The 72,089-nt window shown below is 40.1% G+C and overlaps 1 protein-coding gene across 1 annotated transcript; it reads left to right on the top strand.

Annotated features, from left to right (window-relative positions):
* Nucleotides 1–44,800: 44,800 nt before the first annotated feature.
* LOC133825442 (uncharacterized mitochondrial protein AtMg00860-like) lies at nucleotides 44,801–45,383 on the top strand. Its single transcript, XM_062258380.1, has 2 exons — nucleotides 44,801–45,134; nucleotides 45,277–45,383. The coding sequence occupies exons 1-2, from the start codon at nucleotides 44,801–44,803 to the stop codon at nucleotides 45,381–45,383; spliced, it is 441 nt and encodes a 146-aa protein (XP_062114364.1).
* The last annotated feature ends 26,706 nt before the right edge of the window (nucleotides 45,384–72,089 follow it).

A 72,089-nucleotide genomic window follows, 5' to 3' on the forward strand; every position in this document is an offset into this window, starting at 1 on the left:
TCATCAGCCAATGTACCGGTCTGCTCGATCAAGGAATTCTTTGGTACTCTTCACCCCATTCTTCCTCAAACTGTTCCAGAGGGGTGAGTGGCCGCACTCCAGCAGTAAGTGCCATCATCTTTCCCTCATCGTCAACTGTTTTAGCTCCTTCTGCCGCTCGTATAAAACACTGGACATACTCCATTAAAGACTCCCCTTCCTTCTGGCGAATCTCAACCAGTTGGTTGGCTTCAGTCGGATGTACTCGACCAGCGTAGAATTTCCTGTAGAATTCCTTCACGAACATTTCCCATGACACTATTCTAGCAACAAGGAATTTAAAAAACCATTCCTGAGAAGTATTGGATAGGGTGGCCGAAAAGATTCTGCAGCGAGCATCATCCGACACCTTCTGGATGACCATCTGTGTCTCAAATTTATTCACATGAGATACCGAGTCCCCATATCCATCGAAGTTGGGAAATACTGGCATCTTGAATTTGCTAGGGGTTTCTGCCATTACTATTCTTTGTATGAATGGAGTGTCTCTTCTCCGATCATACTCGATATGGGATGTTCGGCTCCCCACCAGCTGCTGGACAACCTGATTCAGTGCATCGATCTGAGTCTGCACTGCGTCTGATATCGCTGGGATGACTGGTGCTGGAGGAGCATACTCATTGTGCCTTTCACGCCTATCGTTGAGCACATCCTTCAAGTCGTCATCTCTATGCCTATGCTCGCTAGCGTCCAACCGGTCAAAGATGTTAGGTTGCGTAGGCTGCCCCCAGCGTTCTGGTTCGCAGGCCTATTTTCTCTTGGTGGAGGGTTCCTTTCTCCACCTCTCTCTCCTTGTCTTCGACCAGCATTTCCCCTGCCAGAATCAGCCTCATTGTAATAATGATCGTCCCAAAAATGTGATTGGCTATGGCGCGACTTGCTAATCACACTATTTCCTCCTCTTGCTGGTACCTCTCAAGCGTCAGTGGGTCCCCGGGAATTATTATGTCATGGGGGGCCCCTGACCGCAGAGCCTGACTAAGCATGCCTTCTGTTAGCAGAAGGATGCTGTCCCTTACTCAGTGGATTCAGTTCCTCAGCAGTTTGGCGTCTAGGGCTTCGGGGAGACTGCTCGGCCCTATGCTTCCTTTGACGGTGGGGATTATCTCGACCAACACAAGAAGGTGGTTGCTGCTCATGATCTTGAAATGGAATATCTAATTGAGCAGCAGGATGTTGCTCTGGCCTTAGAGAGCTTTCCGGTTGAGGTGGAGGACTTGGGTCTAGACCTTGTTGTGGTGGTGCACTTGGTGGCTGATCTGGTTGAGAAGTTGGTGCAGGTTGTCCCCGTGCCAACTGGATGGCTGCCTCCAGGGCGGCGGTGGCATCTCTTTGTCGGCAGTCCATGTCAACCTGCCACTCATTCAACTCTTGACGTTGACGGTCAATCTCCCTTTGTTGCAACACCATCAACTCAACCACATTCTCTTGATTGGCCCTCATATTGGCCAACTCTTCCTGCGACACAGTCAGTGTTGTCCTCAGGGTCTTAGAATCCATTTTCTCCTCTTCAAAATCCAACTGTGGTTCATCTTCAGCCACTTTTTGTGGAGGAGACTGGGTGGATGCAGCACCAAAAGTCTGTCCCGTCTTTCTTGATGTTTTCGCCATTTGATTTCCTTGGAAGTTGTGAGTTGAGCTCTCAACGAAAGCACCAAACTATTGACCCTCGAATTGGTCAATGCAATGGAGTCAGATAAACGATATAAAATAAGATGAAAACAAGAAGAATTCAAGATGAAAAGGTAAATGACACAAACAATTTATAGTGGTTCGGCCCCAATCAGATGGTAATGACCTACGTCCACTTAGTGTTCTTATTGTTGTAGAATCCCAACACTGTGATCAATGAACTAGGGTTCACGAGTTTCACTAGCTTCCGGATGATTACAATTTCTGTGAATAATAACACTATAATTTTCTCTTAGGATTCAAAAGGTCCAAAAGTCCCCTCCCTTGAGCCCTTTGATTCTTATTTATAGGCTCAAGAAGGTTACATGTGTCAATGGGTCTTAATTATAATTACAACTTGCATATCTAGATACTAAGAGAAATTACAATTAATGCATAATCACATGATTGCACCTCTGAAGGAAATAAATGAATATATGCAACCAGGCTGGTCGCACTTAAGTATGATGCTTGATAAACTAATAATCTTCAAATCGATGACCGAGCAGGATACACTTACTTAAAACAACCACGTGCCTCCCACGTGTAGACCAATCATGCCACATCATTAGGTAGTCCGAATTTGGGTAAACACGAACGTTGGCCAATTTCACAAGTCAACATTTTGGTGCTTTCATTGAGAGTGCGAAATCAAGAATTACACTTGCATCATTTTACGAGGCCTCCAAAATCCAGTCAAACAAAGAAGATGGCACCAGGGATTCCACCACTCATGATCCCATCGATCCCATTACTGAACCTTAAGTGGAGGTTGGAGACCAACCTAATGTAAAAGAACCACATGATGCTCACCAGGAGGAGATGGCACAATTTCTGGCGATGCAGGAGGCCTTTGCTGCAGAAATTGCCCTCTAGAGAGCGACTATGGAACGAAAACGATGGGTGATAGATGAGTAGGTCCAGAGGATGATCTAGAGGGAGCAGGAAGTTGACTAGAGGAACTAGGATACTGCTGTGGCTCTAGAGGTGGCTACCCAGTTAGGTTGAGCTAATGCTGAAGCTGCTATTCAGGCGGCAAGGGAGGCTCAGGCCAAAGCACCAGGGATGCAAGCAGCAGTAACAGGGAATCCTAGGGGAGGAGTCAAGCCCCAAGGATGTTCTCAGAGCCACTTTCCCAGAGACATGATGAAGAGGCACAGTGCAAGAAGGCCTCCACCATGACTAAGAATAATAACACTTCATTTCAGACTAAAAGTGTTACCAACCTGAAGGCCCCCTCGTAGGGGGACAGACGAAACAATGCAAGAGATGAGGGTCAAACCTCTGAGAGGCGTGATAGAAATGGAAATGTTCGCTCAAAGTCTCAAAGTAATGCAGGAGGAGAGGCTTGGGGGCAGTGTCGTACTAACAAGGGCAAGGCAAACCTACCACCCCTACACCCTTAGTCTCGCAAGCAAAAGAAACTGATGAACAACACCAATAAAATGTTCGATAAGCTCGGGAAAGATTTATAACCTCAGGATCTGAGGGAGGTCATCAACAGGAGGACTAGCGCTCAGAAGGGGGTGCCAGGGACGTCTACCCCACCTAGAGCAGCGATCCCACCAGCAGTGCAGGCTCAAATAGATGCACTTCTCATGGATGTTCAGGGTCTGACAAAGAAACCTTCTGATGTCGAGCTGGCTTATAGGAGTGGGAGTCCCTTCAGTGCCAAGATCCAAGCTGCTCAACCACCATATAATACAAGATCTCGAAACTTCCAACATACACTGGGAAGGAGGAACCAGTGCGACACATTGGAAAGTTCGAGGATCAGATGGATTTACTCTGTATGGAGCATGATTATAGGTGCAGGGTATTCCCTACCACTCTCTTTTACTCGGCTTAGGAATGGTATTGGAAATTCAAACTTGGATCCATCACTTCCTAGGAGCAGTTCAGGAAGGAATTTTGCAAAGTTGTCAGTACAGGATGGATTCAACCAGTTTATGCCACTTAGCTAGCTGACATCAAGCAGGGGAAGGATGAATCCCTGAATGACTACATCCAAAGATTCATGAGAGAGGTAAACCAAGCATCCATAGTAGGAGATGAGGGGAAGTTTGTTGCCATCTCGGCAGGAATAATTTATCGTAGTCCCTTGTGGGATAGCATACATAGAATGAGCAAACAAATAGATGAAGCTAGATGACGCTATCATGAAGGAAGAAAAAGGCATAAACCATCCAACCACTACCAAGACAGACAAGAATGGTGCAAACCGTCAAGGCGGCAATGGGAGCAACGGTAAAAAGGGGAGTACCTCAGGGGCCGAGTAGGGTGGAGAAAAGAATGCTAAGTCAGCACCAGCTGACAAACAGCCTAAGCATCATCCCTACCAGCAAAGGTTCACTAATTATACTGTCCTGTCTACATCAAGTGCTGAGATTTACTTGGCAACATACTAGGAGGTACTATACCGAAAGCCACCACCCTTGCGTCCAAAAGGAAAGAGGGACAAAAATATGTTTTGTCATTTCCACAATGATTATGGACATGACACAAATGAATGTAAACAGTTGAAGGATGAGATAGAGTTTCTCATTCGATCAGGAAAACTCTCGAGGTACAGAGTTAAGACCAAAACCTCGACCAAGAATCCAGAGTTCCGAAGGTAGAGGAGTCCACGACTGGAGCCAGCGGTCATGGACTTCACATTGGATACCATGTGTGGGGGAGCCCACATAGCATCCCTCGAGAAGATGAAGTTCATGGTCAAGGTCCTAACACCGTGTTCCTAAGTGATATATGGGTTCAAAGGAGAATGCCTAGCACCAGTAGGAACTATCAGACTACCAATCACAGTGGAGGATGCCCCCAGGCACGAGACTGTGATGATAGAGTTCCTGGTGGTAGATTTCTCATCGGCTTACAATGTAGTGCTCGGGAGACCCCTCCTGATGGCCTTACACACAATAGTGTCTATCTGACATCTATCTTTGAAGTTCCCCACAAGCGCAGGGCAAGGATGCATACAGGGTAACCAAAGGGAGGCATGAGAATGCTATAATGCGTCAGTGGCCAAGGCAAAGAAAGGACCAGGCGCAAACAACATGGTAGTAACCTACTACGAAGGGAATGAAGGAATTGATGAGGTTGTCAACATGGAAGTTGACATTGAAAGAAACACTTTACTGGAGCCGAGCTTCGTTTAATGAAGATTTGTCATTATAGCAAGATTCCCAAAGCAAGGAAAACTACATCGATCCTCGCTTTGGGGATGACGTCATGGGGGTAGGACCAGTCGAAGACCTTGATGAAGTCCTACAAGATGAGGAGGACACGACTAGAGTAATTAAAGTTGGGAAGGAGCTAAAGGTGGAAATTAAAGCACGGTTGGTAGAGCTTTTGAAGAAGAGCCAGTGCATCTTTTCCTGATTACATAAGGACATGGTTGGAATTTCTCCATCCATGACAAGCCATGTCCTCAATATGGACAAGAACTACCCACCGGTGCAACAAAAGAGGAGACTACTTGACAAAGACCGATCTCAAGCCCTGAAGGAGGAGGTCGAGAAGCTCAAGGAAAATGGTTTTATAAGGGAGGCCTACTTCCCAGATTGCGTATCAAACCCCGTGGTGGTCCCAATGGCAAATGGTAAGTGGAGGACATGTGTGGACTTCACAGATCTGAACAAGGACTACCCCAAAGTCTACTTCCCACTACCCAAAATAGACCAACTGGTCGATGCTACTATAGGACATGAAATACTCTCATTCATGGATGCGTATTCTGGGTATAATCAAATAAGTATGCACCCTCCTGACAAGGAACATACCAGCTTCTGGATAGACAAGGGAATGTATTGTTATAAGGTGATACCATTTGGCTTGAAGAACGCAGGAGCCACCTACCAGCACTTAGCGAATGACATGTTTCGAGACTTGATCGGCAAAAATATAGAGGTATACGTTAATGACATGTTGGTTAAGTACAAAGAAGCTGGAGGGCATGTTTGAGACTTGGAGGAAGCCTTTGCAATACTTAGAAAGTATAGCATGAATTTAAACCCTCTCAAGTTCTCGTTTGGATTTGGTTCTGTTAAGTTTCTCGGATACATAGTCAATTCACGTGGAATCACGGTTAACCGCAAGAAGATCAAAGCATTGATCGACATGAAGTCACCTATCATAATCAAAGAAGTGCAAAGCTTAACAAGGAGAGTAGTTGCACTAAGGAGGTTCATATCGAAGTCAACGAACAAGTGTGTCCCCTTATTAACCTATTGAGGGGTAGCAAGAAGATCCAGTGGACCGAGGAGTGCGAGAAAGCTTTCCAAGCCTTGAAGGAGCATATCGCTCAACCTTCCGTCCTAGTGAAGCCAATATATGGTGAAGTACTATTTATCTATTTGGAAATCATCGAGCATGCAAACAGTGATGCTTTGGTAAAAGAAGAGAACAGGGTACAACACCCTGTGTACTATATCAGTAAAAGGCTAGTAGGTGCGGAGTCTAGGTATCTCCCTCTTTAAAAGCTAGCCATTGTTTAGTTATCGCTTCTCGAAAGTTGCATCCATACTTCCAACCTCACTCGATCCGAGTCCTGATTGATCAACCGCAAAGACAAGTTCTTCAAAAACCAGAGGCCTCGGGATGATTACTCAAGTGGGTAGTGGAACTTGGACAATTTGATATCACTTATCATTCAAGGACGGCGATCAAAGGACAAGCATTGGCAGACTTCGTAGTCGAAGGAACCAACCTTGAAGACCATTCCTACCAATCAGAGAATGGAGATACTGAGAAGGAAGTAGATACTCCTGTATGGAAGCTATATGCTAATGGAGCATCCAATGAACATAGCTCAGGCACAAGACTCATACTAATCACTCCGGAGAATCACCGAATCCAGTGCGCTCTCAAATTTGGATTCAACGCTTCAAACAACGAGGCCGATTATGAGGCATTATTACCATGATTAGCTTGTCTTAGGATGTGCATGCAGAGTCTGTGGAGATATTCAGCAATTCCTAGGTGGTGGTGTACCAGGTACTTGGGGAGTATCAAGCCAAGGGACTTAGGATGGTGCAGTACCAAAACAAGGTAAAGCACTTGTTGACACAGTTCAAGAAATACTCAATTATACAAGTCCTAAGGAAGAAGAATGCCAATGCTGATGCCTTAGCCAAGCTTGCCAGTGCCAAAGATGCGGACACCATGAATGTCGTTCCCGTCGAATACTTGGAGGAAAGAAGCATAAGCAAGCAAGAAGCACTACCTATTGAGTTAGAAGATACATGGATGACCCCTATTATTAACTATCTCAACCAAGGAGTAGTACCCAGTGATCAGAACAAAGAAAGGAAATTGGTGAGACAATCAGCACGATATATGATAGTTGAAGGGGTCCTGTACCGACGAGGGTACTCCCTACCACTACTAAGGTGCGTTACACCTTACCAGTAAAATTTGTTAATGATCGAGGTACACGAGGAGTTTTGTGGAGATCACACTGGGGGGTAGATCCTATCAAAGAAACTCCTAAGACAAGGATACTTTTGGCCAACGATGAATGAAGACTCGATGGAGTATGTCAGAAGATGCTATAAGTGTCAGATGTTCTCCAAGATTCCCGACGACACCTAATGAATTAACAAAAATGCAAAGCCCTTGGCCCTTCACTGTACGGGGAATCGACCTGATCGGAAAGCTACCCACAGGAAGGGGATGAGTCCAATTTGTTGTTGTAGTTGTATACTACTTCACTAAATTGATTGAAGTAGAACCGCTCGCCACCATAACCTCGAAGAAAATCTTGGACTTTGTGGTGAAGAATATCATATGTCAATTTGGTCTACCAAAGAAGATAGTCTCGAACAATGGGACTTAATTTGATAGTGATATGTTCACCAACTTTTGTACGAGGCATGGAATCACAAATAGGTTTTTCTTGGTAGCACACCCCCAAGCTAATGGTCAAGTAGAAGCAGTGAATAAGACTATCAAAGACACTCTGAAGAAACGCCTTGAACAAGCCAAGGAGCCTGGCCATAACTACTTTCGGAGGTCCTATGGTCACATCGAACAACGGCTCGAATGATGACAGGCAATACCCTGTTCTCTTTGGCGTTTGGTCATGAAGCCATGTTGCTAGTTGAACTCTCTCCCCCATCGCATAGACAAGAGACATACAATCAAGGGAGGAACCATCAACTAATAGAAGAGCCGCTCAATTTAATCGAAGAAAGACGAGAAAAGGAAAGTCCCAGAGTAGCAGCACATCAACAAAAAGTGGCCACATACTTCAACTTCAGAGTGAAAGATAGAAAATTCCATGTTGGAGACTTAGTACTCAGGAGGGTCTTCTTAAATACTAAGGACACTACAGCAGGGGTACTAGGACCTAATTGGGAAGGGCCATACCTTGTGGAGGAGGTGATCCCACCAGGGACATACAAAATAGCTTGACTAAAGGGAGAACTAATCAAAAACTACTGGAATGGCAAACTCCTCCGCTGGTACTATCAGTAAAGTTGTTCAGTAGCGACACGAGTTTTAATTTGCAAATGTCTTATTTTCATATTATCTATGTAACAACCATTGTGCTTCAATGAATGAATTTACTTTATTGATTTTCTCTTAATTCTTTAAATTACATTCAACAAGGAACAGGTCTTAGGACCTTTTCGCCAAAATTAATGGATCATGTTCAATCTTGGTTCTTGAGGAGCCTTTCGACCCATACGATCCAAAAGAGAGACAAGTCCTAGGACCTTGTCACCAAATTAATGGATCATGTTCGATCTTGGTTCTTGAGGAGCGTATTGACCTATACGATCCAAAAAAGAGTCAGGTCCTTATCACCAAACTATTTGGTCATGTTTGATCCTGGCTCTTGAGGAACCTATCGACCCACACAATCAACAAGAGAGAGAGGTCCTAGGACCTTGTCGTCCAATTATGGATTTTGCTCGCTCTTGGTTCTTGATGAGCCTATCAACCCATACAATCCAAACAAGAGACTGGTCCAAGGACCTTGTCGCCAATTTATTTGATCATGTTCGATCTTGGTTCTTGAGGAACCCATCGACCTATACGATCAACAAAAGAGACTGGTCCGAGGACCAGTCGCCATTATTTGATCACGTTCGATCCTGGTTCTTGAGGAACCTATCGACCCATACGATAAAAATAGAGACTGGTCTGAAGACCAGTCGCCCTCATCGGATCATAATCAAATCTATCCTTGAAGGACCGATCAATAATTTGATCTAAGACTTGTTACAGGCTCGATTAGCCCATCTAGAGCCAGTTGGTCCAACATAGAAACTTCTATCTACAATCATTATAACAAGTACACGAGAGATTACGCAGATCGTGATTGGCACTTGCTACACAATCTGCATCTGCGTATAGGTATCATTACTACTGAGTATGAAACCATCACCCAACTACCAATGCGAGACAAGCATTTGCTCCTTGCATCATTGGGTGAAAAGGATAGTACTATGTGTCTAAACGCTCAAAGCAAGGCATGGTCTAGTAGCAAGTGACCAAGGCTTTTAAACCTATGATCACTTGGGGGGCATATAGTACATACCGATCGGGGTATACACAAACAATGAGGACATGACCTTGAGTACTAAGCAAGCTCAAGTTTTTCTAGGACATTTTTTCAACATATGTTCCAAAAAATGAAAAAACAAAAACAAAAAAGGCATTGGTGAGGAGACTCCTAGCCATGTCCCTTATAGGGTGGTCGGCCTATCACCCATGGGGTGGTCAAACTGACCTGTTTTGTTCATGGTACTTGGTGAAGTATCGTACTACACACATTACCATGGTTGTTAGCATGAAATAAATAAAAGAGTAAGGTTAGTATGGCATGTGAAATATATGTGCTCAGAGTATACTCACACCTGAACCAGTGAGGGTTGTGAGTTGATATACTTAGTAAGCATTGTAAATAAATTTTTTCAATCAATACACTAATTACTCATAACAAAAAAGCATAAAGGCATAAAATGTCATATGTAAAAATTGTCAAGTACAAGGTGCCCCACCAATGGAATGAAAGGAAAGATAGAGTAAAAGACCAAAAGAAGACTAACTAGGGCGAGGAGTATCTTCTGAAAACCACCCTAAGCCTTGGCAAACTCACGAGCTAGACACTTCCTAAGCTCCTTTGCTCGCGTCTTCTCGGGAAATAAATCCAAGTTCAGATCTTTGTTGGACTTCCAGATCAAGTAGAAGCAAGAGAAAGCTGTCTCTGAATACTCCTCTCGAGCCTTGTCCCGAGCAGCCTTGACCTCTTGCTCCTTCTTAACAAGATTATCATTTCGCAGTTGTTCCATGTCAGCAATCAACTTCTCTTTCTCAGCTTCAGACTGTTGGAGCTAATGGGAAAGTTTCCCCTCCATCTGAGTTATCTTGAGAGTTAACTCGATCATTTCCTGCTGTTTGAGCTCCACAGTACTACAGAGAGAGTGTTGATCTATTCATCCTTCAAAACAATGTCTGCATCCCTAGAGGCAAGAACGTGCCTAAGGTCCAACACCTCTTGGCGGACAACTTCAAGCTCAGAACTAAGGTGGGAAAGCATAGAGGTATACTCTACAGACCTATGACATACATGGGAGACCAACGTTAGTGCCTGCAAAAAACATACAAGTGTTAGATAAATGTCAGCACACAAGCTAACGAGACAGGAAGAAAACTGTAAAGGACTTACACTCTGAATGTCAAGGAGTGTAAGTCCCGAGGAGTATATGGCGTTCATGGGCTCGGAACCATCTTCATCCAGAACATCGGCTATAGTAGGAGGAAACAGCCCGACCTTCCTAAGGTTCTCTGAAGTAACGATGGTCTTGACATTCTTCTCCTCAGGGGTCATGGCAATCAATGCCTTGGCCCTAATTGTCATAGCCTGAGTCAGGAGCAGTCTATAAAAAGGCTCGACATGCTTAAACTTGGAGTAGTTGGCCTCTGCATCCTTAGTGAAGAAATAGTTGTCGACATGTCTAAACGCCTTGCTATTTTCAGAGATCTCTTCCAAGAAGGTGTTGGTACCCTCGCTCGGTGGAAGTGGAAATACCCCGGGTTGTTCTAAGAAGGGTTCGTCTTCAGAATGAATAAGAAGTGTATCTTGTGAGGTACTGGAGCAACCCATTTTCAGCGATGATAGATAATGTACAACGCAATAACACCAAGGTCGCATTGGGAGCCAGCTCAGAAGGACTAATACTGAAATAATCTGCCAGACTCTGGAAGTATGGATGAAGAAGAAGTAGGGCACCAGACTTGATGGCAGAGTGTGTCCAGGTGCACTTACCCAAAGGTTGGTCCTCAGCTCTGTCATTTGGACCAGGGATAGTAATAGAAATGCCAGAAAGTTCAAAGTTTTTCCATAAGTTCTTTACCTTCTCTTCAGTCATATCTGAGGCAACCCCCTTGAATAAAACAACCTCGTAATCAACAGGGCGAGGCTTCTCAACTAATTTTCATATGATCTCACTGGCCAAGGGGGCCCCAGAATCTGATGAATGGAACTCTTTTTGTCGTCTCTTCTTCTGCTGCACAGCTGGCAAGACTATCTTGCTCTTGGAAGAAGGACAAACCACCTTAGGCCAGAACCTGTGAATAGAATGCTTCTGTGGGTAAGTAACCTGGCGATGAGAGCCCTCGGTATGTTCTTGCTGAGAAGAAGAGTGATGGGGAACCGAACTGGTATCCCAGTTCAAAGGGCGTGGCAAGGAGTCCTGCTGACTGGACAAACTCCGCTGAGAAAAGTGACTTTTCTGAGATGTGCCCTCAAAGCCACGAGGAGTACTATGCTCAGAAGAGATCTGCGATGAGCCAGGCAAAGAGCCCTGAGTGATGTGCATGGCAATCTAAGGATTATCTTCTCTGTTTCACTCTCGCCATTGGACAATACCTTTTTAAGAAATCTTCCTCACTTAGAAAATATAAAGCGGAGCAAGGGAGAATCCTTTTATCACCCTTTCCAAGAACGCCTGTGGAGCACACTTGCTTACAAACTTATCTGACGAAGAAGAGCTAGACATCTGCAACAAAGGAAAAATAAAGTGTAAAGTTAGTAAGTGAACATAATGAATCAAAATTGAAGAAACCGAAGGAAATTTATTTTTTAGGGTCCAGATGGTCTACCTATGGTTGGGCCACCACCCTGGATCTTGGATGTGTGAATTAAATAACTACTAAGGCTTAAGGGCCTTGATTAGTATGCTGGGAGGGCATAATTGGTTTATGTCTGAATTAAATGATTCAATGCATGATTCCGTGATAAGCATGCTTATATGATTATATGGATATATGAAATGCATGTTTAAGAGTATTAGTATGCATGTAGGCCCTGTTTATCTTAAAGGGGTATATTTGTAATTTTAGCCTGTTGAGGGCATAAATGTGATTATATGTTATAATTGTGAAGACCACATTATTATGTGGATATATTTGCGGCATGCGGCTTGAGGCGATCCTAGGCAGGCAGTTAGCGGGAAAGTCACAACGGGACCCAATTCTTGACTCAGGGCGAGTCAAGGGGTATTTTGGGTATTTGACAGTTATTTGGGTTATGGAAGTAAATAATTGGAGATATATTTGAGGTTAGGATGCTTAGGAGGGAATACTGGGGAAACTTTCCATTTTGCCCTCGAGGATGTTTTTGGTACCCCGAGCTTTGAGATTAACTTAAGTAACTTAAGTAAGACAAAAGCAACAAGGAAATAGCTAGAAACACCTAAATCGACCCTTTTCTCTCCTCTCAACTCACTCAACTCTCTCTCCCAAGGAAACCATTGAAACCAAGGGAGATTTGGCTGGAACTCAGGGATTTGAGTTGGAATCCTAGGGGATATCTCAGTAGCAATTTGTAGGTTCAGAAAGGAATTTAGGTAAGCATTTAATTGTGGTTTAGCTGACTAAATTCTATAGTTTTGGCTAGGTTCTAAGTGTTTTTGGGTTCTTGATATTGAAGATTGGTTTGAGGCTAAGGATTTGGGAAATAGTTCAACAACTACTTGGCGGACTTCTTCTTCAATGAAGGTAAGCTTTTAATTACATTTAAGCATTTGAATTCTGGGAATTTCTGTCTGTTCTAAGAGGTTTATAAGCTTTTTGGTTTCAAAGATTGAAGTGTATTTTTGATGAGTTTCTAAGTTAGGTTGTTGTTGGGTTTTACTGTTGGGAATATGTTAGAGTGTTTGTGGAAGTTAATTCGTGTCATTGGGATGGATTTGGGTTGAATTGAGTGAGGTTTGTTTGTTAAAAATGGTGATTTTTCTGGGTTTGAAGGGTTCGGGCCGTGGCTCAGTTCTTGGTGTGTCACGGCCCTCTGGAGCAGATGGGAGCTGAGGATGAAGGGCGGGCCGCAGCATGGGGAGTGTTGGGCCGCGGCCTGTGTCTGTTATTTGGTGAGGCTGGGCCTCTAGATAGGGGCGAGCTGCAGCATAGAGAGCTTATGGTCACGGCTCTTAAGGGAATTTTTGACCTTAAGGAGATTTTAGGCGCGAGAAACCTAACCTAGGGTTCTCGGAATTGATTCCACTACCGTGTTTGGTGGAATTCGATGTTCCAGAGGCGAAAACTTGGTCTGGAAACTTTTATACAATTATTATTAATGGAATCCCTTATCTTGGTTGTGACTAGGTGTAAGCTAGGGTTCAGGAAATGGATTGTGCTCAAGGGTCATCTCTCGTAATCAGAACATTTGGAATTAAAGGTAAGAAAACCGCACCCGGTTGTGAGTTTATGACGGGACTAAGGGCTCCCTATTCTTGTATGCATTATGTAAGGTGGTATTATGCCATGGAAATGTAAAACAAACAGCCTAAGAGTGTTGGAGTTTATAATGGCACACAGGGCGCAGCTCAGCCACTGGTAGCTGAAGACAGCCTATTCACTAAGCTCAGTTTAAGCGGACCAGAGTCCGTGGTGTAAACAGATGGTGCAACTTAAGGCGTCGACCCTGGTTATTGTATGATTTGGTTGCTATTGTTAATTGACAATTATGATATCCTGAATATCTGAGTATTAGTTTATGAATTTGCTAGTTATGTTTACTGAACTTGTGAATGTCATGGTCTACTAAATATATGATCATGCTTAAAGAATTATTTGGTTATTTTCATTGTTTCTGCTATGATATTATGGTTTTCTTGCTAGGACTTGGCTCACAGGTGCTACGTGATGCAGGTAAAGGCAAGGGTAAGCTTGCTCAGTCCTCATTTGGAGAGCTTTAGAGGCGGAATGTACATGATTAGCTGCTCGGTCGCCACAGTTGAGGGAGGGACAGGAACAGGAGGACCTTAAATGTCTGTTATGCCCTTAGAGTGGCCAATTGATGTATATACTCTGGAAAATTTTGTAAACTATCCTTCAAACATTATTTCTTTTGGGATCCCATGTATAAAACGTTTATTTATATGAGTATATCTTTTATGACCAAAACCTTTGAACCCGAGTTCACTAATGGTCTTAGCGACACGTTTTCAACTAATTGACTTGATTAGAAAGTCTTATACTTTTATAAACACATAGTGCAACGGTCTTGGCTACCCAGGGTGTTACATTGGATCCCTGGAAGTCGCCCAGAGAGAGTGGTGGTCGGCCTATTCTAAGGTTTGGGCTGACCACCCAGGACTGGGGACCCTAGAAATCGCCCACGGCATAGAATGTAGTATACAGTTGAATTTTGTAACCCTAGAAATCGCCCAGGGCATAGGAGTGCAGTCTGGGGTTGGATCGTGTAACCCTAGAAATTTTCCAGGCTAAGGAAGCCCTTGGGTTGGTTGGCCCATGATGGAAACCCTAGGGGTGGTAGGCCCATAATGGAATTTACATCCCTAGAAATCGCCTATGCCAGGATCTGAAACTCTGAAAATCGCCTAACCCTAATGTTTATAAGCCTGGAAATCGCCAGGATGAGGAAACTTAAGGGTGGTTGGCCTAGGGTTTTACAAGCTTGAAATCGCCTATGCAAGGGTTTGGAACCCTAGAAATCGTCCAGGCTGGGGAAATCATAGGCTTGATTCATACAAGTCAATTATTTTGGATCAAAATAAAATAAAACAAGGAGATTCAGAAAGATTCCCCAAAGATTCAAAGTATTTCTTCTAAATCTAAGCACATTTAAATGAAAAGATGTAAAGATTAGGAGAAAATACTTACCCAAGAGAAGATCTGAGTTTGATGAAGAATTGAAGAAATCACACTTGTGAACCCTACAACATAGGCGCACAGGGCAGAGAACTAAGAAGTTAATACCCTACTTATAGCCTCTCAGGCTAACCATATATTTTTAGGAATTCAAAATCCTTGAAAAATATCTGGTATCGTTAAAAATTCAAATTCCTTAAAAATTATATTGTATTTTTAGGACATCAAAATTCCTTGAAAAATATATTATATTTTTAGGAATTCAAATTCATTGAATAATATTTTGTCTTTTTTGGAATTAATATCCTTGAAAAATATATTATAATATTAGGACTTCAAAATTCCTTGAAAAATATATTAAATTTTTACAAAATTAATTTTCCATGAAAAATATAATTATTTTTCGGAATTAGAATTATCCTTGAAAAATTCGTGTTGAGCAAATTATTGATAGTTAATAAAAGTACTATAATGTCCCGAGGGACTTTACTGTTAAAGTACTGCTACGATATGTTTCTCGGGCCAGATTAAGTTTGCCATAATGTTGAACACATTACGATAAACTTGGGGGCCAAATGTTATCCCTCAAAAATCCAGAGATGATGTGGCTGTTAGGAAAATATATATTTGCCTCAATGGAAATGGTAAGATAATTAAAACTCGAAACAAAATATTACAAATAAATAATGATTGATTAAATAAAGTTACAACTCTATGACTGAAAATACAAATAAATAAAAGAAGAAATAGAAGAAGAGAATAGAGAAATACAACTCTATGCAATAGAATACAAATAAAGTAAAGTGTTTGAAACAAAAGGGAAATGGATTACAACTCTAAACAAAGATACAAGTAAATATAACAAGAATGATAAGAAGAAAAGCAATAGAAGAAAAATAAGAACAAGAACAAAATAATAAGAAACTCTCATTCACACAACCAAAGTGAAGAGTGTTGGGGATCACCAACTTGAACAAGGTTTGAAACCTTTGTCCAAAAGCTTATTTCCCCCTAACTCAAGCACTAAGGGATATCTCACAGATTTTTGGAAATGCTTTCTGGTATAATCAAGCCTCTAGGTGTTTTCTAGCCAAGTGCTCTAATGGATAGAAAAGTTGTATCTTACAAGTGAGCATTAGGCTCTTATTTATAGAGTTTTGAGACACCCTTTAAATTACAAATTCCACAATTCCCCATGGTTGTTACCAATGATTAATTGGATGTTTATGGAATTAAAATAGAGAATTTGGGAGTTATTTGGCTGTTGGAAACTTTCAAAATTGGATATAACCAAAAGTTGGAAGATGGTGTCAGCCACTTGGGCCGCGGCCTGACAAACAGGCGCCGCGACCCTAGACATTTTCCAGCAAACAATTTTTCAATTTTTTCAAAACGTTCCAAATTTATTCCCACTTGATTTTGTAACTTCCATACACAATATGGGAGTTAAAATCACATCTCTATCATCCATTTCTCATATGGCTTTAAGAAATTCATCTCAATATTATGTAACAACAAATCTACACAATAATGGGTGATATTTGGAGGTTACAAATTTATAACACCAAATATGTTACATATTTGGATATATCTCATATATCTAAATATTATAACTCTCTATTATATGTTACAATATGTGACACTCTTTGTCACATTTATTTAATCTAAAACATTATATTATAATATAATATAATATTACATTATATTATAAAATAATATAACATTCCCCCACTAGATTTTATAGTTATCTATTGTAACACTTATTTAATCAATCATTATATTTTAAAATATAACATATCCCCCACTTGATTAAATAAGAACTCTCTCTTATAGGAGTCATTGCATTAGTGGATAAAGCAAAGTGTTTTTCAACTTGAACTTTACTATAGTGCAATTATCACAAAATTTGTCAAAAATTTGGTTGCACTAGGCATTGAACCATCTTTTCATTATAACAAATCGGTGATAACACACACACCTTTGCGATGTTCACTTGAGACCTCTATGTATTGCTTTGCACCGTTAATGGCCATGTGCACTTTCCATTCATGGACGTTCTTGAGAATACTCTCAATTCTCATGAGAGGCAGCACCACCCCTAGGTCCATATAGGTAGAATTCTTACAGTATTTTGAAACCAAAAAATACTTGTCTTCACAAGACTGAATTCTATTAAAAAACCTTTCGGTTTTAAACCTCAACTTGGTAACTCACAAGTACTCAATATCTCAGATGGGACTTGTTTTGAGTACAACTAATATTCACTTGATTGACTTGTTGTTACCTATTGAACCTAACACTTGTTAAATAACTAATGTTAAGATAGGTTACCATCAATCGTGAATGTAGAGTCCAAGAACTATACTTAGCTAGTTAGATAGTAGTATAATAGTAATAGTAGTAGTATAATAGTAATAATAGTATAATCTAAGATCTTAATGGTATAGTTCTTCCATTCTTTTCATCTCATTCTCTTTCGTATACTCATTCTTCCATTTATGGTTTTTAGGAGTGTTCCAAAGTCCCAAATCTGTTCTCATATCCCGGTATTTTTGGTAAGGAAAATAGGATAGGATTTATGTGTTATATGATTTATATGTTATGATAAATGTGTTCTTATAATTATGTGTTATGTAATATGCTATAATATGTATAATTGTAGACTTGGGCATATGACCCGTACAACTAACAAGCCTTAATAAATTATGGGCATATGACTTGCTTAGCTAGCAAGCCCCACTAATCTAATGGGCATATGACTTGTTTAGTTTATGGGACCCCAAGTAATAATGGCCATTATAATATGTATGTGACATATGTGTTATGATATGTTTTATGTTACATTATGAAATTTATGTATATGGTTTATGTGTTAGATTTTCCTTGCGGGGCATTAGGCTCACTCCTTTTATGTTTATATGTGCAGGAAAATAGCTTTGATGGCGGGAAAGGTTCTTGGTAGTTTGGGCATGTGTATTGAGGCGGAATGGAATTGAAGGGCCGAGAGTTCGATTCAAGGAAGAAGTTTCTTTACTTATGGTTTTATGTGTATTTTTCCGCACTTTATTATGTAATCCCTTTTTAATTACAATTATGTTATGTTTTGATTTTAAAACAATGGGATCCCATATCCTACATAAAGTTTTATGTAGTTTAACATTTGTTCTTACAAGATTTTAATAAAGTTATGATCATTTCACTTGTAAGTTTTATTAAGGATTAGTGTCTATGGATAGTTTTCTTTAATGGTCCAAAGTCTAGATTAGTTAGGTCATTACAGTGAATCTCTTTATGGAGTTTAAGTCCCATCCCTCGAGATGATGTAGCCACTAAATCCCTCGTTAGTGGCTTAGTGAAAGGATCTGCCAGATTTTCACTTGTTCTCACATAGGATATTGAGATGACTTGTAACGACCCAAACTCGCTAATAAGGCTTAAGGGACTTGATTAGTGTGCCAGGAGGGCATTAATGGAATAATTGTGATTTAATGAGTAAATATATGTCTGATAATGTTTATATGGTAATTGATTATATTATGTGGTAAAATGATATGTGATATATGTGAGAACCACATTATTATGTGGACAGGTTCGCTGAGCACGACTCAAGACGATTCTAGGATAAGATAGGGGGAAAAGTCACAACGGGGTTTGAGTTATGACTTTGGATAAGTTGGGGGTACTTTTAGATAGCGGGTAGCGATTTGGATTATCAGGACATGAAAATAAATATATGGAGATATATTTGAGGTTAGGATGTTTAGGCGGGAATAATGGGGGATTTTACCATTTTGGCCTCGGGGACGGTTCCGGCACCCCGTGCCTCGGGATTAACTTAATAGATAAGTTAGACATAGAGAAGCTTTTAGAAGAAAAACAAACCGCCTAAACACTTAGGCTCAGCTCTCTCTCACGCTTAGGGAAAACCAAGGGAAGGAAACACAGAAAAACTAAGGTAAACTAGCTGGAAATTCTGGAATTTGTGGTGAGGATTTGGAGGTTTAGCTCAGGGAAAATCAAGGAACTGAAACAAGGATTAAGGTAAGCATCTAACTCTGTTTTCTGTGGTTGAATTCTGTGTTCTAGCTGGATTTTAGTTAAGTGCTGAAACAAATATAGTTTTGATGTTCTAAGGCAGAATTAAGAGGGGAAACATGGGAGCTTAGCTTGGCCATAGCGTGATGAAGTGATTCTACAGCAAAGCTAAGTTTCAACTCCTGGTTTAGAAGTTTTTCATTGAGTTTGAATGGCTGGTTTGTGTGTTTATAGCGCTTGGGTTTCATAAATTGAAAGGAGGAGATTAGAGTGTGCTAGGCTGTGTTTTCTTGGGAATTATGTTGTTTAGATCATGCTAAAGATGTTGGGAATTAATTGGTTAAGAGTTGGGAAGTTTTCGGATGGTTTAAGGTGAGGTTCTGAGCTTTGAAATGGTGTAAAATATGGGTTCAAAGGGGAGGGCCGCGGCTCTGTTCTAGAGCGCTGCGGCTCTAGCATGCAAAGAAGCCAAGGAGGCTCGGCCAAGGGGGCGCGCCACAGCGCCCAAGGCAAGGGCCGTGGCGCGTGTGTGGTTCAGTGAAGGAGTAGGTTCTGTTTTGGGGAAGGGCCACGGCTAGGCTTTGGGGGCCGCAGCCCTTGGTTGTACACATGAATTTTTGAGGGTTTTAAGCACGAGGGAGTGGTCTAGTGTGCTCGGGTTTGGTTTCACCACCGTGCTTGGTGGAATTAGGAGTCCCGGGAGTTAGTTTTGTAACTAGAAAACCTATATTTGATTATTTATGAAACCCTATACCTTGGTTGTGGCTAGGTGACAAAAGCTTAGGCTCGGGAGCGGATCGTGCTTGATGGGCGTTGCTCGTAATTCGATAACCGTACAGACTAAAGGTAAGAAAACTACACCTGGTTGAATATATGTGACGGGACTAAGGGATCCCTTTGGTAGATGCTTGAAAAGATGGTATTAAGCCATGCAAGCCATTTAGTGAACCAACAGCCTAAGGGTGCCAAGGGTCTCACTAGCGCACAGGGCACGGCTCGGACACTGGTATCCGAGGACAACTTAATATGAACTGAGCTCGGTTTAAGCGGGCTGGAGTCAGTTGGTTAAACAGAGGGTGCGGCCTAAGTCTTTGACCTTGAATATTATGTGATATGAATGTTATATGTGATAGAATGTATCTTGTATTGGATAGTATATGCTGAATATCTGTTGTGGATTATCTGATGGGTATACATGCTTACTGAGCTATTTTTCTGTGATCATTGCTTGAGTTATCTATGATGTTTTCTTGCTGGGCCTTGGCTCACGGGTGCTACGTGGTGCAGGTAAAGGCAAGGGCAAGTTGGATCAACCCTGATTGGAGAGCTCAGCGAGCAGAATGTACATAGCCAGGTGCTCGGCCGCCACGGTTGAGGTGTAGGCAAGGACGTGGAACCTAAAGACTGTCTGTTTTGCCTTAGTATGGCTAGCGGTTACTTATGTACTTTTGGGAGTCTGTAAACTTATTTTAACTTTGTTTTGTATGGGATCCCATGTTTACTACAGTTTAAATATATGAAATGAGTCTTTTGAGACCAAACCCTTTTTAACCATAGATCTTACATGTTTAGTGACACATTTTTAAATTAATGACTTGATTAGCAAGTCCTGCACCTTTATAAGTACACAGTGTAACGGTCTTGGCTATCGAGGGCATTACATGACTCCTCTCTGAATCAATTCTCTTACATATCCATGTCTTAGACTAATATGTGTAGACTTCCCATGATACACTCCATTGTATGCTCTAGCCAATGTCGCTTGGCTATCACAATGTATCGATTTAGTGGATACATTCTCTTTGATTAGTGGTATCTCTATAACCATATCCCTTAACCATTTGGCCTCTTTGCCGGTTGCAGCTAGAGCTATAAACTCTGCTTCCATAGTAGATTGAGATATATAGGTTTATTTCTTGGAATCCCAAGAAATTGCACCCCCACCAAGTGTAAATACCCAACCAGTTGTGGACCAAGTTTTCCCCAAGATTGAATATCCAGCTTGCATCTGTATATCCTTCTAAGATTGAAGGAAATTTGGAGTAATGAAGGCTTAGTCCTTTAGTTTTCTTGAGATAACCTAGGACTCTTCCAATCGCCTTCCAGTGATCCACACTTGGATTACTTGTAAACCTACTAAGTTTACTCACCGCAAGTGCTATATCAGGTCTAGTACATTGGGCAGCGTACATTAGACTCCCTATTGCACTAGCGTACTCCAATTGAGCCACCGCTCTTCCTTCATTCTTCTCTAGTTTTACACTATGATCGAATGAAGTATTGGCATCTTTAACCTTGAGATGGTTAAATTTCTTTAGTACTTTCTCAACATAGTGAGCTTCCCCTAATGCAAAACCCGCACTATGTTTCTTTACTTTGATACAAAGTATGGTGTTAACTTCTCCAAGATCTTTCATCTTGAAGGTTGATGATAGAAACCTCTTCATTTTTTCTATCCTTTTCATGCTATCACTTAGAATAAGCATGTCATCCACATATAAGCAAACAATTATCACATATCCCTTACAAGTTTTGGAATACAAACACTTGTCTCAATTGTTATGTCTAAACCCATTAGACATGATGGCCTGATCAAATTTCTCATGCCATTGCTTAGGAGGTTGTTTCAATCCATATAAGGATTTTACAAGTCTGCATACTTTATGTTCATATTTTGGTAGGACAAACCCTTCAGGTTGTTCCATATAGACCTCCTCATTGAGGTCACCACTTAAGGAATGTTGTTTTGACATCCATTTGATGAACATACAAGTTGTGTATAGAAGCTAAAGCGAACAAAATTCTTATAGAAGTTGTTCTTACAACAGGCGCATAGGTATCGAAATAATCGATACCCTCTTTTTGCCTAAACCCTTTACCTACTAATCTAGCTTTAAAGGTTTGGATAGTGCCATCAGTGTGGTATTTTCTCCTAAATACCAACTTACACCCAATTGGCTTAGACCCCGGTGGGAGGTCTACCAATTCCCAAGTGTTGTTGGAAAGAACGGAATCCATCTCATCATTGATGGCTTCTTTTCAAAATGCACTATCTCTTGATTGCATAGCTTCTCTATAAGTCTAGCACCCAAGCTTTAAAGGGTCGTCGAGCCTAGCACCTAAGTCTCAAAAACCAATCAAGACTTAGCATTTTCTCAAAGGTCCCAATCGTGCATTATTGACCACGATCCAGAGAAGACAACGGGAAGACCCACGATCTCAAAATCATGAGAGGGTGGACACGTTTCTCCACTCCCAATGATTGTGTACCAAACCATGATCCCCACTCTTACTGATCATGTAACTGCCCCTGGGTACTATAAATAAATGACCCATTGCTTCATTTCAAAGAGCTCTTTTTATGGACTTTTTGGATTGATCTTCTGGACGTACTTGTGAGGAGTGAACTCTAAGTTGATCTTTGTAATTGTCTATCAAGCGCTTCAATACTAAAGGCTAAGTGGATCAGGTTATTACTGTTCAAAAGAATAGGGCTGAACTACTATAAATTTCTGTGTTTTTGTTTAGGTATTTGTACTCTGTTGTATATTAGATTCATTCTGTTCAAAAGGTATCGTATATTGTACATACGACCGTTGGCCAATTTCATAGGTCAACAGTTACAAATGTTCAACAATTACGATTGTGATATACTGTACCACCCAGGCAATGCTAATAAATTAGTTGATGCATTGAGTCAGAAGCCAATGGCTTATGTAGTTTCAGTGAAGGAAATACCCCAAGAACTACAAAGCGATATCTCCAAATTGGATTTGAAAATACTAGTGGAAAGATTGGAATATTTTATGAGGCTCACAATACTCCTTGCGCTTTGCACCCAGGAACCACTAAGATGTATTAGGATCTCAAAAGATACTTTTGGTGGGTAGGAATGAAGAGAGATGTAGCAAAGTACATGGCACACTGTTTGACGTGTCAACAAAAAAAGTCAAAGCATCAGCGACCCGCAGGGTTATTACAGCTGCTAGAGATCCCTGAGTGGAAATGAGAAATGGTCACCATGGACTTTGTTACCAGGTTACCATACACTTCAAAAGGGCATGATGCAATCTGGGTTATCATGGATAGACGGACAAAAATCTGTTCATTTCTTACCCATTAAGACAACAGGCGATGCATATAAGTTGGCAGACTTGTACAATGATGAGATAGTGCGATTACATGGGGTTCCCACCTCTATAGTGTCCGATAATGACAAGCGATTTATCTCAGTGTTCTGGAAGAGAACACAAATGGGATTGGTAACTAAACTCAAGTTCAGTACTACCTTCCACCCACAGTCAGATGGAAAAAGCAAACAAACAATTCAGACCTTGGATGTCATGATGAGAGCTTGCGTGATTGATTTTCAAGGATCGTGGAGTGTAAAACTTACATTAATCGAGTTCGCCTACAACAATAGCTATCATGACCCAATAAAAATGGCTCTATATGAGGTACTATAAGGAATAAAGTGTAGATCTCCAATCCACATGCAGGAGAATGGTTAGAGGAAATTCTTGGGATCAGAAGAGGTAGACCAAGCAACGAAGGACATTAAATCGATTCGTCAGTGGTTACAGACCTGTAAAGATCACCAACGTAAGTACGTCGATCGTCGATGGAGACCTTAAGAATTTGAAGTTGGAGACAAGGTATTGTTAAAGATAGCTCCACTGAGAGGAGCTATGAAGTTTAGGAAAAATAGCAAGTTGAACCCTAGGTACATATGACCATCCGAGGTTCTAGAACGCATTGGGAAGGCGGCTTATCGACTAGCCCTTCCGCCGTCATTTTCTAGAGTTCAAGATGTATTCCATGTGTCAGCATTAAGGAAGTATGTGTCCGACCCAACTCATGTGCTAAGTTATGATGAACTTACCATAGATCCTCAACTATGCTATGAGAAAAAACCGGTCGTGATTCCGAATCGAAAATACAAGGTGTTAAAGAACAAGACAATACCTTTGGTAAAGTTGCAATGGTGTAACCACGACATTAAAGAGGCGATTTGGGAGATGGAAGTTGAGATACGGGAGCGGTATCCCCATCTGTTTTGAGTATTGAGGACAAAACATTTATAAATTGTAGGTATTTTAATGTCCCATGTTTTGAACACATGCTAGTAGCCGGTTGCAGCCAGTGAAGAATTATGTGGAATATTATTTTGATAAATGATACTATATCAATTTGTGATTATTCGTAAATTTTTATAGTCGCTGTAATGATCTGGTAAAGGATCTAGCTTTATGCAAAGAAAGATTGGTCTCAGACCAAAGGATAAACCCTAATGGGAGAAAAATCTCGGATGAAATACAATAGGAAATACTATGTCATAAAAATATTAATTTTTCCTCGCAATGTGGACTTTATAGTCGAGCACATAAATTTAAGACAAATTGATTGAGGTTTTAATTCCAATCAACCGGGCTTAATAATGAGATTTTCTTCCTCAGGCCTCTAAGGGAATTTTGGTCACATTTAATTTAATTAATTAAGCTTAGAGGTATTTAAAAACTTTAGGGTAAAGATTTAGGGAATTTTAGACAAGTAAAATTACCAAAGGGCCCTTGAGTGTCTAAGGACAGAGGTAAAAATGAGCAAGGGCATAATGGTATATTTCAAGGAGGAGAGAGAGTGTGGTGGGCGACAATGCTATACCTAGGGCTCTCAAGAGCCTAGGACACCTACCCTAGGAGAAGAGTAAGAGCCTTACCCCACTCACAAGTTAAACCATAATCATTGTTCTCTTACAATTTCAATCATTTTCTCACAAATTGTTTTATCTAAAGAAAACACTCTCTCTTCCATTCTAAAATATTTTCTCTCCATAAGCTAAGCACACTCATCCCCCATTGAAGAAGGAAGAAGCTCAAGAGAACAATTGTGTAGAGTAAGCTTCGAAACCTCCTTCATCTTTTCTTCTCTTTTCCACATCAAACCTGAAACCCTAAGGGTTTATTATGCATGCATGTGATCTAATATCCATACATCACATTGATCTTGTGTTCTAGGGTTAAAGAGAAGCTTGTACTAGTTGGATGTCAAGGATTTAGCACTTTGGTGATCAAGTAAACGCAAGGTAAGAGATCTTGGTAGTTTGCATGTTTTGTCCCTCATCTAAGTCTTTCTACCCTAACTCTCTCTTAAAAATCTGCATGTGGGACTTTGGGGCTCGGTTTGAGAGTGTAGAGCACAAGGGGGAGTTTGAGAAGCTAAGGAAAACACATCTCTAAGCTAGAACTATCAAAAGGTAGAACTCTATGGTTGTTCTTGAGTTTTGTGATTTATGTTGGTAGATCTGGTTGTATAGGTTATTTTAATAGTTTTTACAGTTTATTTTATGCTTAAGATTGATATTGTGTAATTTTGATGATTTTCATGCAAGCATGTGGCTAGGGTTATCCTAGAAATGCTTATTGTTGTTAAGTTGTGTAAAAATGCACGCTGCCAAAATTTCGTGGGCTGGCTTCCAACGGGTCATATCGCACTCTACTGCTTCTTTTTGTGAAACTAATTTTTATAGTTGCACAGTACTTTCCGAGTATTTGATATAGGCTTTGTGAAAACATAAAATAGGTATTTTTAAACCCAAGTTATGCACTATTTGGCATTGTGATGCAAATCTGGAAAATTCTGGGCAGCATGCACTACCCAGATTGTTTTGACTTTTGAATGGTGTTGATGGTAAGAACTCTTTAACGATATAAGGTTAGAAAACTGAAATTATGTTGTGAAAGATAGCCAAGAATAAGATTGAAAGAACTTCAAAGAGAAGAAAATACAAAACTACAATGGAGCAAGGATCATGTATTCCTTAATTGTCTGTCCATACAAAGAATTTTCCAATCCCCTAAGCTGAGGGGTCGAAACCTATTTATAGGTGGGCTCTATTGGCCCCTGATACAAGTAGGTCCCCGGGGACAAGGACGTATGCATGTATAAGGTGAGAATGGTGGCTCAGGACATAGTGGTGTCTACCCTGACGATGCCAAAGTAGTGGTGCAGGACATCGTACTGTCGACTCTGGTATATAGTCGGGGGTGATCAAGTAATGTCTCCACTCTCCGTACAAGTTCGTACCTCCACTAATCGTCAGACGCGGATGACAGAGCCATGCCTCTGTCCTCTTCATGATCGTACATCCCATATCAGTACACATACCTTGTACCCAGTCATCCTCATCAATTCATGTTTGGTGCCTAATGATTATTTGACATACTTGTTTGGTGTTTCCAAGTGTTCCTCGTACACAAATCGAGGAGGCTCCAAACTTTACATGTCATGAGAAACCAAGGCGTGAGGGTGCCTCGCTAGTGGCACCTACTTCTCGAAGGGAATTATGGCCTCTTCAGCGAGGCACGTGGTGTTTGTGGCGAGACAAGGTGTACGCGGGAGACCTAGTGAAGGTCTCGCATAAAAAGATGTTAGGGATCCTTTGAGGGTCTGACATAGCGAGATGACCCTTGGAGACCCTCCTTTGGATACAACGATCTATGTAGGTGGGACATGAGAGACCATGCGAGGCTGCCCTATAGTGAGCACACGGAGGCTAGGCGTGATGTTCCGCATAGACGCGGCACGCGGGAGGCTAGCCTTGAACCTCGCATAGCGAGGGTGGTGCCTCGGGGTACCCATGTTCGAGTGCTTGGGTGCGTGTGGGAGCCTTGAACAGCGTGGCACATGGTAGCCTCGCATAGCAAGACATAGGGTAGCCTTACATGGCGAGTTACTCATATGATAGCCCTTGAAGACCTATACTTGGATGCATGTGTGTAACGCCCTGGATAGCCAAGACCGTTACACTGTGTGTTTATAAAGCGCCAGACTTGCTAATCAAGTCATTTAAATAAAATCGTGTCATTGAAACTATAAAGGAACTAGGGTTAAAAGCGTTTCGGTCTCAAAAGCCACATTTTCATTAAAAAGTATCATCTGTTACATGGGATCCCAAAAATATTAAGTTCAAAGATCGTTTACAAAAGACACAAGGTTTATGTACAACGACCAGCCATACTAAGGCAAAATGAGCAGTTGGGTGATCCCTGTCCTGGTCCACTCCTCGACCGTAGCGGTCGAACCGCTGGCTATGTACATTTCACCTCGGAGCTCTCCACCTTAGGCTTGGTCCATCTTGCCCTTGCCTTTACCTGCACCACGTAGCACCCGTGAGCCAAGGCCCACTAAGAAAACACAATAGCAACAAAGCATAAGCAATTAGCAAACAAGTCAAAATCCCACATTGCATTACATAATCTAAACCATATCATCAATCAGTATAATCAAGTAATCCACACACTAAGCATGTCTATTCATATCATTTATAGTTCACAAATGATAACTAGGGCTAGCGCCCTCAGGCTGCTCCCTCCGTTATCCCATTGTCCTTGGCTTCTAGTGGCCAATCCGCGCTCTGCGCGCTAAAACCATGAACTGCACTCTTGGACCGCTTTTACATGTCCCATGGCGTAATACCAACATTGACACGATACAACTCTCGGGAGCACTTAGTCCCATCACAATCATACAACCGGGTGCAGTTTTCTTACCTTTCAATCCACCAGTTTCCGATGCCTCAAAGCCGCGAGCACAGTCCTCTACCCCGAGCCTCTCCAAAGACCTAATCACATCACAAATGAAACATCCTTTGTCACTAATCAATCCAAAAATACTTCCCGGAACCAATCCCACACTCTCGGAATTCCCCAAATCCCTAAAACAATGCACCGAAGACATCCCCCGAACCCCCGGAGCAAAGGCTCAAAATTGCAAAATCCCATGTCCTGAAATTGGCCTAGCGCCGCGGCGCTGCCCTATAGGGCCGTGGCGCCCAGCAAGTCAGAGAGCTTGCTCTGCCCAGAAATAGCCTCGCGCCGCGGCGCCCAAGAACAGAGTCGCGGCGCTCCTTCGTGAACCCAGACTTCTGGGTTTTCCCTTACGTTTTTCCCGAACCTAAACAATTCCAAATCATCCCAAATTCATACCTAAGCCCCAAAACCAATTTAAAACCCCACATAGACCATTCAACAACCTATAAACATTATAATCTAGCTTAATTACACAACCACTCATAGAATTCACACTTAAATTTCAAACTCAAACACTTAAACCAAAACTTGGGAAAAGCCTAAACCAAACCTCTAGATTCTTAAATCATAACAGCTACGAGATTGCAAACATGTTTAATACCCTTACCTCAATCAGAAATTCAACTTGAGCTTCCTCCAATCCAAGCTTTAAACTGAATTTCCCCTTGACAAACCAGCTGAATTTTCATGCAAAACAAGCCATGGCTATCTTTCAATTCCTTCCAAAATCAAATTCAGAACTTAACAAAACAGGGACCAAATCCTTACCTCAGTATAAACCTTGATATGTGCTTGCTTCCACACCCTTAAGCCCTTTACTAGCCTCAAATAACACAGCTTAACTCCTCTTCCACTTTTCCTTCTAGGTTCCCAATTCTCCCTTTCCTTCTTGATTTCTCTAGCCTTCCAAACCTTAATTTCATTTACATTTAGCATAAAAGAATCGTGTATATCCTTTTCCCTCAGCCAAAAACCATCTATACCACTGCCAAAAGACTACTTTATCCCTCCACTAATATCCCTTCCTAACTAAACCTCAAGGGCATACTTGTCCTTTTACTAGTTTTACAATTCTACCACTTCTCCAACAAAACCTGTTACTCTCTATGGTTACTAATAGTTACGCAGGTTACCAAATCCCCAGTTACCATTATCTAGCTTTCTAGGACCGTCTTGGCACGTGCATCACATTGATATCACCACACCCTCGTGGTACAAATCACATAGCATAATTATCACATAACATAATACACATAGTCACATAACATGCTTTAAATCATAATCATGCATCTTAATCATTAAAATCACACATAATTCCCATTATGCCTTCCAGGCACACTAATCAAGGCCCTTAAGCCTAATTAGTGAATTTGGGTTGTTACAATGTGTCTATGCATCTCGGGCACATCGGACCTCGCTACACAAAGCCTTCAAGAATGAACACTACAAACCTTTCTTAGGAAATTATTCAACATTTACAAATGGGTTTTCTTAATCTAAAAGCTATGAAAATTGGTAAGGTTTTATTTTAAACATGTATAGGTTCACTGTAAAATTTTAGAGGAAAATGTTTTATGGTAAAATAGATATGATATTTCAAATTGTGCCCTAAAATCTAGAAACAAAACTTCTAGGCAGCAAGCACTGCCCAGATTTCTTTAAACATTTTGATGGATTCTATTTCTCCAAAAATTATGAAATTTTTAAGGAATCTAATTTAGACAGGTATAAAGATCCCTGTAAAATTTTAGAATGAACTGGGATACGGTGTAAGAGATATAAATTTCCAAATTACCTCAAAATCTGGAAAATACTTTTGGGCTGCAGGCACTGCTAGATTTCTTTAAATATTTCAATGGGTTTTGCCATCCTAAAATATATGAAATTTTGAAGGAAATTAGTTAAGTTTTGTATCAAGACCCCTATAAAATTTAGAGAAAACTATGTCACGGGTTAAGAGAAATTTTTTTCTAAATTTTCCCTAAAAACTGAAAAGTAGCACTTTCGAACCATAATGAAATGTGACTTTTGGGAGATTAGTTCTCTTAACCTAAAACAAGTTGTGACGCAAGGCTTTCACCTAGTTCCCATCCTTATGACACATATTATGTGAATGATAGTTTAAGGATATTTTTTTTCCAAAATACTCAACATTAGGGAAGAAGTTTATAGATGAGACTTTAACACTTTAAATTTAAATAGTGGGAATAAAGTTTTGGAAATGGAAAGAAATAACTATTTGCAAAGATAACTAAGGATTTGGAGATCTAACCAATCTCAAATTTTCTTGAGTTAATTTAAAAGTTCATTTTTACCATTTTATAAGTTAAGGGTCCAATTGCCCTTCTTTTAAAAAATAACTTAAATAAGATCCTAGGTTATGAATAAAAATGGTAAAAATGGGAGTTTGAGTTTTGTAGAACCTTTAATAGAATGGGGTAACATTGTCAGATATTATTTGTAAGGAGTCAAAAAGGTGGTATTTTGGTAAATGAAAGAAAACGGTAAACTTTCGTAAGAGAGTGAAAAATTGGTATTTTTCTAAAGATAAGAATTGTTTAAAACTCCTTTTTCTAAACTACAATATACGAGTATCCAATAAGAGAGTTCTTTAGTTAAAGAATATCAAAATGCTGAGCATAGTGAGCGTGTTGCAGTGAGGCCGATTTTCTCAAGATATTGTAAAGATTGAAACAAAATCTGGCATTATACACGGTAAGGTGTACAAGAGGCTATAGTATAGAGTCTTTAAGAGAACTTTATTGCATGTAGCTATCGTTGAATAATAGCTATAAGAGTATGCCATATTTTAATCCCAATACACTATATTAATTACAGTAACTATGAAAGAGAAAACGAATAGTGGGGTTAAAGATCCAGCTCGGGACTTAGGACTCCAAGTAAGTTAGCATTTCTCTTTCTTGGCTACAACATGAATATACTAGTGTGTGCTTGCAGTAGTAGATTAAACTAGTTTTGTTTGGGTCTTTAAGATCAGGGTATGCTTAATGCCTACTCTTGCAATGCTTTTGAATTTTGTAGGTAAATGGTAAGTAGGTCTGGGTAGGAGCCAGAACAATGGTAATATTTTCTAGGTTGGAGCCAGGACCTGGTAAAAATATATTCTGGGTTAGAGCCAGGACAATGGTAATATAGTCCGGGTTGGAGCCAGGACATAAATGCTGGAACCAGGTTGAGGCCTGTATCCCTGATGTTAATCTATTTATTAGTTATGATATGTGTTATCTATCGTGAATGTTTTGAGAATTTTATGAGTCCAGGCTATTGTGATATGTGTGAACTTAGTTGTTAGTAACAACTATAGTATTTATTTCGGATATGGTTATATATCCTTAATGTTCTAGGAATTTTCTCAATGCAGGCTATTGAGATATGTGTGAACTTAGTTGTTAGAAACAATCAGAGTATTTATATCAAATATGTTTATATATCTTAAATGTCTGGGATTTTTCTAATGCAGGTGGTTTTGATATGTATGAAAATTGGTTGTTGGGTGCAACAAATGTGCTTGGTTTTTATTGAGAATTGTGTGATAGGGTTGGAACTTATCCAATACCCTAATGATAGGTAGAGATGTCTACTTTAGGTCCACCTATTACTGGATTTTTGTATACTTGTCTGTAAGGCTGTTCTTACTAAGTGTTTTCGCTTCCCTAGTTGTTTCACGTTGTAGGTAAGTGCAAAAGAAAAGTGGAGCAGTGAGCATCGGAGTTTGCTTCAGGATATGTACATGTGGCCTGACCTAGGGAGGTTTTGATGGAACATCATTTTGAAATGAAAGAGCTGGCGGCTTGTTATTTCTTTTATGACATTTGTCTTTCTATAACACTGTGGAAGAGTAGTTGTAGTTCAATTCACTAAACTAAAAGTGTTCGCACACAACCTCTTTAAATGTTTTTTTATATGGATTTTTGGTACAATTATTTAAAGTAAAAGTTTAGATTTCTGCAAGCTTTTGGTCTGGTATGTTTCGAGGGTCATCACAAGTGGTATCAGTGCTCGAGTTGAGCCGATTCTGAAGACAAACCCACATGTACATTCTGCAAGATAGGTCGGCACTCACTTTAAGTACTGTCTTTTCATATCTGGTTCCTTTGCGTTCTTTTATTTACCTCAATTCTATAAATTGTAGGTTATGGTCAATTTTTTCAGATAGGTGACCTTGTGATAGGAAACCTACCCATAATCCCTACGCCTAGGATCGACTACTATAGACTCTTTAATAATGAGAATCCTCGATGCTTCGAGTACGATCAATCACATTGGCATGTCATTTGGAAATGGATGCATTACATGATAGAAGTCTTTGATAGAGCCATTACACCTGAGCGACAGAGAGTGCGATATGTCAGCACTTGTCTGAGAGGCTCGACACAGATATGGTTCTTCATAGATGTTGGCGGCTAGTTCACTACATGTGGGATGAGTTCTGTATACAGATTGAGCTAGCGTGTGGGCCATGGATTGGCGTATCTCGATTGCTGATAGCATACCTCGAGGCAGGGCAATAGATCCCGATGAGTATCCCAAGCAGCCAGACGAGTATACCGACATAGAGTTGGATATGCTGATGGATAGCCTTGATTAGGTTATGTTGTGAGGGTCTTGTTGATTCCTTTCGTAAAGACTTAGCAAACCTACTAGTCTATAGGGCTTTTGTGTCATTGTAGCAGGCAGATGTAGAAACCCGACGTGTAGCTAGGGTTCTCATCTTTTTGTATTTATTGTTATACTAACTAAAACCTTATAGCATGATCTTTCATGATCATTTTGTATTGCTAGGTTATATCCCTGAATGATTGATTACCTGTTTTTAGTAAAATCGTTGTGAATTCCTTTCTCTTTTCCTTGTGTATAGGAAACTAGTATACTCAAAATGTTTTAAAAATTGTTGTATTGAAATTTGCAATGGCGCCTAACACTTGGGTCAGGGGAGGTCGAGTTGTTAACCCTCTAGACCCACCCGAGAGAGCAGCCGTTGACCAAGAGGCAGGTCATGGCCGAGGCAGAGGAAAGGGTTAAGGATGAGGATGACTATGCATGAACAGAATGCGGCAAACACTCAAATGTTCAAGGCATTGATGTGAAGATTCTTGAAAGTGCCACACAACTCCGCAACCCCAGCACTCCCAGAAGATGTTCCAGAACAATGGGAATTCCCAGCACAAGAAGACCCAATGGTGGGAGAAAATCCGTCAACAGATGTGCCTAGAACAGAACAGTAGAAACCAATCTCGGAACATTTTTGCAGGAAAAACCCACCCTTGTTCGAAGGGATTTCAGAACCCCTGGTGGCAGAAGAATGGGTCAGCATGCTGAAGAGAATCTTTGATTTTGTGGTAGCTACTGAGAGGGAATAGGTAATCTGTGCTATGTAGATGTTAAGGAAGGACGCCCGCATCTGGTGGGATATTGCTAGGAAGGGGTGTGATGTTGCACAAATGGAATGGGCAGAATTCTTGATCCTGTTCAATGCCAAGTACTACAACTGGACAGTGATAGATCGAAAGGAGGTTGAGTTCACTAACCTAGTCCAAGGGTCTTCTAGCGTACAGGAGTACGTACACAAGTTTGACAAACTCTCAAGATTTGCTCTGAATCTGGTAAACACTGAAGCCAACCGGGTATGTAAATTCATGAAGGAGTTGAAAAGGGTGATAGCTCAGTTCGTGGATACTGGGTAGACCAACCCGGATACTTATGATGAAACCGTGGAGCGAGCGATTCGCCAAGAGTCATAGTTGGTACAAGAGAAGAAAGAGCCTTACGGGCCTGAAGAACGAGCACATGTCTCCAATAACCGGGGAAGGTACTCTAGTAACTAGAGCGGCTCTTCAGGAAGGTTTGCATATAGAGGCAATAGAAGTTTGGGGAAGACCAATACTCTAGGAAACTCTCAGTTTCCCAATGGTGGAAGTAATAAATGAAGAATGGAGCCACCAAGCTAAACTTTGAACTTAACCAAGTTGTCAAGGAGAGAAAACAAATATTGGCTACAATGCAACAAATGCAATCGACACCACCCAGGCGAGTGCAACAACTACAATTGCTTGACCTAAGGAAACCCGAGTCATTTCTCCAGGCACTGCCCGAATCATGGTCAGAACAGAGGAAACAACAAACCAAAGCCAATAGGAATTGCACCGTGAGTTTGACACTCACCCAGGGTGATAAAAAGCTGGGTCTTCCGATATGGTGTCAAGTCAGCTTCCTAGTGCTAATAACTCATCATATGTAATGATGGACACTGGTGCATCCTATTCTTTTATTGTTGCATCTTATGTTGATAAGATAGATAGGAAGCCCGAGCCTATGGCAAATGTATGTGGTGTGTCCTTACCTTCACAGGAGGATATGATGGTACGTTCTTTGGTTAGAGCCGTACCAATCTGAGTAGAAGGTCAGGAGTTGATCGTGCATTTGCTAGTTTTAGATTTACATGAGTATGATGTTATTTTTTGTATGGATTGGCTAACCAAATATGGGGCGATGGGGAATTGCAAATGAAGAAAGGTAACTTTTAACCCACCTGAGGGCGGTGGCACAACCCAAGGGCAGAATTTCGCTATGATCTCCACCTTGAAGGCTAGGAAACTATTGGATGATGGATGTATCAGCTTCCTGGTGAACGTAATAGACAAGGATAGAAAGGCAAAGATACAACAAACTGAGGTAGTAGTGGTGTGCAAATTTTTAGAAGTGTTTCCTAAGGATCTACCAGGGTGTTTACCCAAAAATAGCTCCTGATAACGTGGCAAAAACTTATTACATGTGGTTGGCACGTGGCAGCGTCAAAGTGAAGAGGTGTTGTTCGACTATTGACCAGCTCCTTGTTGCTTCATCAGATCTCGCGATTAGATGCGACCAGCCTAGTCGGATGCTTCAGTTTCTTTCCTTTAAAGATATGTAATCTTGTAATAACTGCATTTATTATTTCCTCTTTATTGCCTTGATACGATGATATTAACAATAATTAAGGCCCATTGGCCCATGTAACCCCCTTGAGCCTATAAATATGAATGAGAGGGCTCAAGGAAGGGACTTTTGAACCTTTTTTCTGAATAGTCATAGAAAGAGCGTATAGTGTGATTATCCACCGGAAAGTTGTAATTCTCCTAAGGCTTGTGAAACTCAAGAACCCTAGTTCTTTGATCACGACATTGGGATTCAACATCAATAATAACACTAAGTGGACGTAGGTTGTTACCACATTGATGGTTAGCTACAACTAATTTGGAATTAATTAATTAATCACTATTATCATATAATTGCATATTTGGCCTGAAGAACAAATTTCTTCTTAAATATGTCTTTAAACTATTTTTCCCTTCATATCAACTCTTACCTTGAATAGTCTTGATGGAGCTGCTATGGGGACCTATGGACCTATAATTCCAAGCTCCAATAAATTTGAGATTATTAATTAAACTCTTTAATTAAATAATCTTAATTTATTAATCTCATGATTAGTCCACTGTTGTAATTATATATGTTATCCCAAAAAATGGAGATCGATGACGTGGCAATAGAGGTGACAGGTGGTAGTACATGGTCCGTAAAAGACACATTAAATAGTCAATAAATACATTGACTCCTCAGAGTTGTGATAAAATTTTGACTGGCTTGAGAAGTGTCATGACCGACCAGGCATGACCTTGTCCGACCAGTCACGACATTACTGCCCAGGAGTGACATTGCTGCCCAAGAGTTGCATGCTAGACCAGAGTGCCATGTTAGAGGAGAGACATGGCATGCTAGACCAGAGTGCCATGTTAGACCAGAGGATTGCGTGTCCTACCACTTGCGTATGTCCAGCATGCATGTGTCCGACCAGCGCTTGCATGTCCTACCAGCAAGTGGTGCTACCAGCAAGTGTATGTCCTACTAGCATGCACATGTCTGACCAGCAAGTGTATATCCTACCAGCTAAGTGCGTGACTATCCAGTCGAGGTGTGTTCGACCAGCTTGAAGGAGATATGGATCAACTAGATAGAGGAGGACTAAGTCAAGATTCCCATAAACGGCTTCAACAAGAACCGGTCTTGGCACACGCGGGAATATCTCATTTTTCCCACAAATTGGGTGTTCTGTTAAATTTAGAATATTTTTGTAATTTAAATATAATAAGAATAATGAAATATCCCGATTCTAGGGGATATCAGATGTATGATCCTAAGCCTATAAATATATGGCTTATGGGATTAGAAAGGGGTCTATTTCTTCTTTTGGGACTTTTGGGAAATTTTGGGTCTGAGTTTTCTAGAGAGAGAAAGTGCTTGCATCTGAAAGAATTCTTGTATTCTCATAATATGTACTGAAGAAACTCAGTTGGCTCAGTTCATCTGATCTTTAGTACAAATCTATAATCACAACTCTAAGTGGATTAGGCTATTACTGACATATTGGGGCTGAACCACTATAAAATTTGCGCGTGTTTTTTATTTTCTTTTCAAACCCGTGTGTGTCGTTTTATTTCTCTTGAAGGTTTCATCGTTTTTGACATTCTCATGTCGTTGGCCAAAAACGCGGTCAACAATATACAATTCATTTACTGAGTACTTTATAATTATAAAGCGTCCATTGACATAATCATTGCATACAAATTGACCCTCTAATAATGGTTCATAATTAATCGGGAATAAAATTACCATTTTACCATTTTAATTATATCTTGTTTCCTTAAGTACCATTGACTTTACTAGTGAAGGTTAATTCATAACTAAATTATGAATTTGAGCAAAATAACCTTTCAGTCCCAAAAGTCAACCCTTAAGAGAACCATCATTAAATCTCTTGCGAGAAGGCATAGATTCCATATTTGTATACTATGTCCCCAGCCATCTACATTAATGAGTTCCCAAAATAAAAGTTTCTAGCCTGATTGGTCTAACAGACCCTAACGAGTGAATCAAAGAACTCATATAACATAAACAGGAGTTCATAGTAACTTCAGAAGTAAGATCTATTTGTATATGATCATCTGTTGATATATTTAATTAATACTTCGAAACGGTATTTAACTAAGTATTAATAAATATATATCTGGTCTAGTTCTATATATTCTCTAATATATAAAGCACCTCCACTAAAGTGTCCTACCACACTAGTGATCCGGCTCTAGATCACATGTATTCATAATACTAGTGGACCGTACTTGAAATAATTAATCTAAAGATTCCATAACTTTATTTTACTGCGAACTATTCAAGTTCATTGATCTTAAACAGAATCCTCTCGTACCAATACGTGTTTGAGATCACATATATGAACTTAGGAATTTTTTTGATATTTACATAATATTATCACAGAATAATATAGTCCATAAAATATATGCATAACAAATTCAATTCATTTATTTATTTCATAAAACAATGTCTACTACATATGCTTTCAGGGCACAATTCCCAACAAGAAGCTCATCTTTCTAATAAATTTCCTTCACAACCTGAGAGGAATCCCATGGAGAATGCTAGTATGGTAACTTTGAGAAGTGGTAATCAATATGATCCACTTAGTCCTCCAATACCTATTGATTTTTCATCCAAGCCACCCGTTGATTGCTCGGTTAAAGATGATGTGCCTCCAAAGCCAATTAGTTTTAAACAACCAACCACAAAGCCAACTTTTGTTACTCAACCTCCTTTCCCAAGCAAACTGAAGAAGACTAAAATGGATGAGGTTGATAAGGAAATTCTTGACACATTCTGAAAGGTGGAGGTGAATATTCCTCTTATTGATGTTATTAAACAAGTGTTGCGCTATTCCAAGATTTTGAAAGAATTGTTCCTTAATAAGCGTAAGTTGAGGATAATGAAAATGTTAGTGTGGTGAAGAAAATTTTTGCAGTTCTCCAAAAGAAGCTTCCACCAAAGTGTAAGGATCCTGGAACTTTTACTATTCCTTGCACTATTGGTAATAAAAGGATTGAGCAATGTATGTTGGATTTGTGAGCCTCTATAAATTTCATGCCATTCTCCATTAATGCTTCATTTAATATTGGCCCACTTGAAGAAACTGGGGTGATTATTCAACTTGCTGATAGATCGAATGCTTACCCTAGAGGTATAATAGAAGATGTTTTAGTTCAAGTGATTGAATCGGTTTTTTCGGCAGATTTTTATGCCCTTGATATAGAGAATGAATCAATTACATGCTCCACATCGATTTTGTTAGGAACACTGTAATGCCCTACAACCTTAGAGTCATTACTATGTGAGTTAAAAATGTGCCATTAGCTCGCTAATTGAGGTTTTAGGTTAAAAGTGTGACTAAACTAAAATAAAACTCGTTTAATGATATTAATTAAAAAATTGTACATTCATTGAGCTCATAAAAAGTTATACAATTGGGATCCCAAAATACTATTTAGAAAATACATTACAACTAACAAATACAATTAGGGTCTACCTAAGCGACAAAACGACTCACTACAGTACATTCTCCAAAATAACCCTGGTCGTGGCAGCTAGGTAGGTCGAACATGTACCCGTCGCTCCATGATCTCCGTACTCATTGTTGGTCGACCATTCCTTTACCCATACCTGAACCATAGAGCACCCGTGATCCGAAGCCCAGCAAGAAAACTCAACATATAACATATCACATAACATTCAACAATATACAACAAAACAACCAACGGGCTAAACACATAGTGGCCTACGTCGTCCCAAGCGCTTTACCAGGCCCTGGGTTCGCGGTCTTGACCGAGCGGGTGGATACATCAACCTAGGAGGGTCTCACCCTAGCAGTCTGCACTCAGCATACTCAACGCCAATCCCATCCCCTTGACGTACCTGGCTTCTTGCTGTCCTCGGCCTTCACCATTCATGGTCGTTCTTGCCGTTCTTGGCCTTCGCCGTTCTTGGCCCTCGTCGTTCATTCATAAACTTACATGAAATTCACAACATTTAAATGCATATTAAAATTAGGGTCGCGCCCTACAATACAAACAATAGGGTCATGCCCTGCTCTACGGGTACAACATATTTCTTACATGTGTCCCAAGCGGATAAGCCAATGCAATCTCGAGCATAGTCCCTAATCTGAGCCATGTTGAAAACCTAGTGACAACTCATTCATAAAAGCATCCACCAAGCCTTAAACCAATAAATAACTTCGAAATAATAATCTAGCCTCCGCGACCATGGATTATACTAAACCGGGTAGTAGAACCCTTCCTGAGCCTTAACAATTGGGTTCCTGTGCTTTTGAGCTGCGGCCCAGCCCCTTAAGGGCCTTGAAGAACTCAAGTCAGAGTGAAATCCCTCTCTACTGAAGGACATGGGCTGCGACACGCTACACCTTTTGCCGTGGCACCTGGGCAAGTTTCCGAGGCCCCCAGGCCTAATTGTTTAGTCGGGTCATGACGCCTGATGAATAGACCTCGGCTCGAGCCTTAAAACCCCGAAATACTACAATTTTAGACTTCTAAATCTCCTAAAAACCAATCCAAATCTATGCTAATGCCAGAATTTAGCCCCAAATCACATATACTATGCTCAGAGGAGAACATAAGCCTCAAAGAAATTGATCAAAACCCCATTACTACCCAAATCCAATCACCCAAGCTTCCAACCCCCAAAACTCTAACAACAACAGAAATTTTTATAAAAGGACTTGTTCAAATCCTTACTTTCGTGATGAGCTTGCCCTGAGCTAACTCCAGTTGCCACAATCCGTTATTCTCCCCAAGCTTAGCAAACCTCTAGCCTCAAATTCCTAGGCTTGAATCCTAGACAATTTCTCAGCTTCCTCAAGTCTAAGAGAGGGAGAGAGAGAACCGAGTAAGATAGAGAGAGAGCTGGAAATTTCCTTTTGTTTTTCATCTAACCCAATCTAGAGTCTCAACTAAACCATGTTTATCCCTTGCCAAAAGTTCAAAATTCCCTTAAGCCTACCTTAATCTTCAATTGCCACCAAGGGAAATCCCGTCATTCGCCACATCCCTCTAATTCCTCGAATACTCCTATAAATCCCTAATTAAATCCTGACATGCCCAAATAATTGATAAATTACTACCTATTACCCAGTAATTCCCAAACACATATCATATTCCAAAAATACCCCTAGGCTCCACCCGTGTTGGGTATTCAACCCCGTTGTGACTATTTAACTAAACTGCTCCCTAGGACCGTCTTGAATCGTGCATCACAAATATATCACCATACCCTCGTGGTCTCAATCACAACACACACACATATATCACATTTATGCCCTCAACGGGCTAAAATTGTAAATATGTCCCTAGTAACCAGATGGGGTCGACATGCATATTTAATTCACCTAAACATGAATTTCTAATAACATAATCATTAAATTCACATATTAGCATAATGAAATCAATTATTGCCCTCCCGACACGCTAATGAAGGCCCTAAGACTCATTAGCAAATTTGGGACGCTACAAAGACCATTCTTGAAATCTACAAGAACCAAAATTGATGTGCATGAATGTACATTGACCATGGAATTTGATGGGGAGACACTTCAATTCAACATTTTCAAAGCTATGAGGTATTGAAGTGATGTACATGCTATTTATTCTTTTTACGTCTTGGATATCCTTCCTCAACGATTCTTATATTTGCATAATGAAGACTTTTTAGATGTTGCTTTGAGAGAACATCTTATGTTGGATGATGAAGACTATTATGGTGAAATCATGGATGTCATAGCCACACTCAATAGTGGTTTTGACGAGACTTCTAAGAAGGTTTCATTCTTGGACTTACCGATCTCTAATGAGAAATTGCATCTATCTATTGTGCAAGCACCTACACTTGAATTGAAGCCACTTCCGGAGCATCTTAAATATGTTTACTAGGGGAGAATGAGACACTTCACGTTATAGGTTTAAGAAATCTCAACCAAGTTCAAGAAAAGAAATTGACAAGAGTCCTTCAGGATTACAAAACAACCATTGGGTGGTCTATCGCTAATATTAAGGGAATCGGTCCTTTTATGTGCACACACCAAATTCTACTTGAAGAAGGGTCTTGTAATGACCCGGATTTTCAAAACTCGATAAAGCGGAAATATAAATGTTTTCATTTAACAAAATGTCTCAAAAACCCGTATAAAAAAAACTTTTTAAAAAGTCTTATGCCCATACTTAACATTTATTTATAAACATATTTTATACCGAGTAGAGTGAGCCTAGTGTAGGAAAATTAGACAACATTTCCAAAAATAAAACAGCTTCCCAAAAGGTCGATCCACATGTACATTTGCAAGGTAGACTCCAGCGCTCACTGCTTTGCCTTGCCTTGCTCTTACCTACAACATGAAACAACTAGGTAAGCGAAAATGCTTAGTAAGTTCAACCTTAAAACAAAGCTCGCAGAGAATTAGAGTTTTAGATTGCTCTGGACCCTACATAATCAATTTCAAGAACGCAAAAGCGTCCTGACAAATTTATGGTCATGCCTGATAACCAATGATAAATTAATTCCTATAAACAGATAAAACCCTACATGTAGAAAATCCCAGAACAAGCAGATATATTATATCGCATCTATTTCTTATTAATAAATATATCCCTGCACTTAGAAAATCTCAGAGCAAGTAGATATATTATTTCACAACTATATCTTATCAACAAATATGTCCCTGCACTCATAAAATCCGAGAGCACGTAGATATATCATATCACAATATAATTCGAGACCAACTCTCGACAACTTCCAACAATTTCAGCATAACACGCCCTCCAACATAAATGCTAATCTGTAAGAGAGAACTGAGTCTCAACACTAAAATCTGGCCAATAAATATCCCCATCAAGGGTAACTATGGTGTTACCTAGGGCATCGCTACTTATCCAAGAGTAAATCGAATTTACACGGTTTTACAGAGACTTCTATGTTAATCAGTGGTGCTGGTGAGCAGTTGCCCCTAGGGTGTTCAGCCTCACTCAATCTTGGCAACCCCTGGTATCTCTAGGCACTCTCACTGAATGGCCAATATTCACAGCTGCTATCCGGGAATAACTTATCAGAGCACTTGCTTGGGTTCTAACTGTTCACTGATTAAGTAAGCATGAGGGCCCCTAGGTCCAATTCATTTTGGCGCCCCTAGGTTTAACCAGGAATTCTCACCTCTTCGCCACTCATCGCGGTAATGAGCCGGGCATAATAAAATCAAGTAGTGTGACGGGGATCATCTGTCTAGGATATGACGGATATCTACCGTTCATATTATTCTAAATTAGCACTCACTAGACGAACATCTCTACGCAACTTTCTATGACAGTGTGTATATGTGAATGTGTCCCTATACTAACATACAATACAATAATCATTCCATGTTGCAGCCACACAATATAAGTTGACTTACTTGGAGTCCTTAGCACACAGCAGGTTTTCACCCTCCAACGTTCAATCTAGTTACGCTTGCCAATATTGTAGTTATCCATATAGTATACTCGAATTAACTATGACACTCATAATTCATTATTATTATTTTGGGCAGTTTGGTCATTTTAATAAAAATTATTTGCAAGGATTAATGATCCTTATTTGGTTTTTAAACCCATTAAGGAAATTCATACAAAAATATTTGAGACTAAACCATAAGTCTCGGGGAGACCTATCCTATGGTCTCGATACATAGGCTCGAGTATCAAAATAGTATTTTCCCATAATTCGCTAAAAATCTTGTTCTTTAAACGCATCACTATTGACCCGTACTTTCAACAAGTCAGTTAAATATATTGGAAGATTTTAGCCGGTATTATATCTAGAAAATACTAATTAATTCCTTAATTATTTTTAAAGAAAATAAACTCTTAATTTTCCTTTTTATTTTTCTTACGGTTTTAATCTCTAAAAAACAGTTTTAAGAAAAATAGCCTAATATACCTTAATTAGGAAAACTGTTAAAAATTTCCCACCTTGACTAGTTTACTTACTATAAAATAAATCACTTAATCATTTTCTCAAAATATAGGGTTTTAAACCCTCTTTTAATTTATTAACTATTAATAGTTAATAAATTAAATCTTTTATTTTTAAAAAGAATAAAAAAAATTTAATAAAAATAATTCACACTAATCTCAAAGCGGTAATTTTAGTTAAAATATGTTTTCAAGACTTAAAAGGTTTATATCTTGCAATAAGCAAAATTTTACTTTTTACCTTAAGTTCCAAAATCTCATTTTTACACTAAGTGTGAAAGGCCTATTTTTTTCACATTTGTAACTACATACTTTGTTAGTTCATAACTTTAAATTTACTAACCCAATTCTTACAAAAATTTCCCAATTCCATTTTTGGTATTCCATTTAGGTCTTTGTAGAATCTTAGGTCAAAATGAGCATTTTTGATTGGTCAAATTATTTTCCAACAATGAGGTAAAAATGACCTTATTTTTTCCAAACTTTGACAGTTAATAACTTTCAAACCGTCCAATATTTTCTTACCAAATTTTACAGTGGATGCTTGACCCCTTGGAAGTCACAGCTCAAAACATGTTTTTTGTTTTAAGGTTTCTAACAAAACCCTTGGGGGTTTTGGTCTTTATTTTCAAAAATCAAAACACAAGCATCATAAAAATTATAGAACAACTACCATAACCTTATTACATCACCAATAAGAAACTTTAAGCATTAAATATACAAAATAATGCTTAAAACTAAAAACCCTACAACAAAAATCATAAAAAGTAAACTTTTTACCTCTTTGTTGTTCTTGCTTAAGGTTTGGATCTTCCTATTACCTTTGGCTCCTTCAAAACTTTTTAAAAACCCTAACCAACTTCCCCCAACAACATAGATAATTAGCTAATGAAAAATCTATGGTTAAAACTTTACAAAAGTCTAGTTTATGGAAACTGTACCTTAGGGAAAAAAATCCTTCCTAGACCAAGGCTTAACTTCCAAGTCTCCTTAGTGTTCTTGAGGTTGAAGATGGAGAGAAAACTTGAGAGAGTTTTCGAAAAGATGATAGTGAATGAGAGAGAGTGAGTGGTCAGTTTTAGGGGGAGGTTAGAAGAGTTTATACAACTCTAAATTTATCTAAAAAACACTCAAGTGTTTTACCCACTTGCCTTTATCCCTAACATTTAAATAAATGGGATTTAAAGTTAATGAATTTTGTTCAACCATTTTAAAGCCTCACATGGCCGGTCACCCATCTCATTTTATTTATGTGTTTTTTTATATATATATATATATTATAAAGGTGAATAATTATTTCATAAGAAGAAAAGTCCAAATTGACTTGTTATACCTTTTTCACTCTTATTAAGTTTTAATCACAAAACGTAACATTAAATAATTAAATTAAATGTCTCTCACATTTAATTTAATTAATCACACTATAAAATTTAACCTAAGGTCCATTCATGGAATAAAATTCCCCATTTCGGTAAAATTAAGCATTTAACACATAATGCTCTAAAATTTCCATTTTCCCTTAGGTTTATTATTTTTTACCAAACTTTAATTTTTATGAATGTATTTTATGCCCAAAATATATTTTCCATAGTGTTTCATTTTATTTTTCGAGATTTTTACTTGATCAGGGTTTTTTTGTGTTGGTCCAAGACCGAAAGTCTTATCTTGACTTTTAAATCACAAAATTCACATTTTCGCTAGCAATAACTCATGGAATAATTTCCAAACAATTATAATATTATTTAAAATAATATTCTTAACTCGGGGAAAAAATCCTGACCCGAGTCGTTTAAAAGGTACCCGAAAATGCAGGACGTTACAGGTCTAAACCCCCATGTGAGGCACAAAAGAGGTTACATTCACCTATGATGTAAGTGGTGAAAAAGGAGATACTGAAGCTCCTTAGTGTGGGTATTATTTACCCAATTTCACATAGTCAATGAGTGAGTTTAGGTAGTACCAAAGAAGTCATGAATTACAGTGGTAAAGAATGAAGACAATGAGTTGGTGCCTACAAGAATGCAGACTGGGTGACGAGTTTGTATAGTCTACCACAAGCTGAATGCAGGGACTCATAAAGATCACTTTCCATTACCTTTCATTGAACAGATGCTTGATAGGTTAGCAGGTCATCCTTACTATTGTTTTCTTGATAGTTATTCAGGATATATTCAGATTGTTATTGCTCCCGAAGATTAAGAGAAGACGACCTTCACGACCTTTTTGGTACCTTCGCTTTCCAACGTATGCCATTTGGGTTATTTAATGCTCCTGCCACCTTTCAATGATGTATGATGAGAACATCATTGATGTTTCTATGGATGATTTTAGTGTTTATGGTTACTCGTTTGATCGATGCTTTCATAATCTCAATTTGGTACTTCAACGGTGTATTAAAACTAACCTTGTGCTTAATTGGGAAAATGTCATTTTATGGCAAACCAAGGTATAGTTTCGGGTCATGTAATTTTAGTCAAAGGAATAGAGGTTGATAAGGCAAAGATTGATTTATTTCGTTCTCTACCGCCTCCGACTAATGTGAACAAAGTGAGATCATTCCTTGGGCATGTCGAGTTCTATAAGAGATTTATCAAAGATTTCTCTCAAATCTCCACACCACTATGCAATCTTCTTCAAAAAGATGTCATGTTCAAGTTTAATGAGAAGTACGTAGTGGCTTTCAAATTATTAAAAGAGTCTTTCACTATAGCTCCAATAATTCTACCACCAACTTGGGAGTTGCCTTTTGAACTCACGCCTGATGCAAGTGATTATGGATGTTGTTCTTGGGCAGTGAGTTGACAAGATTCCTCATGTTATATACTATGCTTCTCGTGCTCATAATGATGCTCAACTTAATTATTCCACCACTGAAAATGAGCTATTGATGGTCATTTTTGCCTTTGAAGATTTTTTGTCTTACTTGATTGGAACTAAAGTGATTGTTTATACTAACCATGCTACTCTTCGGTATCTATTGGTAAAGAAAGAAGCCAAGCCTCGATTTATTCGGTAGATTCTACTTCTTCAAGAGTTCAACTTAGAGATCAAGGACAAGAAGGGTTCAAAAAATTTGGTCGCAGATCACTTGAGTCGTCTTATTCTGAATGAAGACAATTTACATATGGATGAAAAATTTCCCGATGAGAAACTACTAGCCATACAAAAAGTCATTCCTTGGTATGCTGATAATTTCAATTACCTTGCTACAAAGGAGGTACCAAGTGATCTCACACAAGCACAACAGAATAAGATCAAGCATGATGCTCGCCACTACATATGGGGTGAACCTTATCTGTAGAAGCATTGTACAGATCAAATCATTCGAAGGTGTGTCCCCAAATCTGAATTATGTTACATCCTTGTTTTTTATCATGCTTATGCTTGTAGTGGACACTTTAGACCCAAGAGGACAGCTCGTAAAATATTTGACATCGGTTTCTATTGGCCTACAATTTTCAAAGACTCTTATGCTTATTGTAAGGCATTTGATCGTTGTCAACGAATTGATAACATAACAGCCAAAGATCAAATGCCTCAAACTCCAATTTTAATTCTTGAGATCTTTGATGTTTGGGGTATGGATTCTATGGGACCTTTCCCATCTTCTTTTGGCTATGAATACATTCTTTTGGCAATGGACTACGTGTATAAATGTGTAGAAGCGATTGCAACTAGAGTGGATTATTAAAAAACAATGGTGACTTTCATTCGCTCCAACATTTTAGTGAGATTTGGTACACCCAAGGCTATACATAGTGATTGAGGCACTAATTTTTTAAACAAGATTTTAGAAGCATTGTTTTGCCGCTATAGTGAAACTCACAAGGTGACGGCTGCTTATCACCCACAAGCCAATGGGCAAGCGGAGGTTTCTAACCGAGAAGTCAAATCGATTCTTGAGAAGGTTGTGAACCCAAACCAGAAGGATTGGAGTGCAACGCTTGACGATTCCTTGTGGGTTTATTGCAGGACAGATAAAACACCTATCGGTATGTCACTGTATCAGTTGGTGCATGGGAAGCCTTGCCATCTAGTAGTAGAGTTAGCATAAGGCTTGGTGGGCTGATAAAAAGTATAACATGGACATGGTTGATGTAGGACAACAATGATTGCTTCAACTACAAGAGTTAGAAGAAATTCTGAATGAGGCATATTAGAGTTCAAAGATTGACAAGGAGAAGACCAAAGCGTTTCATGATAAGAATATTCTTCAAAAGTGTTTTGTGGAAGGCCAGAAAGTTCTAATGTATCACTCTCGCCTTAAACTCATCTAGGGAAATTAAAGTCTCAATGGTTGGGTCCATTCATTGTCACCAAAGTCTTTCCTCATGGAGCAAAAGAAGTTACAAGTCTAAGTTCCGGAAAGTCTTTCAAGGTGAATGGCCACAGATTGAAGCCATATTACAAATCGATGGAGGAAGAACAAGCTATTGTGATTCACCTCGTCGATGCAAAATATTTGGATGGAGAGTGAAGCTTCAAAGTCGAGCTAGCAACATGAAACTTAGCTATTGTGTAAATTTTAGTTTTAATTCTCATTTATTTTAAATTTTAGTTTGTAAATTTAAACCATGAAAATGTTTAAAAAGAATGCAAACATGGTGTTCTAGGGCTCCGTGCCGCGACAAGCACTTTTGTTGGCCACGACCTAATTCCACAGAAAAGAGAACATGGGGAAATAGGGGGTTTTGGCTGCGACAAGGACTTTCACTTGTCACGGCTTGTGCACATTTTCGGCTCGTTGCTTACGCATAGGGGTCCAGGCCATAGCTAGGACCTAAATTCTCCCTATATTTTTTTTTTCTCCTTTCTTCTAAAACACTCCCACTCACACAACTCTGTTCCATATTTTCCATACTCTTCCTCTCCAATCTGAAATCACCACTCTCACTTTACCATTAAATTTCCCAACCACACAATCAATCATCTATCATCTCTTCTCTTACATTCATTTTCAATCTCCCATCTTCATCATTTTTTAACCCCACTTTTCTCCAAAACCCAAAATAAGAAAATCCTAACTAAAACCCAATTTTTGGTGATGACTTCCTTGGGTTTTGGACAACTTCATCAAAGGAACAACTCTTCATATTAAGCTTGGACTCATCTTGTTCATGTAAGGACATTTTCATCATTATCACTTGAACATTATTTGGGGATTTCAGAATTTGATCTTTTGTTTGAAAATTTGTGGTATTGTGGTTGATATTGACCATGTATTGAGAATCTATTGGTTTTGAGTTATGATTTTTGGGAAGGTTGTTATAATTACACACTTGTTTTTCACTTGAAAATTTTCTGCACACAAGGTGTTCGATAAAATGCTTCAGTGAATAATTGATGTGTTTTGGAGTGAAGTTGGTGGAAATATTAGAGAAAATTGTAGTGAGGCACATTGGTGAAGATAGTTGTTGTCGTTTTCATTATTTTGGCTATCACCATCAGGATTTCTCTAACCTTAAACTACAAATAGTATGCATCTTTGGTAATTGGTTTTGGAATGGCACCAAAAAGAATTCGAAAGGATCTAAGTGCATCATCTTCTGCTCCTAAAATTACATATGACTCGAACAGGTTTGTGTCAGAAAAAGCTTTTAATGCTTATAAAGAAGCACTTGTGAAAGGCAAATCATGGGTTATGGTAAGACGATTTGATTTAGATATCACTGATTTCCCATCTATTATGGCACAAATTGAGAACAGGAAATGGCAAACATTATGCTCTCAACCATAAGTATCCAGCCTATTGTTCAAGAATTCTATGCAAATGTTGTGGAGCGAGCAATTAATAAAGTCATAGTTCATGGCATTCATGTTAGTTATTCAGTTGTTGCTATCAACAAATTCTACAAACTCTGAGACATGCCTGATGATTAGTTTAATCAACTAGAGAAGGATCAAGACTTGGATGTTGTCATAAAAACTCTTGGAGTCCATCCAGGTGCTATATGGCAAACATTTGAAAATGACCAACCGAGCAAGTTCAAGGCTAAATTTATGGATTTAAATTCCAAGGCTTGGTATAGGTTCATTGGGGCCAAACTCATTCCAACAAAGCATTTTGGTGATGTTGATATTGCATATGGTGCAATAATCTATGCTATCTTAACATGAAAATCAATTGATGTAGGGAAGGTTATTAAGTCTTCCATCATCAAGAGCATGGAATATGTGCAAAATGATTTTTATCATCCCCATCTCATCACTAACCTATGTGCTAAAGTTGGGGTGGTATGGGATGATATTGAGGAGTTGTTGTTCCCTATGCACATATTGGATAAATCCAACATCCTTCACCTCATTCCAAAGGATAAGACTGAAGCCAGTTCTTCTGCTCCAGCACCAATTCAACCTCCAACTGGGAGAGGAGGAGTCTCACCGACCAAATGGGCACTTTCTACAAACCCATTGCACTGAATTTCATGAACATCAGCAGAGAATGGTGTAGTCGGCAAGTTATCAAGATCTATGTTTTCCTATGCATGCAACTGGTATCAGAGTAAACATGTCTGATTATCCTCCTACACCAAACTGGTTGTAGCCATATCCTCCATTGATCCCAATGCCACAAGAGATTGACAATGAAATCCATGATGAGGAGCAACCAGGAGATATTCTTGCTCCGATGGACATGCCTAACTAGTGACATTATTTTGAGGAAGTTTTTCCTTTCCTTTACTTTTACTTTTGTTTGTAATAAGCTCCACTGAGGACAATGTGATGTTTAAGTGTGGGGGAAGGGAACATCAATTTAATTTTTCTGTTTTTGGATTCATTTTTTTGTTTTAGTTTTTTTAATTTTATTTATTTATTTATTTGTGTGTTGTAGTTGTGTTTTCTTATGTTGGTCTCATTGAACGTAGTGGTCGATGGTGAGAACTATGGATTGTACTAAATGTGATGCTAGATAATGATGAACTATGTATGATTTGTGTGCTTAACCCATGTGTGATTACTACTTAAGCTTGAGCTTGTATTTTGGCATTTATGCACACAATTGATTTTACTTCTTATTTGTATTGAAAAAAAAAATTGTATGTTGGAAATTTAAAGTCCCCACCACTCTAGAAAGCATTGATTAATTATTTGAAGCAAAATCATGAGAACACATAATTAGGGAGATGATTAAGGCAAGTTCTTTGGATCGTTTGAGCCTTTCAAGTCTACCCTTGATTTGTTATTCCATAGTTTTCCCCTTTTGAGCCATAATGACTATTCTTTTCTTATATGAATCTAGAATCTAAACCTTTCCAGCTTTGAAAATTTTAAACCTTTCCTGTAACCCATTGCACCATAGTTAAAAGTGAATGTTATTTTGTGGGATGGATATTATAAATAATGGAGGAAATTATGTAATGGTTCTTTTGTTTGGGTTGGGCTGTTAATGTAAATGATCTTCAATTTCCTTATGAAATGTGAATTGAAAAAAAAAGTTTGCATGAAAAATTTCAAATATATATACATATATTGCAAAAGAATAAGTGTGGGGGAAATAGTGACGTCAATGTGAAAATAAGAAGATTAAAGAATGTTTATTCTAGATTTGTATGGGAAGTAAAATGTATGCCATGGTGTAAATTGAGCCTAAATGTAACTTTTTCATCTACCTCTATCCTTAGCCTTACATTACAAGCTTATAAAGATATTTTGATTCTTGATTATGTGTATTTCTATTAGTGGAGAATAATTGTTCAAAATCTATGGAGTGAATATTTTTTTTTCATGATAATTATTTTCTATACAAGGGATACATATATATATAAATATTTGACATGCAGGGATTGATTTTGATTTTGATACATCTAAGTGGGTATGATTGATTGTGAATGAGGGTATAAAGATTGAATTTTAGTAGTGATTCACTTTGGGGATTAAATTCTAATGAGTATGGAATTTGGATTTATTCTAGCATTATATATTTGTGTGATTCTCTGAGACAATCATCACTTTCAACATGGTTGTTGCTTATTTGAGTCTAGTTTATTTTGTTTGATGTAATATTTATTTTTTTATATTTTTATTTTAGATTTAGTTAGTTTTCTAAGGGACTAGAAAAGTTCAAGTGTGGGGGAATTTTATATATATATTTTGCAAGTTCCTTCTTTTTTGGATGATGCCAATTTTGTGTTTCAAGAGATTTTAGCTTCATTTTGTAAGTTTTCGATATTTAAACTAAGTTGTAGTTTTTGTTGATAACACTGATATATTTGATGAAATTTTGGTTTAAGAATTTTATAGGCTACAAAAAGGAGTTGCAAGATGAAGTTGAGATGTAATTCTGACGTGTTTTGAAGTCTCTAAGCATATATGGTGATGTTGCAGTGAATGAAGTTTGAGTAGTGGCATAAAAAATCAAGTGAAGTGAAATTTAGAGTGTTCATTGAGGCTCAAAGAAGTGGTGGCTGCAACCTAATTACAAGGAATTAGAATTTTGGAAAAAGCGGGTTTTGGCCGCGGCGAGTACTTCTTCAGTCTGTGGCCTACATCCTAATTTTTAAGGGAATTCGTACACTGGCTGCAACTACTACTTTTCTAGGCCGCGACTCAAGGCTAATTTTCTCAAGCATCAAGCACTGAGGTCATGGCCAATCATCACGATTTCTGATTTTTATGGTATTTTTAATTATAATTTTAAGAGAACTATAAAAGTTTCTAGGGCTAATTTTTTCAGGAGTTTTTAATTGCGAATTTTGGGAGATTAGAAGAACAGAGGATGGGAGAGGACATCAATATTTCCTACATTAAACTAGTTTTGTCTTCTACTTTTTAAACTCTTTAATTTCAATTAGGATTATGTAATTGGTTATGTTTGTGATTATGGAGTAATTTTCTTTTATGTTAAGGGTTATTTCAAAACCCAAGACATAAATTCTTAATTTTCAATAATTAATGTTATTTCTTGATTTCTCCAATATTAAATTGCTTCTATTATTCTATGATTAATGTTATGAATTATGTGATTTCTTGTTAGGTGGCCAACTAATTAGGATGTTTCATTGTTCTACTATCATCTTATAATTATTATTCACCTAATAGTTTTGGGTTGTAAGTGTATGTGCTGGACTTTGAAGGGTCCTGGAGTATGTATTTGCCTTTGATAGAGTTTTCCTACTATAACAGCTATCAATCAACCATTGGAGTTGCCCCTTATGACATGTTGTATGGTAGGAAATGTAGATCGCCCATTCACTGGGATGAGATGGGTGAAAGAAAATACTTTGGTCCTGAAGCAGTTCAGAGGACCAATGAGGCTATTGAAAAGATTAGAGCTCAGATGCTCGCGTCTCAGAGCAGACAGAAAAGTTGTTCAGATCCGAAGTGCAGGAACATGAATTTCCAAGTGGGAGACAATGTCTTCCTTATAGTTTCACCATTGAAAGGGGTGAAGAGGTTTGGGAAGAAGGGCAAGTTGAGCCCTAGATTTGTAGGACATTTTGAGATCCTAGAGAGGATTGGTCAGGTGGCTTATAGATTGGCCTTACCTCTAGCATTGTCAGCAGTGCACAATGTGTTTCATATTTATATACTTTGGAAGTATGTATCAGATGATGCTCATGTGTTGAGTTACGAAGATCTGGAGTTGGAGGCACATTTATCCTATGAGGAGTGGCCAATCCAGATATTAGATAGGAAGGACATGGTCATGAGGAATAAAACTATACTTTTGGTTAAGGTATTATGGAAGACAGCAAGGTCAAGGAAGCAACATGGGAATCAGAGTCCAATATACGGGATCAGTACCCCGAGCGGTTCAGGTAAAATTTCAGGGATGAAATTCCTATAAGGAATGGATCATTGTAACGTCCCAATTTCCATAATAAAGCTTAATGCCTTGATTAGGGGGCTTGGATGGCAAGACTCCTTAAGAAAAAAGAGGAGGGAACTAGACATCAAAATGCAGCACCCTCAAGGCAAGATTATCACCGCACTTGGGGGGCACAGAGAAGTTGAAGAATTTGACCATGATTCGCCCTTCAATGGGAGATCCAGGCTGAGCAAATCCACGCCAACCTCATAGAGCCTCACATGACTCCCTACGAGGGTACTACGGACCCAAAGTATCACTTAGAATACTTCAATAACTTGATGAGGTTAAGAGGGGTCAACAACAGAGCCAAATGCCATTTCTTTGTTGTTACACTTAAAGGTGTTGTGTACAAGTGGTTCAAGGGGTTAAGGCCAGGAACAATCAAATCATGGCAGCAATTCTCTGACAAATTTCTTCAGCAGCACCATGCAGTCTGTGATTACATTATGCCAATTACCAGCCTCGCTAATGTAAAGCAAGGCGAAAATGAAAGTCTAAAGAACTAAATCCATAGGTTCAATATGGAATAAAAAATGGTGGGAAGTTTAACCAAAGCGGAGCTCAAGATGGCTATTACAGCCGGAGTTCGCCCAGGAAGCAAGTTATGGGGTATAATGCTCAAAAGAGAAGTTTCGAATTTAGATGATTTCTTCGAAAGTGCACAGAAGTACATATGTGTGGAAGAGGGCCATAAGAACTCGTATGTTGAGGGAAGCGAACCTTCCTCTAGTCGCCCTACTACCAATATGTCTAAAGATTCCATATAGAAGAGAATGTCATGCTAGAGGGGTCGCTGACCAAGTTTAAAATTGGACGAGGACCATCTAGCCATAAAGGTCCCGACCCAGGGGTGATCACCTAAAAAAAAAAGGGGGCCTCAAAGTAGATGCTTGCAAAAAGGGTCTCAAAGTAGACGCTTGCAAAAAAAAAAGAGTCTCAAAGTAGATGCTTGCAAAAAGGGTCTCAAAGTAGACGTTTGCAAAAAGGGTCTCAAAGTAGACGCATGCAAAAAGGGTCTAAAAGTAGACGCTTCCAAAAAGGGTCTCAAAGAAGACGCTTCCAAAAAGGGCCTCAAAGAGGAGGCTTTCAAAAATAGTACTATGCCTAATGACAAGAAGGACGCTTCTCGCAAGAAATAATAAGCGTGCGCAAAAGTATATAAAAGGATGACTAGAACCCAAGTGGTCAACATATCCTTATAGATACAATCAAGGTGCACCAAAGAGAAACCTATCAAACCCCCTTTCGCGTGTGCTCCAAAGGACCTCGAGCATGATAAATACAAAAAAAAAGGAAAAAGAAAGAAAGAGAAGAGTCTACAAGAATGCATAAAGGCCTCCCTATAGAATTAGGGGCAAGTGTGGATGTCGAAAATGCACCAAGAAAAAATTCTCTAGTCCCTACAAAGAACACATGGCTATGGGTCACTTAGTCATGTTATCGGGCTCGTGCCAATAGGTCTCACGAGACCACATTTTGTAACGACCCAATTATTCTAGACCTTGGACCATTAATAACTACTATACTAATCTTAAGAAAACATACATATAAAAACACCATAACTTTATTCAAAACTGTAAAGGAAAGGTTTAAATACATAAATATTTCACTTAGGATATGGGATCCCATTGTTTTGAAAATAAAACAAAACATAACTTAAATAAATGGGTTACAAAATTAAGTGCAGAAAAATAATACATAGAAATCATAACTAAAAGACTTAAAAACTTCATCCTCGAATCGTACGCACAATCCACTGTTTCCATCCTGCCTCAATACACATCCCCAAGCTGCCAAGAACCTTCCCGCTGCCATAACTATTTTCCTGCACATATAAAACATAAAGGAATGAGCCTAATGCCCAGCAAGGAAAATCTACTACAATCATGAAACATATACATACACATGAACTATAAACTATAAACTAAAAAATGCAAACTATAATCATAAGACTATATAAATACAACATCTTTTACAATGGCCATCATACTTCTTGGGACTTGCTAGCTAAGTAATCATATGCCCATAAATTTACAGGGCTAGTTATCTAAAATTGTCACATAAATTTATGGGGCTCGTTATCTAAACAATCATATGCCCAAGGAATCTACTATTTGGACTTGTTATCTAAACAAGTTATATATTTGTTATCTAAACAAATTATGTGATTGTTATCTAAACAATTCATATACTAAAACAACTAAAAACATATCATACTTATAACATAAACATATATCAACAACATAAAAGCATACAAATCTACCCTATTTTCCTTATTGAAAACCGGGATATGAGAACAAGATCGGGACTTTGGAACACTCCTAAAAACCTTAATAGAGAGGTAAGTATACTAAGGAAAAGAGATGAAAAGAACTAACTACACCATTGAAAAGATACTTACCAACAAGAATCTTACGTTCAAGATCTACGATGCCTAACCAAGAATAGAGAATACGAGTTAGGATTTGAGTAGAAAAACTATAAGAACTTAAGGAAACAATACAGAAAGGAACTAGAATCAGGAATACCTTTAATGCTTCTATGACCGAACTGCACCTTGAAACTGAAATATACTATAAACCTTACTTCCCAAGTATTTATTAAGCTTATAACCCAAACCCAAGTGTTTAACACTCTAAAATAACCTAGCAGCTTGTTGGCTCTGAACTCAGCTTGATGAATGAAGAAATGGCTGGGTACTAGGTCCTATTTATAGAGTTCAAGAATGAAAAGATCTTCATTTAGCTTGAATAAAATAATGGCTTTTTAATTGAAAAACATTTTAATAATCATTCAGCAGAGGCTGAAGACTTGGTCAGAAAGATTCTGGACTTATCAAGAGGTTAAGGATTAAAATGAGCTCGGTTTCAAAATTGTTTGAAAACCATGCACCACAGCCGATATATTGCCTGTACTGATGCTCCCGAGACTCGTCCAGGTGGTCGTGCGAAGCTATGTGGTTTTCGTATCCACGTATGGCGATATATCTCCCCTAGAGCTGCGATATATCAACATACACTGAAATATTATACACGTAATTACACTTTTTCAGCCTAATTTGAATTGAGTAAACAGCCTTGACTAAGTCCTTTAACAATTTCAAAGCTGCTGGCAGACCTTAGGATTTTCAAATATTGCTCTTAATAAACTTATTCCTCAAAAATACTTAATTTCTCATTAAATCTACACATGAAAAGTGTTAATATCTTATTGGGTCTATCTAAACCTTATAGTATAATAGTTATTATCTCCATAATTAGCCATATTAATCAAACCTTAGGTTATAATTAATATTCTAAAACTATAGGTTAAACTTTTTAAATCTACATGTGTTACTACGAGTGTCCAACTAAATCTCGGCTTGAACCAAAATCCACAGTCATAAAAAATACTACAACTATTACTAGCTATTACTATTATTACTACTCTCTAACTAGCTAAGTAAAGTTCTTGGACACTACAATTGTCCCCTACTAAAAAGAATTTTGTCCTCAAAATTTACTTACCAAATAAATTCAGATACCGGCCTTGCATGTCCTCCTCCAACTCCCACGTTGCCTCTCATTCAGAACTATTACTCCATAGGACCTTGACTATAGGAATACTCTTGGACCGTAACTGCTTCACCCCTCTATCCAGGATGCTAACCGGTCGTTCCTCGTAACTCAAGTCTTTCAGGAGTGCTATCGTATCATACTTGAGGACATGAGATGGGTCTAACACATACTTGCGTAGCATTGAGATGTGGAACACGTTGTGACTATCAGCTAGGGCTGGTGGTAGGGCTAGTCTATATGCAATTGCTCCCACTTTGTCCAATATCTCAAAAGGACCTATAAATCAGGGACTAAGTTTACCTTTCTTCCCGAACCGCTTTGCACCTTTCATAGGAGATATCTTCAAAAAGACTTGATCTCGAACCTTGAATTCCACATCGCGTCGCTTGGCATCCACATAGCTTTTCTCTCAGCTTTGAGCAGCAAGCATACGCTGTCTAATTAGCACTACTACTTCTTGAGCTTTTCTAACAGCTTCGGGACCGAGAAGCTGCCTTTCTCCTACTTCGTCCCAATGCAACGGTGATCGGCATCTTCTTCCATATAGCAACTCATACGGTGCCACCCCAATTGTTGACTGGTATCTATTGTTGTAGGAGAACTCTATCAGTGGCAAGTACTTATTCCATGATCCTCCGAAATCAAGTACACAAGCGCGTAGCATATCCTCTAAAATCTGAATTGTATGCTCAGACTGCCCGTCTGTTTGAGGATGAAAAGTTGTACAAAGACTGAACCTAGTACCCATGGCTGACTGTAAACTTCTCCAACATCTCGATGTACACACCGATCCTCTAAACGATACTATTGTCTTGGGGATTCCATGCAACCGTACTATCTCTTGGACATAGATGTCTGCATATTGGTCTACCATGTATGAAGTCTTAACAGGCAGGAAATGAGCCGACTTGGTTAGTCTATCTATTACTACCCAAGTTGAATCATGCTACCTACTTGTGCGTGGTACCACCATGGTCTCGAGGCCCCCAAGGTGCCTCGCACAACCATGGTCTCACGGCTACCATGGCCTTGCACCACTAGGGTCTCGTGGCTCCCATGGCCTCGCATCACCATGGTCTCGCGGCTCCCATGGTCACGCATCACCATGGTCTTGCGGCCCCCATGGCCTCGCACCACCATGGTCCCACAGCCCCCAAGGTGCCTCGCACCACCATGGTCCCACGGCTCCCATGGCCTCGCATCACCATGGTCTCGTGGCTCCCATGGCCTCGCACCACCATGGTCCCGCGGCCCCCAAGGTGCCTCGCACCACCATGGTCTCGCGACTCCCATGCCCTCACACCACCATGGTCCCACATCTCCCATGGCCTCGCACCACCATGGTCCCGCGGCTCCCATGGCCTTGCACCACCATGGTCCCGCGGCTCCCATGGCCTTGCACCACCATGGTCCCGCGACTCCTATGGCCTCGCACCACCATGGTCCCGCGGCCCCCATGACCTCGCACCACCATGGTCCCACGAACCCCAAGCTACCTCACACCACCATGGTCCCACAGCTCCCATGGCCTCGCACCACCATGGTCTCATGGCTCCCATGGCCTCGAACCACCATGGTCTCGCAGCTTCCATGGCCTCGCACCACCATGGTCTCACGGCTCCCATGTCCTAGCGCCACCATCATCTCACGACCCCCAAGGTGCCTCGCACCACCATGGTCTCCCGGCTCCCATGGCCTTGCGCCACCATCATCTTGCGGCCCCCAAGGTGCCTCGCACCACCATGGTCTCGCGGCTCCCATGGCCTCACGCGACACCTCACCCCACCGTGCCGAGGTGTCGTGCATCTGTGCTGCACTTCATCTCACCCAAATGCCTCTATGTCGTGAGGCCAACGCCTCGCGCTACCCGTATGGGGTCTAAGACCTCTAGAATGGGCGTACAGGGAGCAATAAGAGAGACTGAAGTACTATTTGGTATCAAGACAATAGTGGTATAGACGACTGAGTACGTCGTTCAGGTTAACACACCAGCTTTCCTGCACAAAGTAGAACATGGAATAGCTTTGAGTAAATACATGCCTTGGAGATGCGAGAATAAACCATCAGGTACAAAGCACCCGTATGTGTACGGGTGCAAGACATATGACCATGTGGAGGACAGAAGTGTGGCCCTGACATCTGTGTCATGCGAGTAGTGGAGGTGTAATGTGGTACCAATGCAGGAGTACTTTTGCAGGCCCCTGACACGTACTAGAGCTGACCACCACTCCTTCAACACCACTACGACCTATACCACAACCCTGACAATGTACCTATGTACAATCTTGTCCCTTGGGACCACGATGTACCAGGAGCCATTAGACCTCCAATATAAATAGACTTTCACCCCTCCAACAAAGGGGTTGGAAAACTCATTGTACACTCAGGCTATTAAGCAATATAGAAAGGATTTTCACCCCTCCAGCAAAGGGGTTGGAACACTCAATGTACACTTAGGCGATTAAGCAATATACAAAGGCTTTTCACCCTTCTAGCAAAGGGGTTGGAAAACTCATTGTACACTTAGGCTATTAAGCAATATAGAAAGGCTTACTCCATTGTTGATCTGTGTTTACTTTGCCTTAAGTTTATTCTAAATTCTTATCTAAATATCTCCATACTTATCTTTGAGTTTTCTGATCTAATTTCATTGACGAGATTTCACCGTCAACACATTTTATTGATGGAATCCCATATTTGGTTACGACTAGGCGACCGCTAAGGGACTTAAGGACTGATCGTTCTCAAGGGTTATTCTTTTATTATTTCTTGCTTGAACCAGAGGTAAGAAAATTGCACCCAGTATGTGACTTGCATGGTTATTCATGAGGCATGTCGAGTGCTCTATATGTGGACATTGATTGCATATTAAATTCTTAGTAATCTTTCTTATCAGTGAATGGCACTGACCTATGAGTCAGAAATCGGCAATGGTGTCAGTACTGACTGTTAATTTATGACTTATTAGTCAAGTTCGACAGTAGTACTAAGCATTGGTCATATAGTATTTACTTATGAGTCAAGAATGGTATAAGTTTGTTTAACACAAGCCGAAAAAGATTAGATCTAATCGACATAAACATTATCGTCATAAGCATGAAATGCTTGACTGACCTTAAGTTCGATGAAAAAGAAACGCACTTGTCTAGTCTAATGGCTAGTTACATAGAGTCAGGGCCAGAAGGCCCAAGTGACTGCATCGTCACATGGCTATGTGTGCGGAGCCCAAGTTCGTGACTTACACATTAGTCACTTATCTAATTCAAGTTTGTGACTCCATAGTCACTCATCTGGTTTAAGTTTGTGACTTACTCATCAGTCACCATCTGATTAGGGCTACACGCCCCAGCATGATTATTAGAATCTCGATACCATCTGATTAGGGCTACACGCCACAACATGATTATTAGGATTTCAATATTATCTGATTAGGGCTACAAGTCCTAGCATGGTTACTAGAATCTTGAAGTGATATTCCCTTATCTGTTTAGGGCTATAAGCCCAGTATGATTATCATAATCATCAATTGATATTGTATACATGAAATAATGAGTTTTCTTGCTGAGCCTTGGCTCACGGGTGCTATGTGGTGCAGGTAAAGGGATAGAAAAGCTCACCCAGCCATGAGTGGAGAGCTTAGGTGGCGATGTGTACATATGCATCCGCTTGACAACCACGGCCAAGGTGTTTCTCAGAGGAATTAGGGGTTAACCCTATATTTTGTCGCTTAGGTCGGCGAGTTATAATTTTTACACTGTAATGACAATTTGGATTGTAAATAACTTATAAACGCTTTTATGAGCCCATGTACAGTTTTATGTTTTAAATAAAATATATCCTTTCCTTTTGATTGATATTTTTCACCTTAGCCTATTAATGACACCTAGATGCAAGTTTATAACCAAATGACTTGTTTAGCGAGTAAAGCACAGTTTAAAGTTCACAGTAACGGTCTTGGAGTAACCATGGTGTTACATCAATTATGGGTTTGGTACAACTTTGGGGTGAATTTTTTGGGGTTTGGCTCGAAGAAAAGCTTTGAAAACCTAGGTTCGCGGGGTTGCATCGCAGTCTTGTTCTTAGAGCATCGCGGCCACATGAACTCAAAGGCTTGGGCAATTTTCTGAATCGTCTTGGAGTTGCGGCACCTTGTGGGCTACACCGCAGTGCATGTCCCATGGATAATAGGCTGGGTGCTCTCTGATTTGAGGCACGCCATGGCCTTTCAAGGGTGTACCATGGCGCAAGTTGGGAAAGTTAGCCAAAAGTGATTTATGAGTGTAAGGACTCAAATCTAAAGGCTCGGGAAGTGTTCTACTACCCAGTTTAGTATAATTTGAGGTCCCGGTGGCTAGGACTCGGTCTAGAGGCCTTTATTTACTCGATATTGATGGATGTGATTTGGTCTTGGCCCGGTTGCTAAACATTGTTATGATTAGGGCCTAGTCCTCTGTGAATTAGCATGATTATGATTATGCCTGTGATTGTTTGATTAAGCATGCTTCAATGCTCTATATTTTGATAATTCTTAAATGATGTATGATTGTCTGCATTATCTTATTGAAAAGGCTTGACTTATAAGTCTAGGGCGGCAATAGCGTGCTAAGCGTTGGTCGAAAGGCTTGACTTATAAGTCAAGGATGGCAATAGCGCGTTGAGCGATGGTCAAAAGGATTGACTTATAAGTCAAGGGAGGCAATAGCGTGCTGAGCACATGCCGATATGGTTAAGCCTAATCTGGAGTGTGGTATACGCTTGACCGACTCTATGGTCGCTTGGAAAATAAAGTGACAGGTACGCTTGGCGAGCCCTAAGGCTAGTTATACAGAGGATAGGGCATTGTCCCTGTGGTGACTCTATAGTCACTTATCCTAGGGAACCTCGGTGTGACTCTACAGTCACCTATTCTAGGGTAGGAGGCCCTGCTGTGACCCTGTAGTCACTTATTGGAATATAACGCATGCACAAGTAGAGCTATTGCTTCTAGGAATGATAATTATGATTCTATAATATGTTGTTAACTGCTTATGAGCATGTGTTTAGTGTTCTAGCTGAGCCTTGGCTCACAGGTGCTAGTGGTGCAGGTAAGGGGAAAGGGAAGCTGGACCAGGCATGAGTTGGAGAGCTTTAATGCTTGCCTGTACATATGCAGCTTGCTCGACCACCATGGCCAGGGATTCATAGAGGAACTAGGGTTGAGCCCTAATTTTCCCACTTAGGCCGGCTTGTGTTGTAAATGCCTTTTTGCACTGTAAATGTTTATTTTGGGATCCCATATACAAACTTAAGCATTTTAATGAAATTATCATTCCTTTTGACCAAAATTTTTAACCCTAATCCTTTAATCATTCTTAGTTACACGTTTATGGCCAAATGACTTGATTCACGAGTCTAGCACACTTTAAAGTACACAGTGTAACGATCTTGGCCAACCAGGGTGTTACAATAATCAATAACATTGCTTATAAAATAATTCATAACTTAATTCATAACATAACTCATAATATACTTCATAGAATAGCTTATAGCTTATTTCATAACTTAATACCTATTATAATTCATAATATAATTCATAGCATCTGTTTTTACATAATTCACAACTTAATTCCTAACATAATTCATAATATAACTCAGAGCATAGTTTATAACATTATTCATAATGTAATTCATAGCATAATTCATAACATAACATACAATGTTTACCAAAATTAAGTACGTCAAGTGTACACCCTGTGTGCATTTGTCCACTCTTCTTACCTCAGGTCCAGTAATGCTCCAAAACACGAATCTTGTTCCGTTCAAGTATCCTTTAGAAGGTCCTAGGCCAATCAACAATAAAGCTTGAGCTTAGAGACCACACATCTTATTAGCATTTATGCAATCTCTTTTATACATTTAGGACTTCTAACAGCCTTCAACAGACCTAAAATCTGCAATTACAAAGGCCCTAACAATTAAATTGGAATCCCATCAAACTACAACCCTTACTATCTCTTTCCCATAACTCAGAAACACATAACTTTGTCACAAAATTTTAGTATTTAAGGACTCCAAACTAGAATTAATCTATGCCATATAATTTTAGGTCTTTAAATAAGATTTCCAACCATATAAAGAACCTCAATATCTGATACCCGAGTAAAAAGTTATGCGTAAATTACTAAAACTTGTTTCCTGAATTTTCTTATCACAAGCCGGTCGACGGGTGGTGTAGGCCGATCAACCGAGTCAAACCAAATTCATGATGTTTAACGCCAAATCGATCTTAACTAAATCTTCAACCTTCCTAACATGATTCCACACAAATTATAGACTAAATACAGCCTGTCATGCATGTCTAATCCATTTAAACATCCCACAATGCTTTATATTGTAAAAAAAAATTTAAATTCTAAAGAAACCTAACCTAATACTCATAAGAATTTAAGTTCCTCAAGATTTAATAAGTGTTTGGATCTAGAGTGAAAGATAAGACTCTTGGGCTACTAACCTAGTGAGTTAGTGAAAAGCATCGTCTGACCATCGTGGAAAGCCTAACCCCAATTTCTCTTTATATTGTTTCTAATAAATAATCATTTAATACATAATTACCGTCAAGTTCCCAAATCTAAGTCTCCTTATGCATTAACTTAAGGCCTCTTCTATATTTTGGAATTGTTGCTATATTTTCAATGTCATAATCCATGAAGATTTCTCTACAGCTCCTTAATATCCATAAAATTTACATATATACTTCATACTTGTTGTAGCGTCTCAAAATTTTACTTAGTTAGATAGTAGAAGCTTGAGTTGTAGTATTTTAGTTTTTGTGGTTATTGGTTCAAGCCGAGATTTATTTGGAAACTCATATATATATTTATGGATTTTATAAGTTTAACCTATAGTTTCGAAATATTAATTTTATTATAAGGTTTGATTATTGAAGTTGTTCCTGTAAATATTATTTATTATAACCTAAGGTTTAGATAGAATAATTAATAATGTGACATTTGTCACATGTATGTTTATTAAGGATTTAAGGATTTTAGATGAATAAATTAATAAAGGATAAACCTAGGAAGTCTAGAACTTTTCCTCAGCTGTTAGGATCTCGTATTAATTAGTCAATGTGGTTTTAAACAACTTCAAGTGTGGTGAAAGTGTGCAAAAATGTGTTTAATATATCAGCGTAAGTCGATCTATCGCAGCTATAAGGGCCAATATATTTCCTTTGATTATACGGAAAACACGTCGACTTTGCACAAATGAAACCACGGAGCGTCAGAAATATGGGATAGGCGATATATTGTCTATAGGGGGCGATATATCATCTCCCTCAGCCATTTTTGAAACTTCGTGGAATCTGAGCTAGAAACATCCCTCAACCACTTGGACTTGCTCTTGAACGATTTTGACCGAGTTATGGGCATCTATTGAGCAGAAAACTCCATTTTTATTCATTTATTTAATCATTTTAATGGGAGTTAGTTTCACTCCTTGAAATCTATAAATAGGACCCTTCACTCAACCATTTGCATCATCTTTCAAACACTTCTCAGAGCCTCCAAGCTGCTAAATCTGTTCTAGAGAGAAACACTTGGGTTTTGGGGATGAAAGGTTTCAAATCTAAGCTTTTATAAACACTTGGGAAGTAAGCTAGAGTGTAATTTTCGTATTGAGATGTAGATCAAAGTTCTAAGCTACCTAAGGTACTTTTTATCCTTGGGTTTACTTCATTACAATTCCTCTTATTCTTTTATTTTTCTTCAAATCCTAACTTGTTATAATGGCATTGGTTAGGTGTTTTTCCTTGAAACTTAAGGTTTTCGGTAAGTTCTTATCTTGATTTTTGAGATCTTCTTTTCTTTAGGAAACTTATGGTTTTACTATTTGGTTTTAGGAGTTTCCAATCCCGCACTTGTCTCCAATACCCCGGTTTTGGTAAGGAAAATAAGTTAGATTTTATGTGTTATGATTATGTTTATATGCTATGTGTATGTATGTAGGTATGTTTCTTTTATGTTTGTAGTGGCTTGGTAAATATAGTTGCTTAGATAGCACATAAGAAAATTCCAAGATTTTTATCATTATCGTAGACTATAGTTGTGTTTACACCTACCTCTAAATATTAGCAAGAGGACCTAGATGGTTTCTATCACATGCGACGGTAATGAGTTAATGGCTATTAATTTGTATTCTTATGTTTCATGTTATGCTTTAGTAGTTTTTCCTTACTGGGCATTAGGCTCATTCCTTTTTATTTAGATGGTGCAGGTAAATTAACATGGAAGGCGGGACGGATCCTAGGTGGCTTTGGCATGTGTATTGGGAGAGGACTAAAGGAATGGACCGATGGAATCGATCGAGGATGGCGTTGATATTTGAGTCTTTTTATTATGTATTTATCATTTTCCGCATTTAGTATTTGAACAATTAAAATAAAGGTTTAATTTTCTTTATGGTCTTATGTATAAACAATGGGATACCGTATTTTGGATTTTCTATAATAAAGTAAATTATTTTATGTATATATCAGAAATATAGTAGTATGTCTTAGTAGTTTTTAAAGGTCTGAGGTCTTTAACTTAGTCGACTCCTTACACTTGTCTCTTTGTCTAGAATTTTTATTGACTTGCAAGGGATAATCTCTTAATAACTATTCCATTAACAATGAGATAATGGAACCACGTAACTTACATCTGATATATGTTTCCATTGATTCCATCTTAAACGCCTTCTAACGTTAGATGTTCAATAATTCCTTTAAGCAACACATAAGGCTCATAATTCCCATCTCATTTTGCCTTTCATCTTGTACTTATATAGTTTTCTTTAGAGACACTTATAAAAGCACTTTCTCCATGTTTTCAATCTGTAAATTCAACTATACTCATCCGAGTACTTAGTCCATGTATTTGGATTTTCTATCGACCCTCATAAGTAGTCATTCACTTCTGCCCCTTATGAATTCCCTGCTTTCGATGTGTCCTATCGAACAAGTGGTTAACTTTCTCCTTTACCCTACTACTTAAGGTGTTGTCCAAAATTTGCCACAAACTAGCAACAATAGTAATATAAACTCGTTCCTACATACATTATAATCTGGTACAATCCAAAGTCGAATTTTTATTGTGTTCCTTAGAAAGTGAGTCTATCCTTCACTTATCATTCTGTCTGATAATAAGGGTCTGAGCCGCCTTTCACCTTTATATTCATGGATCTCTAAAATTCTTTGCAATTCCTGAAGATAGTCTTAAATCTTTTACAGATCCCATCCAAATTTCCAGTCATAAAGCTTAAATCATTTCTCTAAGTTTCCAATTTCTGAGATCAATTCATCACGGTCGTCTTTTACAGAAATAAACCACGTTATTCTGTAAATCAATTTATTCTTATTACTAACGAATCTTGTTAACTTGAATCCTTTGGAAAATCCTTACACCTTCTTCATCTTGATCATTCTCTAATACTTTCATGAGTTGTAACATTTGTACAGGTTACACATAATCAAGTTTCCCCCACACTAGGTTTCAATTCTTTGTAATGAGTCTAGGATATCTTTATGCCATGAAAACACCGTCCATCAAATCCATAAAGTACTGACATCATTGTCCAAATAGTTTGTCTTCAAAATCCATACTATCCAAGTATATACTATTTCCAAAATATATTCATTCATATTTCATGGTATACTAACACCTTTGTCCTTTCTCATAATCGTAGTTCCTTTTACCTTATCATAGTTTGGGCATATTCCTATTACCCCGAATTCCTCCAAAACAGTTTCCATTATCGTGTCTTCATCCGTAAACTCGTCACCCTAAAACTCTTTCTCCATTGCTCATGTATCCCTGCCTTATGCTCCCCTATTCTTGTTTGCTCCACCCGGTTATGTACTCCTCATGTCCTTGTCATCAGAAATGAAATCTAGATGATCTCGTGCAATCCTTCCATATGTTTGTATCCTCCGTAATGCCAGGTAAAAAGTGAATCCTCCATTTGTTGAGCATCCTTCGTGTGGTTGTATTGATCGTATCATGTAGTAAGCTGCATGTTGTGTTTTACGTAGTGATCTCTCCTCTTGTGTCAACCTGTTGTTGTTTCTGTCTAGTCTACTCCATTCACGTATGGTTGTATGTCATCTCCTGTCTAGTGAGTGATTCGTGCTTTCTTGTAATTCTTATCATCATTTTAAAATAGAGGTGCCCAATCCCCTTTCATACTCAATTTCATTCTTCGTTGGTTAGTCATCACACTTCTCACTACGCGAACTCCTTTAATATGAAGAATTACATTTGCTTTCCATTGCTTCCCATCACACCCAATCATTGTTGATCGTCAACAAATTTTTGGGTGGTCTTAGTCCTTATTATTTTGTGTTGTAGTCCCTTAAAATTTTATTCTCTTTCCACTCCATTCTTTCTTCAACATCCTAGTTTTCAGCTTCTTCTGTAAAGATGAACATAATCAATAACTTTTTTCTCATCGTCACCAAATCCCTTATGATTCTTGACTCGCTACCTGCCTTGAGTCAACTGACTCAGGTGGTCCTGCAAGATGTGTTCTTCAAACTTACTCTCGAAAACCATCCCACTAAAGCTTCGAGCTTGCTAAATAATACGTCTTAAAGTCCATGTGAAAATACTTATACCAAGTACTTGTTGGCTCCCCATTCGCTTTTCGTGTCGCATTCAATGTGCACCAAAATCCTTTATAGATAAAACCTCCATGTCTATCGTATCCGTGATTAAGATTTCATTCTCCTATCAGCTAGTCGTTGTGTCACTAGTTCATGGTTTCCATCCAACCAACCTGTGAATGCTAAAAATCTGGTACTTGTAGGACACCCAAAACAAGTGCCAAAAGCCCCTCACGTGCAGCCAAGGACCCGCGCGTGCTGACTGCGTGACGCCCTTGCTCTACGCGCACGCACCGCGGGATGCCCCGGCTCCGCGCGACGCCCCTTCTCCATGCGCGTGCACCACGCGACACCACCAGGATCAGGGCGCGGGGTGACCTCGCCCTCAAGGGCCACACCCAAGTAACATGTAAGCATAGGGTGGCCTCGCCCTCAAGGGCCACACCCAAGTAACATGCAAGCATAGGGTGGCCTCGCCCAAGGACTAAGCACGCCCAATGGCCTCACCCCAAAGGGCCTCGTCCCAAGGGCCACGCGTTCCTAGTGGCCTCGCCCAAGGACGAAGCACGCCCAGTGGCCTCGCCCCAAAGGGCCTCGTCCCAAGGGCCATGCGTGCCTAGGGGCCTCAACCCAAGGGCCACGTGTGCCTAGTGGCCTCGCCCCAAAGGGCCTCACCCAAGGACTAAGCACGCCCAGTGGCCTCACCCCAAAGGGCCTTGTCCCAAGGGCCACGCATGCCTAGTGGCCTCGGTCAAGGACTAAGCACGCCCTGTGGCCTCGCCCCAAAGGGCCTCGTCTCAAGGGCCACGCGTGCCTAGTGGCCTCGCCCAAGGACTAAGCATGCCCAGTGGACTCGCCCCAAAGGGCCTCGTCCCATGGGCCACGCGTGCCTAGTGGCCTCGCCCAAGGACTAAGCACGCCCAGTGGCCTCACCCCAAAGGTCCTCAACCTAAGGGCCACGTGTGCATAGTGGCCACAACCCAAAGGGCCTCACCCAAGGACTAAGCACGCCCAGTGGCCTCGCCCCAAAGGGCCACGACCCAAGGGCCACGCATGCATGATGCCAGTGTTCAAGGTGGCCCACAAGAGACAAAAAGAGTACGAACAAGGTACCTCTAAAGGGGTACATACATGCTTGCAAGGATCATGGGACAGGCTTGACACCGGTACCCGACAAGTAGTGGCGATTGGGAATAGTACAAGGAGTGGCTACACCACCACCACGTCTCTGACACCCGTACGAGACAAGTAGTGGAGTCAGGTCCGGGTACAAAAGCTGAGGTGCTTCCATGGACCCTAACGGTGTACCAGTGCCGACACTACTACGCCTGATACCACTCTCCTGACAGAGTACTTGTGTACCACTTGGTCTCCTAGACCACCATGTATCCCAGGCCATCAGAGCCTACTATAAGAAGGACCCCTCTCCCACATGGGAGGGGGTTGGAAAATTTACTGTAGCAAATGCTTGAGAGTGCATGAAAGATCGATTTCTCCATTGTTATTCTGTCATTGTTCTTGAGTTGTTACTTAAATTTCTACATCTTTTTTATTGACTATCCTTACTTGATAATTTTTTCCAACTCAACTTAGTTGACGAGTTCTCACAGTCAACAGTTTGGCGTCGTGTGTGGGAACGTTAGTTCCAAGCTACTGTTCTACCATTATTTCTGGCTAGAAGAAATGCCAAGACGTTCAAAGCGACTCAGGGAGCCACGGGAGGTAGAGGTCCACCTGAGCGGAGTCCAGCTGAAGGCCTCCATGAAGGACCCTCCTCCACCCAAAGACGTGGAGCCCCCGAAGGACCCTGAGGTTCACGAAGGTGATAGAGTGGCCTCGTCATCGGCCGCTCCACCTGGAGAATGTCCTCCAAGAGCACCATCGGGAAATGGTAATGAGTTCCCTCTCCCAAAACCACCGCAGGTACTGAACACCGGCCGGCAGGACCCGGGTCCCTCTACCCGTAGGCATGATAAGCATCCCCGGGTCCATTCCGTGAGCTCGAGTTTGAAATCTCGATTCTATGAAGAGGAAATACGTGAGCTCCACCGTTAGAACCAAAGGTTGGAGACCACCTTGGAGAACATGCAAGAGGTCCTTAATGGCCTATTGCAGGGTAAATCGAGCTTGACCTTGCCTAAGAGGAAGGAGAAAGGCCGGGAGGGGGTGGAGACCACCGTACCAGTAGATGATGGGAGAACCCGACACTCCACCAGCAACACCCCTCGAGCGAAGCAACGCGAACACCCTGAACCATCGAAGCAGGCCTAGAAGCCAGAGCCAAGGACCAATGCTGCCCCTCGCAACGAGGACGAGGTCACCTCTAGGAGAGCACCCTCTGATTTACGGGAGGAGCTCAATAAAAAGAGGGCTGGTAAAGGGACCACACCCCCTATGGCACCTCGGGGGGGCAAAGGAGAGGGTGATCCTAACCCATCCGCTTTAAAGGACACCCTAAGCAAGAGAAGGCAGGACTTGGACACAGAAATAAGGAGCCTGCGAAGCAAGATCGTCGTCGCCTCAGGAGGACCAATTTTTGAGGAGGAGTTCGACCCTGAGTCACCCTTCGTCAGAGAGATCCAGGCCATCAGGCTCCCTGCCAACTTTAGAGAGCGCCACATGACCCACTACGAAGGAAGCACAGATCCGAAATATCATCTGGATACATTTAACGACTTGATGAAGTTGAGGGGAATCGGCAGCGGGGCGAGATGTCATTGCTTTGCTGTCACATTAAAAGGACCTGCATACAAATGGTTCAAGAGGCTTAGACTGGGGTCCATCCGATCTTGGCAACAACTTTCAGATGAATTCCTCCAGCAGCACCACGCTGTACGAGACTACACGATGCCAGGCACCAGCCTCGCCAACGTGAAGTAGGGAGAAAACGAGAGTCTGAAGAGCTACCTCCACAGGTTCAACAAGGAGGCAGCTAAGGTAGGGAGCTTAACACACCGAGAGCTGAAAATGGCCATCACGGTATGAGTACGCCCAGGGAGAAAGTTATGGGATAACATGCTCAAGAGAGAGGTCACAGACTTGGATGATTTCTACGAGCGGGCACAAAAGTACATTCGCATGGAGGACGGTCACGAGAACCTCAAAGCTGGAAAAGGCCCATCGCCCCCAAAACCTTCAGTCCGGGATAGCCAAAGCGGTGCAAGGAAGAAGGGGGTTTATGAGGGAAAGAGAGACGATCGACCCCGGGAGCATCAACGCTCTGAGGAGCGCCTACAGGGCCCCTACACCTTTTACACTGACCTCACCCATGCGAGGGAGCATATTTTCGTTGCGAACGAAAACCAAGTCCCTTTCAAAAGGCCCCCGCCAATGAAAAAAGACAGGTCCAAAAGAGACCCCAGCAGGTATTGCCAGTATCACATGGACGTCGGCCACACCACCGCGGAATGCAACCATTTGAAGGTGGAAATCGAGGAGCTTATTCGCCGGGAACATTTGGACAGGTACGTGCGCAAAGAAAGCCAGAAGCCAGACAAAGGAGCGTCCCTGTCGCGGGCGCAAAAGGTGGCCCCAGAAATACAGGGAGAGGCCAGGACTATATTTGGGGGACCAGGATTCGGAGGCGATTCAAGGAAGGGGCGAGACAAGTACGCCAAGGAGGCCAGACGAAGTCCACCTCCTCGCGTGTTATGTTTGGAGCAACACCCCCCGAAGAGCTTCAAGGGTGAGAATGACTTGATAACTTTCACTGAAGAAGATGCGCAAGGGGTGCATTTCCCACATAATGACCCCCTGGTGCTAACTGCCCAGCTTGCTAACATGAGGGTACATCGGGTCCTGGTGGATAACGGGAGCTCTGTGGACATATTCTATCAACCTGCACTGGAAAAGATGGGATTGAGCCTCCGCCACCTAAAGCCTTGCACTACGTCTTTGTATGGGTTTACGGGAGATTCGATGCAGCCCCTGGGGGCAATCGAATTAGCCCTCACCATAGGGGAGCAACCCAGGCAAACCACCATAATGGCTAATTTTGTCGTGGTGGATTGCACCTCAGCCTTCAATGCGATATTGGGGAGACCCTCTCTGAGAGAATTGAAGGCGATAACTTCTGTGTATCACCTGGCTATGAAATTCCCAACCCCCGGGGGAGTAGCATGCGTGAAAGGGGAGCAGAAGGAGGCGAGGCAATGCTATAACATGTCCCTCCGCATAGCCACCAAACCATCCATACCAATGGCAATGGTTGAGTATGAAGGAGCGACCCACACAAATTAGACCCACAAAAGTGGGACGCACGAGTTACAGATCATCTCGAGAAGTGCTACCAGCGAGGCTTCGACACTCTGTGCAAAAAGAACCTGTGTTTAATTTCCTCCTTGTTGTTTTAGCTGAATTAAGTAAGAATCAAAGAGGCTACCTAGGTAACCTCCTAGTTAGATGGAACCCTTTTTATTTACAAGATTGGTTGTAAACTGCATGCTATGAATGAAATTGTTTGCAACTTCATGTGTTACTTTTCTTCGCTAGGCGGGCATCAGCCAAAGTGCCTGCCGAAATAAATTTCACCAAACAGTTGGGGGGCAGGACACGAGGCAAAAACATGCAGCTAGCAAGGAGAACCTAAAAAGGGCTCCTAAAAAGGACCCTCTAACGGAGGATCCTAGAGAGGACCCCTTGCCCTCCTAAAAAGGAGACTCCTAAAAAAGAGGCTCCTAAAGAGGACCCTCTAATCGGGGATCTTAAAAAGCGCCCTCAATTAGGAAGAACCTAAAAACGACCCCCTATCAGGAGGATCCTAAAAAGGGCCCTCCATCAGGAGGAAGTGGCCCGTGAAGACAAAGCAGGCAACAAGCAGGAGAATCCAAAGAAGGACCCCTTGCACCAGGATCCTAAAAAGGATCCTAGGCACCAGGAGGATCCTAAAAAGGGCCCTCCATCAGGAGGACCCAAAAGGGACCATGGCCCTAAAATTGACCCTTTAATGGGAGGTCCTAGAAGGACCCCTTATATCGGGGCCTTAGGCGAAGTCCTTAAATACAGAAAACAGGGAGAGGACCTTGCAAGGCATCCCTTAGGTTTACAAGGATTAGCTACCCTTGTGAACATCAAGGAGGCAAAAAGGTCTTACGAAAGAAAAATATATAGTGACAACACTAATAAGTCTAGAGCGGCCACCAAGTCGTCTAGCCAAAAAGGGTCCTAAAAGAGACCCTTGCAAAAATAGTACTATGCATAATGACGAGAGGGACGCTTCTCGCAAAAAATAATAAGCGCGCGCAAGAATATATAAAAGGAATGCTACGACCCAAGGGGTCAAAATATCCTTATAAGAGTAATCAAGAGGCACCAAAAGAGGTCCCAGTGAACCCTTTCACATGGGCTCCCAAGGACCTCCAGCCTGGTAAATAAAAGAGGGGAACCAACCAAACCGCATCATACAGGCTCAAAAGGGCCTCGAATGCAGTAGAATAAGAGATAAATAGCAACACATGTATATACACATTGAAAAAGAAAGTTTTGAAGACAGTACAAGAGTTACAAAAGAAAAGTAGTAGTGATAATGATTTTACAGAGTAAAAAAAAATAGACCAAAAGGATGTGTTAGTCTCCAAATAGATACCCCAAGAAATTAGCCCATACTTAAAAAAAAAAAAAAAACTATGGAAAAAGTGAGGTGATGGGGGATTGAGCCCCTTACCTCTTGAAGGGAGTATGGGTCTAGATACCACTAAGCTAAGGAAGTGAGGTGTACATAATGAGCCTTGCATGAGG

This window comes from Humulus lupulus, chromosome 3 (assembly GCF_963169125.1).
Source record: "Humulus lupulus chromosome 3, drHumLupu1.1, whole genome shotgun sequence".
Taxonomy (NCBI): domain Eukaryota; kingdom Viridiplantae; phylum Streptophyta; class Magnoliopsida; order Rosales; family Cannabaceae; genus Humulus; species Humulus lupulus.

Bases quoted from the DNA above. Each gene is read 5' to 3' on its own strand.
- LOC133825442 (XM_062258380.1), top strand. From the start codon at position 44,801: ATGGCAAACCAAGGTATAGTTTCGGGTCATGTAATTTTAGTCAAAGGA. The intron at 45,135-45,276 runs GTGATTATGGAT...TTGCCTTTGAAG, and splicing joins TGAACTCACGCCTGATGCAA to ATTTTTTGTCTTACTTGATT.